Source organism: Cheilinus undulatus, linkage group 15, assembly GCF_018320785.1.
Source record: "Cheilinus undulatus linkage group 15, ASM1832078v1, whole genome shotgun sequence".
In the NCBI taxonomy this organism is placed as follows: Eukaryota; Metazoa; Chordata; class Actinopteri; order Labriformes; family Labridae; genus Cheilinus; species Cheilinus undulatus.
In genome coordinates, this window is record NC_054879.1 from 5,104,080 (window position 1) to 5,176,168 (window position 72,089).

The 72,089-nt window shown below is 38.8% G+C and overlaps 2 protein-coding genes across 2 annotated transcripts; one reads left to right on the forward strand and one right to left on the reverse strand.

The window, feature by feature from the left end:
* The first annotated feature begins 22,185 nt into the window (after nt 1–22,185).
* On the forward strand, nt 22,186–47,525 carry cfap65 (cilia and flagella associated protein 65). Its single transcript, XM_041807770.1, has 35 exons — nt 22,186–22,236; nt 24,465–24,547; nt 26,773–26,990; nt 27,074–27,176; nt 28,282–28,448; nt 28,665–28,873; nt 30,750–30,886; nt 30,964–31,189; nt 31,324–31,592; nt 31,685–31,879; nt 32,752–32,990; nt 33,082–33,238; nt 33,840–33,968; nt 35,283–35,534; nt 35,638–35,777; nt 35,912–35,996; nt 36,081–36,227; nt 39,018–39,183; nt 39,388–39,516; nt 39,622–39,835; nt 40,473–40,601; nt 40,822–40,912; nt 40,999–41,084; nt 41,296–41,362; nt 41,510–41,620; nt 43,095–43,286; nt 43,423–43,581; nt 44,076–44,216; nt 44,383–44,499; nt 44,665–44,799; nt 44,891–44,941; nt 45,015–45,235; nt 46,303–46,434; nt 46,551–46,913; nt 47,007–47,525. The coding sequence occupies exons 2-35, from the start codon at nt 24,467–24,469 to the stop codon at nt 47,125–47,127; spliced, it is 5,379 nt and encodes a 1,792-aa protein (XP_041663704.1). The 5' UTR covers nt 22,186–22,236; nt 24,465–24,466; the 3' UTR covers nt 47,128–47,525.
* A 1,545-nt stretch (nt 47,526–49,070) lies between these two features.
* On the reverse strand, nt 49,071–56,793 carry LOC121523038 (FAST kinase domain-containing protein 3, mitochondrial-like). The gene is made up of 10 exons (XM_041807771.1): nt 56,680–56,793; nt 55,504–56,415; nt 55,183–55,333; nt 54,845–55,032; nt 53,404–53,572; nt 52,851–52,936; nt 52,588–52,759; nt 50,964–51,033; nt 50,660–50,774; nt 49,071–49,853 (listed from the first exon to the last, which is right to left on the reverse strand). Exons 2-10 carry the CDS (start codon nt 56,380–56,382, stop codon nt 49,749–49,751), a joined length of 1,935 nt encoding a protein of 644 aa, XP_041663705.1. The 5' UTR covers nt 56,383–56,415; nt 56,680–56,793; the 3' UTR covers nt 49,071–49,748.
* Nucleotides 56,794–72,089: the final 15,296 nt, after the last annotated feature.

Here is a 72,089-nt window from a genome sequence, read left to right on the forward strand (position 1 = left end):
ACAATTTTTGTTTTTAAAGACCCTTATTCTTTTTTTTAATTATTAAATTAGATTATTGTTATCTTTAATAATCTAACCCCGCCACCAACCCCCCTCATTGGAGGACAAAAATTTAATTCTAGTGAAAAAAACCTTCCCCTTTTTTCTTATTTTTGTTTTTAAAACTACTTTAGAGACAAGGGTTATCTTTTTTCATTTAAACCCGCCACCACCCCCCCTCATCGGAGGACAAATAACTTTATTCTGGTGAAAAAGACTACATTTTATTTTTTGATTTTAAAAAGTACTTTTATTCTATTTTGAAATCAGTTAACTGGAAGTATATTATCTTTTTAATTTAACCTCACCAACCCCCCTCATTGGAGGACAAATAACTTACTTCTAGTGGAAAAACACCTACAGTTTTGAGATTTTTGTTTTTAAAGACTTTTATTCTATTTTGAATTCTTAAATGGGAAGATTATTTTTATTATTTAATTTAAACCTGCCACCACCACTCCTTATTTGACGATAAATAACTTTACTCTAGTGGAAAAACTTCAATATTTTACTTTTTATAAAATTACACCTACTTTTATTCTATTTTAAATTTTTAACCTAGATGAATATCATGTTTTATATTCTATACCCACCACCACCCCCTCAACAGAGGACAAATACCTTTTGTCTACAATAATATATGTTTTTACATTTTTTAAACTACTTAAATTCTATTTTTTAATTACTTTACTTGATGATTATCATCTTTTATAATCTAACCCACCACCAACCCCCTCATCAGAGGACAAAATACTTTATTCTAGTGGGAGTAAAGCAATGTTTTTTTTTTTTTAATTGTGAAACTTTTCTCATTCTTATTTGAAAATACTTAAACTAGACGAAAATTTTCTTTTACGCTTTTAACCCACCACCACCACCCCTCATCGGAGGACAAATAATTTTATTATAGTGCCGAAAAAAGCAATAACATTTTATAACTATTAGAACTAATTTTTTCTATTTCTAAAAATTAAAATAGACAATTATCTTTTATCATCTTATTTTATCATCATATTTTAGTGTGAAATTGTTTTTAATTGTGAAACTTTTCTCATTCTTATTTGAAAATACTTAAACTAGACAAAAATTTTCTTTTACGCTTTTAACCCACCACCACCCCCCCCTCATCGGAGGACAAATAATTTTATTATAGTGCCAAAAAATACAATAACATTTTTTAACTATTAGAACTAATTTTTTTCTATTTCTAAAAATTAAAATAGACAATTATCTTTTATCATCTTATTTTATCATCATATTTTAGTGTGAAATTGTTTTAAAACTACTTGTATTCAATTTTTAAATTGTTAAGAAGACTATTATTATTTTTTTCATAATCTAAAAATAACCGCCACCAGCCCTCATCAGAATGCAAATGACTTTCTACTAGTGAAGCAACATTCTACTTTTGAAAATTGTTAACAATTAATTTTTTTCTACTTTTGAATTATTTTACTTGACGCTTTGCTTTCTGTCGTCGCTCCTTTACTCGTAGAAGCATGTGTGAAAACTCCTTTGTTTCCCTCTCTTCCTGTATCTTACTCTCCCTTTCCCTCTGTTCCTGCCTCTCCTTGTCCTCTCTTTCCCTATCCTTTTCCTGTGTCTCACTTAGCTCCCACCATTTCTTTTCTTGCTTTAGATTTTGTTTTAGCTCTATCTGTTGTCGAAACATCTGCCACCACTCGTTTATCTCCTTCTCCTCTCGCCCCTCTCTCCCCTCTCTTTCTCTCTGCTCCTGTCTCGTCTTCTCCTCCTCTCTTTTGATCTGCTCCTCTATCACACTCAACTCTCTTTCCAACTGCTCCTGCTCCTGTCTTCTCCTCTTCTGTCTTTCCCTCTGCTCCTGTCTCTCCTTGTCCTCCTTTCTTTCGGTCTGCTCCTCTATCACACTCAACTCTCTTTCCAACTGCTCCTGCCTTCTACTCTTCTGTCTTTCCCTCTGCTCCTGTCTCGTCTTCTCCTCCTGTCTTTTGATCTGCTCCTCTATCACACTCAACTCTCTTTCCAACTGCTCCTGCTCCTGCCTTCTCCTCTTCTGTCTTTCCCTCTGCTCCTGTCTTGTCTTCTCCTCCTGTCTTTCGATCTGCTCCTCTATCACACTAAACTCTCTTTCCCACTGCTCATCCTCCTCTCTTGCCCTCTTCTGTCTCTCCCTCTGCTTCTGCTCCCGTCTTCTCCTCTCCTGTCTTTCCCTCTGCTCCTGTCTCATCTTCTCCTCTTTGTCCCTCTGCTCCTGTTTCATCCTCTCCTCTCTTTCCCTCTTTTCCTGCTCCTGCCTCTCTCTCTCCTCTTTTTCATTCTGCTCCTGCGTCCTCCTCTCTTCTCTTTCCCTCTGCTCTTGCGCCTGTCTCTTCCTCTCCTTATTTTCCCTCTGCTCCTGCCTCCTCCTCTCTTTTCTTTCCCTCTGCTCCTGTCTCATCTTCTCCTCTTTTTCCCTCTGCTCCTGTCTCATCCTCTCCTCTCTTTCCCTCTCTTCCTGCTCCTGCCTCTCTCCTCTTTTTCATTCTGCTCCTGTGTCCTCCTCTCCTCTCTTTCCCTCTGCTCTTGCGCCTGTCTCTTCCTCTCCTTATTTTCCCTCTGCTCCTGCCTCCTCCTCTCTTTTCTTTCCCTCTGCTCCTGTCTCATCTTCTCCTCTTTTTCCCTCTGCTCCTGTCTCATCCTCTCCTCTCTTTCCCTCTCTTCCTGCTCCTGCCTCTCTCTCTCCTCTTTTTCATTCTGCTCCTGCGTCCTCCTCTCCTCTCTTTCCCTCTGCTCTTGCGCCTGTCTCTTCCTCTCCTTATTTTCCCTCTGCTCCTGCCTCCTCCTCTCTTTTCTTTCCCTCTGCTCCTGTCTCATCTTCTCCTCTTTTTCCCTCTGCTCCTGTCTCATCCTCTCCTCTCTTTCCCTCTCTTCCTGCTCCTGCCTCTCTCTCTCCTCACTTACCCTCTGCTCCTGTATCACCCTCACCTGTCTTTCCGTCTGCTCATGCTCCCGTCTCATCTTCTCCTCTATTTCCCTCTGCTCCTGTCTCATCCTCCTCTCCATTTCCATGGCCTCACATATCTTCCTCACCTCTCTTTCCCTCTGCCCCTCTTTTTCCTCTTTCTCTTGAACAACATCTCCTCCCTCTTCATCTCTCTTCTGAAGTCCCTTGTCCTTCTCCTGGCTGATCTTTTCTTCTAAAGCCTGCTGTTTCCTCAGAAGCTTCTCCCTCTTCCCCTGTTGCCTCCATCTTCCTAGGAGTTTCCAATCAGGGTGACCACCTCCAGCCTCAATGCATGCCTCTTTCTCCTCAGTCTTTGAGACAGCTTCCATGATTTTGTTTCTGCGGTGTTCCATGTAACGGAGTTTCAGTTTTGAAATTATGTCCATCTTCTCTTGAACTATCTCTGTTCTCTCCATTCGCTCCCTCTCTCTGTGGTCCTGTTTCTCCCTCTCTATCTGGTCCTGTCTTGCACTCTCTATCTGCTCCTGGCCCTCCCTCTCTACTTGGTCTTGCCTCTGCTTCTCCTCCTGATCCTCTATCTCCTTCTCCTCCTGTCTCCCCCTCTCCTCTTGCCTCTCTCTCTCCTCACTTACCCTCTGCTCCTGTATCACCCTCACCTGTCTTTCCGTCTGCTCATGCTCCCGTCTCATCTTCTCCTCTATTTCCCTCTGCTCCTGTCTCATCCTCCTCTCCATTTCCATGGCCTCACATATCTTCCTCACCTCTCTTTCCCTCTGCCCCTCTTTTCCCTCTTTCTCTTGAACAACATCTCCTCCCTCTTCATCTCTCTTCTGAAGTCCCTTGTCCTTCTCCTGGCTGATCTTTTCTTCTAAAGCCTGCTGTTTCCTCAGAAGCTTCTCCCTCTTCCCCTGTTGCCTCCATCTTCCTAGGAGTTTCCAATCAGGGTGACCACCTCCAGCCTCAATGCATGCCTCTTTCTCCTCAGTCTTTGAGACAGCTTCCATGATTTTGTTTCTGCGGTGTTCCATGTAACGGAGTTTCAGTTTTGAAATTATGTCCATCTTCTCTTGAACTATCTCTGTTCTCTCCATTCGCTCCCTCTCTCTGTGGTCCTGTTTCTCCCTCTCTATCTGGTCCTGTCTTGCACTCTCTATCTGCTCCTGGCCCTCCCTCTCTACTTGGTCTTGCCTCTGCTTCTCCTCCTGATCCTCTATCTCCTTCTCCTCCTGTCTCCCCCTCTCCTCTCGCCTCTCTCTCTCCTCACTTACCCTCTGCTCCTGTCTCTCCTCCTGCTCCCAATTCTCTTTGTCGTCCTGTAGCACGCTATCTGTATCCTCCTCTTTATCTCTCTCCAGCTCCTCCCTCTCCTTATCCTGTGTTTCTCTCACCTCCCATTCAAGTTGCTGCCTCTCCTCCCACTTCAGTATCCCAGTGTCCTCCCGCTCCTGCCTCTCCCTCCCCCCTCTTTCCCTCTGTTCCTGTTTCTCCTCCTCCTCCTCTCTTTCCCTCTGCTCCCACTCCTGTTTCTCCCTTTCCTCCCCTTTCCTCTGCACACACTCTTGTTTCTCCCTCTCATCTATTTCGCTCTGCTCCCGCTCCTGTCTCCTCCCGCCCTCTCCTTTCCTTTGCTCCTGCCTCTGCTTTTCCTCTCTTTTCCTCTGCTCTTGCTCCTGTTTCTCCTTCTCCTCTCTTTTCCTCTGTTCATGCTCCTTTTTCTCCTTTGCCTCTCCTTCCCTTTGCTTCTGCCTCTCCTTCTCCATTTTATCCCTCTGCTCCCTCTCCTGTTTCTCTGGCTCCTGTCTTTTCCTTTGTTCCCTCTCCTGCCTATCCTTCTCCTCTCTTCTCCTCTCCTCCTGCTCCCAACTCCCTATGTCTTCCTGAAACACTATATCCTCCTCTTTCACTAGCTCCTCCTGCTCCTCTTTCCCTCTCTCCTCTATTTCCCTCTGTCCCTGTCTCCTCCTCCCCCTTCTTTCCCTTTTCTCTGACCCCTGCCTCTCCTTCACCACTTTTTCCCTCTGCTCCTGTCTCCCCCTCTCTTTACTTTCCTGCCTCCCTCTCTCCTCTCTTTCCCTCCTCTTCAATATCTGCCCCTCCTTTAAATCTCTTTCTCCCTCCTCATGTCTTTCCTCCTCATCCCAACTCTCTATGTTCTTCTCTTCTACTAAGACTATATCCTCCACATTCAGTATCTCCTCCTGTCCCTGTCTTCCTCTCTCCTCTCTTTTATTCTGCTCCCACCATTTTCTCTCCTTTCTTTTCCTCCTCTCCAACATCTGCCTCTTCTTCAACTCTCTGTCTCCCTCCTCATGTCTTTCCTCCTCATCCCAACTCTCTATGTTCTTCTCTTCTACTAAGACTAAATCCTCCACATTCAGTATCTCCTCCTGCCCCTGTCTTCCTCTCTCCTGTTGTTCCCTCTGCTTCTGTCTCCTCCTCCCCCCTCTTTCCCTCTGCTCCTGTCTCCTCCTGGCTTCTCTTTCCCTCTGTTCCTGTCTCTTCCTCTCCTCTCTTTCCCTTTGCTCCTGTATCACCCTCTCCTCTCTTTCTCTCACCTCCGATGTCCTCCTCTTCTCTTTGCTCTCTCTCTTCTCCCACTCCTTTCTCTCCCCCCTCTCTTCACCCTCCTGTTTCTTCCAGCCATCCCACCTCCCTCTTTTCTGTCTCTTTATCTCTTCCTGCATCTGTCTCTCCCTTTCTTGTTCCCTCCCTCTCCTCTCATTCTGCTCCATCCTCTCCTGTCCCTCCTCTCTTTCCATCTCCTTTCGGTCCCATATTTCCAGCATCTGTCTATCCCTCTCTATCTGCTCCTGTCTCTTCCCCTCTATCCACCTCTGCAGCCTCCTTTCCTGTCTCACCTTCATCCACTCAATCAACTTCTGTATCTCTCTCTCTTCCTCCTCCTGTCTCTCCTTTCTTTCCAGCATCTGTCTATCCCTCTCTATCTGCTCCTGTCTCTTCCCCTCTATCCACCTCTGCAGCCTCCTTTCCTGTCTCACCTTCATCCACTCAATCAACTTCTGTATCTCTCTCTCTTCCTCCTCCTGTCTCTCCTTTCTTTCCTTCTCTTTTCTGTCCCATTTTTCCAGCATCTGTCTATCCCTCTCTATCTCCTCCTGCGTCTTCCCCTCTATCAACATCTCCAGCAACCTTGCGATTGTCTCCTTTGACCACTCATACAACTTCTGTCTGTACCTCTCTATGTGCTCCTGTCTCTCCCACTCTATCCATCTCTGCAGCCTAATTTCATCTCTCACCGTCATCCATTCAATCGGCTCCTGTGTCTCTCTCTCTTCCTCCTCCCGCATCTGTCCCATACTATCCTGTTTCCTCCTCCTGCTGTCCATCCTCTCCTGTATCTCCTCTCTTTCCCTCTCCTTTCGGGCCCATTCTTCCGGCTTTTGTCTAAATCCCTCTATCTGCTCCTGTCTCTGCCCCTCTATCATCATCTGCACCAACCTTTCGTGTTTCTCCTTTGACCACTCAGTAAACTCCTGTCCCTCTCGCTTTTCCTCCTCCTGTCTCTTCTCCTGCATCTGTCCCATACTTTCCTGTCCTCCTTGGTCCTCTTTCCTACCCTTCTCCATACTTACCTGTCTCTCCATCTCCTCCTCCTTCATCCTCTCCATCTCTTCCCTCTTGCTCCTTCGCCTCAGTCCTTCCATTAACTCTTTCTGTCTCCCTCTCTCAGTCACTCTTTCTATCAAGCTTCTTCAGCTTCCCTCTCTGCTTCGTTGGTGGTAGATCTCCGTCCTGTATTGCCGACTCTATTCAGTTGTTGATTTCTCTTGCTTTCGTGTTCTGAAAGATAAATTCCCTATGATATGTCAGTAAAACTGGAAAAACAATTTTAACAAAAACATATTTTCATATTTGCAATCATAAGTTGAGCATGGCATACGGTTCAAGAAGGAACATTTCAGAGACAAGAGTTCGGAGGACATTTTCAATGAAGCTATATTGAATAAAGCATGAAGGATATCAAAGAAATTACCAATATAACAATATTACTTATCCTATCAAACAGAAAACGTAAAGACCCATACAATCACAACATACACCAAGGGGTGTCAAACTTCATCATAGCAGGGGCTGGATTTTGAATTTAGGTCTGACCTGAGAGCCTAACAGGATCGAATTTTACCATAAACTGTCAACCTCGTTTACACAAGTATGTAGCTAATTATAAGGGAAATAATGATGAATGCTTTTGAAATTTAAGAAGTCACAATAAATCATAAGGCTAAACTACTGTGATAAAAGTCTAACTTGGTTGTTCAAATGGTCAAAACAAAAAATAACAATCCAAAACAATGTTTTTTAATAGGTGAAAGAAGTCTAAACATGAGATAAAATTAAAATCCGGAGTTTAAAAGGTTACCATATGAGATAAACATCCAAATTGTTAGTTTGAAAAGACAAAATATTAGTTAAGTCAAAATCATGAGGCTTAAAGGTTAAGATATGGGATTTAACTCAAAATCATGACTTAAAAAGGTCAGAATATGCAATAAGATATGAAACCATGAGTTTAAAAAGTAAAAATATGTGAAGAATTTGAAATCATGAGTTAAAAAGGTCAAAATAAGAGATAAAATGCAAAATCCAGAGTTTAAATTTATTTTTTTAAATTTGAGAATAAGGTGAAAATAATGAGTTTAGAAGGTCAAAATATGAGATTTTAGTTAAAATAAGGAGTCAAAATGTGAAAATGTGAGATAAAATTCAAAATCCTAAGTTTGAAAGGTCAGGTTTTGAGATTAAATTCAAAACCCTGAGTTAAAAAGGTCAAAATATGAGATTTAACTCAAAATCATGGGTTTAAAAGGTCAAAATATGAGATTTTAGTTAAAAATAAGGAGTCCAAAAGGTCAACATATCAGATTCAAGTCAAAGTAATGAGTTCAAAATGTGAAAATTTCACAAAAAATTCAAAATCATTAGTTCAAAAGGTCAAAATATGAGATAAAGTCATGAGATTTAGGGGTCAAAATATTAGATCAAAGTTAAAATAAGGAATTCAAAAGGTCAAAATACACTGCCTGGCCAAAAAAAAAAAAAAAAAGAAAAAAAAAAAAAGTCGCCACCTGGATTTCACCAAGCAAATAGGTACAAGCCTCCTATTGGATAACTACTGCATGGGCAATTATCTTTCAGCTGGCAACAAGTTATTTAACCCAGCTGATGCAATAAGTAACTTCTCATTTCTTAAACAACCATGTCAAAAGACAATCCTGTGAGACATCATTTTCACACATGGATTGGCCACCACAGAGTCCAGACCTTAACCCCATTGAGAATTTTTGGGATGTGCTGGAGAAGGCTATGTGCAGTGGTCAGACTCTCCCATCATCAATACAAGATCTTGGTGAAAAATTAATGCAACACTGGATGGAAATAAATCTTGTGACATTGCAGAAGCTTATCGAAACAATGCCACAGCGAATGTGTGCTGTAATCAAAGCTAAAGGCGGTCCAACCTAATATTAGAGTGTGTGACTTTTTTTTTAGTGGCGACTTTTTTTTTGGCCAGGCAGTGTATAAATAAAGTCAAAACCACAATGTTAAGCTAAAGGTCAGAAGATTTGATAAAATTCAAAATCATGAGGTTAAAATGTCAAAATCAATAAAAAAATGTCCAAATTGTAAGGTTAGGTAAAAATATGACAAAAAATATTGGAATCATTAGTTTAAAAGGTCAAAATTTGCGATAAGAGTCAGAATCATGAGTTAAAAAAGTCAAAATATATGCTTAAAGTCAAAATCATGAGTTAAAAAGGTCAAAATATATTAAAAAAATTCAATATCATCAGTTTAAAGGTTTACATGAGATAGCTAAACGTTAAAATTGTAAGTTTAAAAGGTCAACATATATGAGACAAAATTTTAAAGTCAGGAGTTTAAAAGATCAAAATATGAGATTAAAGTAAAAATCGTGAGTTCAAAAGGTCAAATATAAGTTTAATGTTAAATAAGTTGTTCAAAAGGTAAAAATATGAGATTGAAATTCAAAATCATGAGTTTTAAAGGTCAAAATATGAGACAAAATTCAAAATCGTGACTTTGAAAGGTCAAAATATTTGACAAAATTTCAAAGTCATAAATAACAAAAGTGAAAATATGAGATTAAAGTCAAAATCATGAGTTAAAAGGTCATAACTTGGGATTAAGATTAAAAATCCTGAGTTTATAGGTAAAAAATGTAAGAAATCAAAATCAAAATCATGGGTTTAAAAGGTCAGAATATGAGACTTAGTTCAAAATAACTGGCTCAAAAGGTCAAAAAATTTTCAAAATATATGACTAAAATTAAAATAAGGAGTTCAAAAAGTCAGCATATAAAATTTTAATTTAAAAAAATGGGTTAAGAGAGTCAAAATATGAGATAAAAGTCAAAATCCTGAGTTTCAATGGTCAAAATATGAGATTAAGGTCAAAATCCTGAGTTTAAAAGATTAGTATATGAGATTACAGTCAAAATCATGAGTTCAAAATGTTCAAATATGAGATTAAAATTAGAAAAAAAGAGATCAAAAGGTCAAAATTTAAAATTAAAGCTAAAATAATGAGTTCAAAAGGTCAAAATCTGAGATTAAAGTCAAAAAAGTGAGTTGAAATGGTCAAAATATGAGATTACAGTCAAAATCCTGAGTTTAACAGGTCAAAATACTGAGTTCCAATGGTCAAAATATGAGATAACAGTCAAAATCATGAGTTCAAAATTCAAAATATGAGATTAAAATTAGAATAAGGAGTTCAAAAAGTCAACATTTAAGATTTAAGTTAAAATAATGAGTTCAAAAGGTCAAAATGTGAGATTAAAGTCAAAATTAGTGAGTTTAAATGGTCAAAATATGAGATTGCAGTCAAAATCCTGAGTTTAAAAGGTCAAAACATGAGATTAAAGTACAAATAGTGAGTTTAAAAGGTCAAAATATGAGATTAAAGTCAAAATAATGTGTTTAAAAGGTCAAAATATGAGATGACAGCTGAAATCCCGAGTTTAAAAGGTCAAAATATGAGATTAAAGTCAAAATCCTAATTTTAAAAGGTGAAAAAATGAGATTCAAGTCAAAATAGTGAGTTTTAAAGGTCAACATATGAGATTACAGTCAAAATCCTGAGATTAAAAGGCCAAAATATGAGTTAACATTTAAAATACTGAGCAAAAAAGGTCAAAATATGAGATTACAGTCAAAATCATGAGTTCAAAATGTCAAAATAAGAGATTAAATGGTCAAAATATGAGTTTAAAAGGTCAAAATAGTGAGTTACAATGGTCAAAAGATGAGATTACAGTCAAAATTCTGAGTTCAACAGGTCAAAATATGAGATTAAAGTATAAATAGTAGGGGTGGGACCAAAAAAAATCGATACACTGAAATACCGCGATACTTCCTGGCGTGATATTGTATCGATATTTTAAAATGCAGTATCGATATTTAATTAATTAGCTAATTATTCACTTTGGTGGTGCGGTAGTTTGTGGTGTAATTTCACCCCCTGACCGCTAGTTGGCGGCAGGCATCGCTAGCTGGCAGTTGACTCTTGCCTCTTTTCTCTTGAGACAACAAGATCACACGAGACTTCCGGTCTGCGTGAGCCGGTTGCTTGTACCTACCCAGCAGAGCGACTTCTGCCGCATTCATATTGGATGTGTAGACTTATTTTGGCTTCCAAAACATTAAAGACAGCACAAACATAGACAGGAGTTAGACAGTCGTTTGCAAGATATGCCACGCCAGAGTAAAATACTGAGACAACACAACGAATCTACTAGTTAGGCATCATCGCGTTAGCGCTACAGCTAACGGCTAACGTCAACAAACAAGCCCGTTGAAGCTACCGCTGGTCTCTACTCATGCAACCATAATCACAGTCGTATTATTTGTAAGGACCTGTCCCGTGTAGTGTCGTTAAGAATGACGGCTTCGGTAACACAAGAAAAAAATAGTGGCCTGTCACGTCATGCCCTCCGCAAAACACAGTCCATCAGTCTTAAAGCTGGACATGACCATCAGCTCGTCTCCCATAATCTCCCTCCACAAACGCATTATGTGATGACATAAAAAACTGATAAAATATGAAATAGAAAGGATTGGAGTACATTCACTCTATAATAATTTATTCCCCTTTTCTTAGAAAAAAAAAATCACGGTAGAATTTTAAATCAGTGCAACAAATGGGGAAAATCCTCATCTTCAGATTGAACAAAGATAGGTAAAATGCGAGATGATGCAGGACTATATATTTTTTAAATAGATTGATTCTACATTGTTAAATTCGATATTAACTTAAAATTACATAAGTTATACATACATATATATATACTACACACATATGTATAGACTTTATGCACTTCATATTCAGTATTCAGCTCAGTCTGTCAAATTCTGTGAAATTGATACTAAATTGTTGTGAATAAACTGAGAAATCCTGCACTTGACCATTTTATAACTATTTTGTATTCTCTAGTTAGACATATTTTGTGATGTATCATTATACACATGTGATGTGTATTTTTCCTGATATAGTCTGTAGGCATCATTATCATTCATCTTTTTCACTGGTGTTTAAAAAGCTAACTAAAGATTTCAAAAATCGGCAATATCGTAGAATCGCAATTTAAATTGAATCGACACCTAAAAAATCATAAAAAATCGAATCGGGAGAAAAGTGAATCGTCCTAGCCCTAACAAATAGTGAGTTAAAAAGGCCAAAATATGAGATTAAAGTCAAAATAATGTGTTTAAAAGGTCAAAATATGAGATAACAGTTGAAATCCTGAGTTTAAAAGGTCAAAATATGAGATTAAAGTCAAAATCCTAATTTTAAAAGGTCAAAATATGAGATTCAAGTCAAAATAGCGAGTTCAAAAGGTCAAAATATGAGGTTAAAATCAGAATAAGGAGTTCAAAAGGTCAACATTCAAGATCAAAGTTAAAATAATGGGTTCAAAAGGTCAAAATATGAGATCTAAGTCAAAAAAGTGAGTTTAAATGGTCAAAATATGAGATTAGAGTCAAAACCCTGAGTTTAAAAGGCCAAAACATGAGATTAAAGTCAAAATAATGAGTGAAAAAGGTCAAAATATGAGATTAATTTACAAATAGTGAGTTTAAAAGGTCAAGATATGAGATTAAAGTCAAAATCCTAATTTTAAAGGTTCAAAATATGAAATTTTAAGTCAAAAAGTGAGTTTAAAAGATAAAAATATGAGATTACAGTTAAAATCCTGAGTTTTAAAGGTCAAAATATGAGATTAAAGTCAAAATCCAGAGTTTAAATGGTCAAAATATGAGATTAAAATCAGAATACTGAGTTTAAAAGGTCAAAATATGAGATTACATTCAAAATTCTGAGTGAAAAGGGACAGTATATGAAAAAAATCAATATCATGAGTTTAAAGGTTAAAATGTAAGACAAAAAATCAAAATCATGAGTTAAAAAGGTCAGATTATTCAATAAATTTCATAATCACAAGTTTAAAAGGTTAACATATGAGATTAACGTCCAAACTGTAAGTTTGAAAGGTCAAAATATGAGACAAAATTTTAAAGTCATGAGTTATAAAGGTCAAAATATAAGATTAAAGTCAAAATCCTGAGTTTAAAAGGTCAAAATATGACATTAAAGTTAAAATAGTGAGTTTAAAAGGTCAGATTATGCGTTAAATTTCGACATCATGAGTTTAAAGGTTAACATATGAGATTAACATCCAAACTGTAAGTTTGAAAGGTCAAAATATGAGACAAAATTTTGAGGTCAAGAGTTATAAAGGACAACATATAAGATTTAAGTCAAAATCCTGAGTTTTAAAGGTCAAAATATGAGACTACAGTTAAAATCATGTGTTAAAAGGGTCAAAATATGAGATAAAATTAAAAATCCTGACTTTAAAGGTAAAAATATATGACCATAGTCAAAATCATGAGTTAAAAAGGTCAGATTATGCAATAGATTTCGAAATCACGAGTTTAAAAGGTTACCATTTGAGATTAACATCCAAACTGTAAATTTGAAAGGTCAAAATATGAGACAAAATTTTGAGGTCATGAGTTATAAAGGTCAAAATATAGGATTAAAGTGGTAATGGCTCTGTACATTTGACTCTAAAATATTTTGAAATGACTTATTTTTCTACAGCAGAGTGAAACTCATCATTGATGTACTATTTTAATGCTGCTTTAGTGCTGAGGTGAAAATATTTCTTAGGTATTAAAAAAACAGGAGTGAATGAATCACTAATGCTGCTGAAAACTTTACTAGCTTGAGAAGAGAAAGCCATTTTGTGACAATTTTGTGAAAATAAATGTTGAAATCCCACTTTTAGAATGATTGAGATTTTTGTTTACATTCAAACTCCAGATGACACCGACTTTTGGAAAGTCCCTAATGATGATGTCATATATCACTGCCATTTTTGGAACGTCATTTCTTGGACAAATCAATGCATTAACATGAGAAAAATTTAGAAATTTGATTTTATTTTAATAAAACCATAACCTTGTTTATTTCTCTCTTCATTAGACAGATTTCTTTACATTTTGCAGCTTTAAAAAAAATCTCATAACCTCAAATTTGATTTAAAATCTTTAAGGTTTAAAAACCAAACCTCATGTTTCTCAACCAGAAACCGTTTCACTTTTTTCAATAAACCTAACAATATTTCTGACAACAAAGACACTCAATATTTTTTTCCACACCAAACATGATAAATTTATTCACAAAAACGAAGCAAAAATATAAAATGACTGAGCTTAGCTAGCTTAAACTAACTTTTAGCCTAGCTTGCTAGCTCAGAGTTAACACATACCTTTCTCCAGTCTCTTGGTGAAAAAGGACGAACGTTGATCTCAGCTTGTATTTATACCCTTGAGGGTTCTAGAATTCATCTCCACCAATCACAAGTAAGAAACCTTACGTTTTACGTCCATCTCTGTTGCCACTATGTAAACCATGAGCGTCCTACTTTACCAGTGTTGCTTGCATAAATAACGGCGTAATAGTAAAACTTGGAAAAAACAATAAAATATTAAATTATGACATGCTGATAAATATTCAAATGAAATGTTACGAATATGAGTCAATAAATAAGATATTAATAAATGTGGTTTCAAAATCAATAATCATAATTATCAGAAGTATCATTTTCCTGTTTACATTTACTAATGTCACGGTTTCAAACCTGATTTCTTCTTTAAACGTATATTTTCATATTTTTCCTCCGTGTAGTCCCAAATTAGATGACTGAGAAAAATCGGGACAATTTCCACTGTGTAAGTGTTCAGTCAAAGACAGCCCTGATGTTTACTGAAAGTGACGTGATCGTGTGGCCGGAAGGCAGCGAGGGCCCACAAAGAAGAAGAGAGGAGAGAAAATCGCGGGTCCAGCACAAGAACTTCATGGGTTTCTCCCAATGTCCCTTTTTCATTCCCTTCTGTTGGTCATCAGGCGAACACGGTAACTATTTGTAAGTGTTGCGATTATACTGTTTATCCTTTCAAGAAGAAAATGAGAAAATGTTGTAAATGATGCTTACTTTGTTCTTTGAAATTTCATTCGGCACGATATTGTGGCACTGTAAGTGCATTGTAATTCCCGATTTTACTTTGAAAATACGGTACTTTATTTTAAAGTCGTTCAGGAAGTATCATTGAGCTGCTCTCACGTGAAAGCCACTTGTGTCTGCCTGTGCTTGGAAGGAATAATATTTATTTTATTGCTCACGACTTGTTAAATGTTATTTTAGGACGTATGCAGGACTTCATATGATTTATTGTTATTCAAACCTGAAATAGTCTTTGTTTATTTCAGTTTCACGGTGCTCCATGATGTGAAAATTGTTCTGTGAAGATTAGTAGACTTTGTTGTGCACCAGCAGGTACAGTATGTATACTCTTACCCAAACACACACACTGACAAATATAATAGCTGTCTGTGACTTCAGGCCTCAGGCCAGGTCCAAGTAGATTTTCTTGTAGCCCTGTCTTGTGGACTTAAGTGGAACTACAGAAAAGGTGTGGAGGATTGCAACAGCGTATTCTCAGCAAATGTATACTGTATACTGACATGAATTTTGTTTGAATACATTATTATCACCTTCATAATGAGGAAAAATCACGTAAAAGAGTACTTTGAACAGAGATTACAAGTCTTCTTGTTTTTGCACTTTTTCTTATAAATTGAGGATTTAAAATTTCCCTCCACATGTTAAGTACATAATCATGTAAGTACATTAAGTGTCGGCTTAACACTGAACTTTTTGATAGGTTTTATAGTTAGGGCTGGCTTAGACTTGGACCAGCTCTTAGTTCAAGGTCCATTTTAGTGTCATTCTGGACGGGAAAAACAAGAGTAGACTCAGGTCCAGGAGTGTGCTATAAAGGACAAGTGTTCAGTTTAAGTTACTATCACGGATACAAATGAAATAAAACAGCATCAAAGCTGTTAAAACTATGTTAAAGATATGTTTTAGATAGTTATGCTGCTACAGGCTTGGGCTGCAAGGGGAACTGGCACTAAGCTGGTTGGCTTAAAGGTGTTTTTTTTTTTTTAGACAGGTGAAGTGTGAGTTAGGATAGTCCAAACAGGAGGAAATGAATGCATGAATAATCATCTCCATCTGAGCTGTGGAAACAGACTGAAGTGATAACTCTATGAGACTTTTAAAAATGTATGCATATGAAATTAAAGATGTAAATTTAGCCTTTAAAGTTAAAGTTGTAATCTACAAGATTAAACAATAGGCTTAAAGTGGGCAATTCGGTTATTTTTACGGGTGTGAATCCCTCCTTCTTGATTTCAGTCTCAATTCACAAGCTACAATTTGATTCACTGACGATTCATTAAAATACAGAACGCTTTGGTCCGATTCGATCTGGTACAAACTGATTATGGAAATAAAGTACGTTTTTGCTAAAACAAAAATTAGATAAAAGGAGGAAACAAGATAATTTCATAATAATCCAAGTTTATATGAGTTTGTTTATAAAAGAGACTAAATGCCAGGCCTCCTGTTCAAAGGTTCTGAAATTATGTTAAGGAAAGTTTCCATCACACATATGTCCAGGTGTCTCACTTTAACAGTTAATTGGAAGATTAATATTAAAATTAGTGTTTACTAGTTCATACAGTTATGTCCTTCTGTACTTTTAAATTCCTTGGCATTATTAATCCTGATAACAGTAAAAACTATATATCAAAATTTCCCAAGAAGCACAAATTAAAAGCTTTTTAAAATCATAAGTAGATTTGGATCGACAGAGCTCTGTGTGTCTGCAGGTACAGGAGAACAAGGGGTTAAAATAATACTGAAAACAGTCAAATAAAAACAGCTTTCTAAACATTACATTTTTTCTGTCACAATATCGTATCTGTCATAATGATATTAATATCATATCAATGGGATCAGATGTATTGATTATGCCAGCAAATCAGTCACTCTGGTTAACCCGAGTTTTAACATAGAAAAGTGTTTAAGTTCGGGTCTGTTTGTGCTAAGTTTAGCATTAGCATCTTAGCTAAACTTTAGCACCACCATCGCAACAGGTGAGATTTATGAGCTGCTGTAGTTCTTGATCGCTTTTCTCCAAAGCGTACAGACAGGCAGGCATTTTGAAAGTTATCTCTCCATCATATTTAGTCCACATGATTCTGAGGTGCAGAACTGTAACTGAAAGATGCTTCATGATGACTGGTGAAACACATCCAGCTACCTAGCTAGCACCCCCAGTGATTGGAACTCCCATTTAAAGGTCAAAGGTCACAGCTGGTCACGTGAGAGCAAAGACTCTGAGCCAGAGCATGGCGGAGTGGGCTATGATAACAAGCTGCAGAGCCTCAGTGACCCAATCTCTAACGTTAAACCTGTCCAAAGACTGATTCATGCCTCACTTTTACCGATCCAGGGCTCCGCAAACCGATGCACTCAGACTAGGAAGTATGTACTAGATTGACCCAGTTTAAACTGTAAACAGAGTCTTTTGGACGCCGGCCAGGCTAGAGTAGGTCTGACTGATGGCCCAAGGTGCTGGAAGTGTCTTTACAAGGAAGGCACTCTTGTGCATATGCTTTGGAGTTTCCCAAAAGCCAACGACTTTTGGTCAGGGATACGTATCACCATAGGGAAAATTACTGGCCAGGACATCTGCTTCACTCCTAGTTTGTTTATTTTGGGAGACTCCTCCTGGAAAACTTCCTCTGCACCTGCTCCATCCTACCGGCACACATTTGTCGGTCACCTGGCTAGAATGGTTATCCCATAGGCTCGTGGATAGGGTGGAGGAGTAAGATTCAAAATGGGGGCACTACCACTTATTTTTAACGTCCACTGATGTTACCAGCTTATGTAATAAACAATTAAGAACTACATAATATTCTGAATAACTATGGCAAGCATTGTACAGTAGCCTATTTAGAGGAGGAAAGCAGTATTTAAGCTGTCTGTGCATTATCATTAAGATAAGATAAATCTTTATTGTCCCTGAGGGGCCATTTGGTTTGCAACAGAAGTTCACACAATCCATACACAACATCAAAACACATAAATACATACATGTTATACATAACTTCCACGGATTTCATCATGACAGATGGGCAGTGGGATCAACACAATGCAAACAGTCCAACAATGTTAAGTTACACAATTCCATGTTCCATGTTCCGCATGGTTGGTGTGTCCCACACATGGTTGGTGTGTCCCATACATGGTTGGTGTATCCCCCACATGGCTTTTGGCAAACAAGACTCCTCATAGCTTTTTTTAAACGATGGCTTTCTTCTTGCTACTCTTCCATAAAGGCCAGATTTGTGGAGTGCAGGACTAATAGTTGTCCTGTGGACAGGTTTTCCCACCTGAGCTGTGGATCTCTGAAGCTCCTCCAGAGTTCCCATAGGCCTCTTTGTTGCTTCTCTGATCAATGCTCTCCTTGCCCGGCCTGTAAGTTTAGGTGGATGGCCATTTCTCCGTAGGTTTGTAGTTGTGCCATTCTCTTTCCAATTTGGGTTGATGGATTGAACAGTGCTCTGTGAGATGTTCAAAGCTTGGGATATTTTTTATAACCTAACCCTGCTTTAAACTTCTTCATGGTGCTGTTTGTTCCCTGATGTTCTCTAACATACATCTGAGGCCTTCACAGAACAGCTGTATTTAGACTGAGAATAGATTACACACAGGTGGACTCTTATTTACTAATTAGGGGACTTCTGAAGGCAGTTTGTTGCGCTGGATTTTATTCATGGGTATCTGACTCCAGGGAGCTGAAGACTTTGATCACCACACTTTTCAGATTTTCATTTGTTAAAAATGTTGAAGCCATGTATCCTTCCACTTCACAATTATGTGCTACTTTGTTCTTCTATCATGCAAAATCCCAATAAAATACATTTATGTTTATGGTTGTAACATGAAAAATGTGGAAAAGTTCAAGGGGTCTGAATACTTTTGCGAGCTGCTGTATGTGGACATCTTCTCTGAGTTAAATTTGATTTTATCGATGGCTCCTCTGTTGGACAGACTCAACATTCCCAGCAGATTTTGGATCCAAAGAATGAGTGTCCTATAAATCCTGATACTAAGAAGTTCATATAGGGCCCCTGCTTTGGCGCTCTTCAGCACTGATTTCTGATCCCATGAGTCTCGGCTCTCTTTCTCCTAATAGCCTCCTCCATTTAGTCTTTTCCAGGGTCTTCCTCATCCTCCATCATGCATGGTGTGTGGTGATAGTATCTAGTGTTTGATGGTCAACCAGGTTTCCATTCACTTGGCTTAAATTGAGCTTAATCGATTACTGCGCTGCATGCCATGTTGTGCCTGTTTTATCCATTTAAATTTAAGTGAGGAGCAGAGAGAGCCATGGCACAGACCATCACCTTCCTCAAATAATGACCTTTTTTAACGAAGATGTTTTTTTTGCCTCAGTCAGCTCTTTATGATGCTAGCCTCCTTTGGTAAAATCACCAGCATCCTCAGTTGAACAGATCATGTGACCCTATGCCTGTAGTATAAAGAAGAGAGTCAAGAGTGTGACTTAGGTCAGTTTGTAAGCTTTCCAAGATGGCAGCCGCTTCAAAAAGACAGAAGTTCTATCTAGCTAGTGAAGTTATTGCCATGGTGCAGGACTGGTTCCCTATGCGTAAGTGATAAGGTTTACCATCATATAGGCTGGGCTATAATGTTGAATAGTTATTAGTCTTTTTAGTCAGCTAAATAGCTAGCTCCATGAAGCTAGCAGTTACTGATAATGAGCAGAGTGGAGAGGCTCCAGGATCTGGCTGCAGTGAATGTTTCTCATTAGTTTCACACATTTGAGACCATTTTGGGTTTATTTTAATGACTAAAACTATGAGTAGAAAAGCTCTGATTAATTGTGATTGACCCCTGCCGTCAGTGTTCGGTGCAGTCCATCCAAACAGGATCAGCAAAGTTTTCCAGTATATGTTCTCAAATTTAAAGACATTTCTAAAGGAAAACATAAGAGTGCTGCATGGCTGCAGTGATGAAAATACACAGTGGATTTTTATTCCTAAAGCTCACACACGTCCGATGTTAGATATGAACCTCTCCTGTTACTATGAACTGAAGACAACAGCCTATGTGTGTCAAAACTTGGTTACAATCTCTTACACAAACTCTATTATTTTTTTACGGAGCAGGAAAAGGCTGCATGTACTGTAAAAAAACCCAACTACCTTTTTACTCTATCATTTTCCTGTTTGTTTGATTCATTAGGCTGGCCACACTCCACAGGATTTTAAGGCCTGATTTGCTTCCCTCTGAGACCGTGGGGATGATCCTGAATCCAACAGAGCTCCCACAACCAGTGAGAGTGGGCAGACCAGGTAGCGTCACCAGCCAGGTGTTACGTAGGCATGCTTTCATGGCATACAAACATAAACACAACTGCACCTTCCCTCCAGCCAGGATTTCATCCTGATTCTTTCCCTTGTTCTATGTCTTTTCTACGTGCTCCAGCTGTAACACACTTCAGGACAGCTTATTGTGAAGGGACCAAGGTTGTTATAGTTAACTAAAACTAACTAAATAACTAAAACTAAAATTCAAAAATCATTTTAGTTGACTGAAACTGAATAAAAACTAAGTTTTACCAAAAAAAAACCCAAAAAACTAATTAAACTGTATAGTGCAGTTACAAAACTAAGTAAAATAAAATTAAAAAAAATGGAGATAAAATATCCTTAGTTTTAGTCTTTGACACAATCAGACTGACTGGCACTGACACCCAAGGCTGGGGAGTGTAAAACTGCCTGATCTGATTGCCCAATAAAGCCCAATAAAAAAATAGGATTAAAAAATTCAAAACTGTATTTTCAAACATTTGTTTCATCTGTAAACATTTGTATTTTGGTTTGCATGTTTATTTAAACATCCATTTTACCCTGCCAATCAGTTATTTGGTTTTAATAATTAACTTATTGCCAATACCACCTGATTTTTATGCTCTGCACTCTAATTTAGTAGGAATCATGAGTTTGCATAAGAGCAGTTCATCACATTTAGCCCTGCCTGGTACTCACTTTTGATCATAGCCATCTGAGCCTTCTTTGCTATGCTGTCGCTCACAGGTCCACACCCTTCTCTGTCGAGACCATGCCCCCCATGCCCGAACAAGGCCAAAAGTTTGAACCTGAAAAAATATTATCTGAAAGTGAAAAAAAAAAAATCTGAGCCCAAGAAAAGAAAATTTGAATGTGAAACAAAAAGATTTTAATCTGAAAACATTAAACCTGTGACTGACAAACATAACATCTCAAATGTGAAAATATACTGAAGAGTAAAAAATAAAAATGAATTATTTAATTGAAATAATTACAGAGTTGAAGCAAAAATAGATTTGATTAAAAAAAACTTCTCTTATGCTTATTTTACGTTTCAGTTTAGCATTTTTATTTTTTTAAATTCAGGATCAAACCATAAACTTGAAGTTTCAAATTAATTTTTTTCAGTTAGCTACATGTTTTTTTCCAAATAAACAAAACCTTTGGCATGGATTTAGCTCCACACAAAACACCACTCTTATAATTCTATCAAAGTATTTTTTAAAAACTTTTTGAAACACTCATAGTTAGGTAGTGTACCTGTCCTTCTCGAAAGCCCCACGGGCAACTTCACCACTGGTTGAACAACCGCATTAAACTTATTTAATAGAACCCCAACAAGAGAGTCAAACCTACAAAATACATTAAAACCGAGCACAAGACTGAGGCTATGGTTAAAATAAGTGTTCTTCGTCTGTGAACAATGCACGTAAAAATACCTTTTGATATACACAGAAGTAAACAGGAGAAATGATTTACGACTGTCACTACAGCGTAAGAAATCATAACCATGTCTTACAGTAAAAAGTGAAATGTTACTGCCTTTATGTTATTATTAGTACAGTAAACTGCTGCGCTATGATTTTATTGTTGATAAAATATACATCACTTTTTGGTATTATTTCATGACAAGAGAAATCAATTAATTATAAACCTCTCAAGGCATCTTTCTGATATTGTACAGTATATTATGAGCAAATTATAATATTTCATGTCACTGTCTCATTACAGTTTACTGTGGTCTGTTTGTAACCTGACACGTCAGATGGATGTGTTTCACACATCCATCTGGGAAAGCTTCAACAGGAGTGTGATAGGATGAATGTTCTGTCTGTCACATCTTTACGGGCCAATCAGAGCAACAAAACACAGGACATAGCAGCTATCGAGCTGCGCGTGCACAGGAATAACACGAAAGATGGCAACTGTAGACATCTCAGTACTTACATGTCATTCTTTTGTAAAATAAAACAACTCACTACTGTTCTTTGTTCTTCTTTTAACCAAGAAACGTCGTCAAGTTCTGATAAAACTTATGCTTTAGCAGCATCCACGCTAAGCTCTTCCACCATAATTGAACCGGCCTCTTGCTGCTGCTTGTTTACGTCACGACTCTGCTGTGCCTGAAAGTACTGCCCCTTGTTGCTGATTGGTCCTGTCACTTTCTAACTGGGCCCAGATGGTTCAGATGGGAGCTTAACAAGATGGATTTGCCTGTGAAAAACAAGGAAATGGGCATATCCATCTGCTTTGCAAGGTCAGTCTGTTTGTTGGTTTTAGTTTTAATGATGGAAAGTGAATGAGTATGTCTGTTTTCTTTTTCTTGTTTCTAAAGTGAAGGGAGGAGGAGGATCATCAAGACTATACACTTGGAACCTGAACCATTCACCATATCTGCCATTTTCTGTCAGAGAGAACAGAACTAGTAAGAGGTCTGTTAAACCATAAAGATCCAGACTGTCTGTTAAACCATGAGGATCAAAACTGTGCTGAATGTCAGAGGAGAGAACAGTTTGTTAACCAGACCCTTAAACCAACCCTATTACCAAACAATAGTTGACATGCAATCCACTAGTTTAGATTATTTGTCTTTTATGGGATCTTTATTGGTATTTGTACGCTTTCTGTTTCTCACACTGAATTATTTTGTACCGTTTACAGAATTTGATATAAATCTGCTCCATGTGGAGTCAAGCCTAATAGGCTTTGTTAGTTTTCTTTTGACAGAAAAACAAGCAAACACCTGATTTATTTATGTTTTTAAATATAGAGGTAGAGACGTATGGAGAGGGATCATACAGTCAAAAATGAATGCATTCAAAAAGTTTTACAGTCTGGTTTCTGAGTAATATGAAATGGCAAAGATGATGCCAATACTAAAACCTCTGGAACTTTACACTGCTTCACTTTTGTAGATAAATCCTGGCAAGTTTAAGATGTTGGTGTATGAGCCCCAACAGAGTTCTTGAGGCTGCTTCAGCATTTTACTTGAGCTAATTACTCCACAAGAGTGAAGGTTTTTAAGCAGACAGATATGACATGTTCCATCTTTGTTTAGTTTACATCACTGAAGAAAGCCAGCTTTACTTTGATATTAGGTTGATTCCTGTAAACGTTATAGTTAAAGAAATATATATTACTTTATTAGGTAAGGGCGTGTTATTTGTAAGCTTAAGTCTTAGAAAATTGCCTAGCTAATAATTCAGTTATATTTTTAATGAATTATTTGGAGACAGTAATTTTGTGATATTTATTTAATTCATCATTTGTTCATTTAAATCAGTTTGTTGCTTTTGGGAGAACATTTCAACCCTTGTGTTAGTTCAAGACTGCGGTGTAGTGGTGCACGCAGAAGTGGACATGCTCTTGATTTACCATATATTTGTAATGAGTGTAGAAATCCAGCAAAGGATAAACAGTTTGTGCTAACTGCTCATGCAACTTCTGCTGCTTGACTTTGAGGAGTAAGGGTCAATGTGAAATTCTGATGAGGGAATCAAGCTGATAGAATGTAGCACCGCCAGTTCTGTTTCCATTGCTATATTTCCCATAGGACTACAAGGTGTGACCCACTTTATTTGACCTGTGACTGACCTACCTTTAAATTCTCACCAGAACAACCAAGGAGTCCTAGAAACAAAATGCAGCAAAAATCTGCATGATGGCATTAGAAGGGATTAAGAAGTATACTAGAGACTTAAAAGTCATTAATGGGTTTACTCTGTATACCTGTGTGTACCCTGCACTAGAACAAGGGTTTTAGCTAATAAACAAGTCAAAAAGGAAGTTTGTCTCAGACTCCCCTCTTCATTCAACAAAGTAATACATTATGCACAAAACGAGCCACGCTCTGCCCTGTGCCATGCTATCTTTGTGTTAGGTTGTTGTTTTGAAATTTTTTAAAATTAGATAAGCTAAATAAATTAATAAATGAATAAATAAACAGCTGTATGTGCTGGCACACTCCAAAAAGAATTTGGCAAGCTCTGCGCATGCAGTTCTCTGTAAAATCTCACTCCTAACTTTTCTGTAAAGTTGGCAGCCCTGCTACTGTATGAGGGCAGGTCTCTTATCAACCACACATTAAACTTATTTTTAATATTATCAAGAATGGAATTTATAACCAGAGTTCTCATTTCTCTCTCTCTCTCTCTCTCTCTCTCTCTCTCTTTGCACATAACTACACCCAGGTATTCATTAAAAGCTTTTGTTCCCTACGCGGCTGCCGTAATTACTAAGCGGAAACGCATGGAAACAAACGACTGCTTGTTGCCTTGGTAACGCCAAGCTAACAAACTTCTCACTGTCCTGAAGTGGAATTTCCGCGAATGATATGACAGAAATACTGTCTAAGGCTTAAGAGTTTGGCATGTGGAAGGAGGTAAGGATGCGCTTGTTGGAGACGAACAGTTTCCTGTAAATGCTGTTTTTTAAAGGGTCATTGACCCACACCTTTACCTGTTAGCCGATAGCTTAAATATTGTCGTTGTTAGCCTTTTGAACAGTCTGTGTTAGAGCTAACAAAAGGGGGGCTGCAGTTTAAATAAGTGAGTTTTGTGAAATTACAAATCAAAACCACGGTTCACAACAGACTGCTATAAATATAATTTTTCTAATACTCTTTATAGGCTAAATACTTGATTTCCTGTCCTTTTTCCAGTTATGTTAGCTGAGGCTCGGGGTCCGGAACAGCTGGGTTCTCGAGCGAGATGGGAGCCTACCAGTGCTGGGAGGAAGAACGAAGTAACTAAAATAATATAAAAAATACCCTTACATTATTCTGGCTGGTTTTCTCATGTACAGTTGAAACCAGAAGTTTACATACACTATATAAAAAGGCACATAAACTTTTTTTTTCTCACCGTCTAACATTAAATCAGATTAAACTTTTCCTGTTTTTGGTCAATTAGGATTACCAAAATTATTTCTATTTGCTAAATGCCAGAATAATGAGAAAATGATTTTTTTAGACATTTTTTTATTATTTTCTTGAGAGTCAGAAGTTTACATACACTAAGATTACTATGCCTTTAAACAATTTGGGAAAGCCCAGATGATGATGTCATGTCTTTGGAAGCCTCTGATAGGTTTATTGACAACATTTGAGTTAATCAGAGGCACACCTGTGGATGTATTTTAAGGCACACCTGAAACACACTGCTTCTTTGTGTAACATCATGGGAAAATCAAAAGAAATCAGCCAAGATATCAGGAAGAGAATTGTGGACTTGCACAAGTCTGGTTCATCCTTGGGTGCAATTTCCAGATGCCTGAAGGTGCCACGTTCATCTGTTCAAACAATTATACGCAAGTATAAACACCATGGGAATGTCCAGCCATCATACCGCTCAGGAAGGAGACGGGTTCTGTGTCCCAGAGATGAACGTGCTTTGGTCCGAAAAGTGCATCTCAACCCAAGAACAAAAGCAAAAGACCTTGTGAAGATGCTGGCTGAAGCTGGTAAGAGTGTGTCATTATCAACAGTCAAACGAGTCCTGTACCCACATGGGCTGAAAGGCCTCTCTCCCAGGAAGAAGCCATTACTCCAAAGGAAACATAAAAAAGCCAGATTACAGTTTGCAAATGCACACAGGGAAAAAGACCTTAATTTTTGGAGACATGTTCTGTGGTCTGACGAAACTAAAATTGAACTTTTTGGCGATAATGACCATCGTTACATTTGGAGAAAAAAGGGGGAAGCTTGCAAGCCTGAGAACACCATCCCAACTGTGAAACATGGGGGTGGCAGCATCATGTTGTGGGGTTGTTTTGCTGCAGGAGGGACTGGTGCACTTCACAAAATAGATGGCATCATGAGGAAAGAACATTATGTGGAAATACTGAAGCAACATCTCAAGACATCAGCCAGGAAGTTAAAGCTTGGGTGCAAATGGGTTTTCCAAATGGACAATGACCCTAAGCATACTGCCAAACTGCTTACAAAGTGGCTTCAGGATAACAAAGTCAATGTTTTGGAGTGGCCATCACAAAGCCCTGATCTCAATCCCATTGAAAATTTATGGGCAGAGCTGAAAAGGCATGTGCGAGCAAGGCGGCCTACAAACTTGGCTCAGTTACACCAGTTCTGCCAGGAGGAATCGGCCAAAATTCCTGCAAACTATTGTGAGAAGCTTGTGGAAGCATATCCAAAACGTTTGACCCAAGTCATACAGTTTAAAGGCAATGCTACCAAATACCAATGAAATATATGTAAACTTCTGACTCTCAAGAAAATAATAAAAAGTTGTCTAAAAATGATCTCTCTCATTATTCTGGCATTTAGCAAATAGAAATAATTTTGGTAATCCTAATTGACCAAAAACAGGAAAAGTTTAATCTGATTTAATGTTAGACGGTGAGAAAAAAAAGTTTATGTGCCTTTTTATATAGTGTATGTAAACTTCTGGTTTCAACTGTATATGATCATGTTAATAGACCTATGTGTTAAAGTGCTGAGTGGATACTGAGGAGTTGTGTCGTAAAATATATATTTTTAATGTCACTAACAACATTATCTCCAAACAGTTTGTTCAGGTTAAGTCACACCTTCATAATAAAGTTAAATGTAATCACTGTTTATGGATGTGATGTGGACTAATTCGCTCTCATGTTGACAGAACGCTAGAACCTTACTGTTTTGACTTTTATTTTTTATATTTATTACTTAATACTTTTTAAAATGTAATTGAGCACAATACTTTCTCTATAATATTGTTAAGTAAAAGTAAAACGCCTGATTTAGAGTACTCAAAAAGGTACAAGTACACAAAAAAGCTATTCAATTACAGTAATTTGAGGAATTTGAGGCTTTCCCCCTCTGTACACTGGATCATACTATATCTCAGAAAAAGAGAAATTTTTAATCAAAACTTGTTTGGCTTCAAATATTAGTCATTGAGCATAAGCTGTTGTCTAATACTGTGTTTAGCTAAGCCTGTTGAAAAGTCATTAAATCTGTGTTTCTCCAGGCGCAGTTTCTGCAACATCCTACCCAGCAGGATACTGGGATTATCCAACAACAGCTGGCTGGAAATCATCACCGAAAAGTCTCTAGCCAAAAAAGCTGCTTCTTAGGCCTAGAGGTGAAGACAGAGCTTATCTGGGAGGACTGGTGCCTGCAGAAAGAGTTTACCAAGACAGTAGTCTTAAAGAATATACACAGCAAGCTGCAAAAGCTACATGTCAGGTCTTACAAACACACATGCACATTTGAATACACAAATAGATTAAATGAAAACTCACAAGTGTCCTATCTTTATCCCCTCACAGACCTCCTGTGTCCAAGTTTTTCACCACCTTGATACCCCAGACCATTTTCCTCAGCCCAGGGACATCTTTCTCAGTGCCAGTCACCTTTAAACCACTCCAGAGGGTTGTTCTTCTATATATGCTCCGATCCACCCTTTTAGACACATAAGTCAACATCCCTATTTTTTGCACTGCTGGAAGAAACTTTTTTTTTTGCCCAGTAGCTATATTGGATCCCTTAATAAACTTCCTTACATCTATTTTTGGAAGACTTTAAGCATTAACTAATCAATCTTTGATCAATAATTGTCAAACTGCAATGTTAAGGAATTTTTATGACTCTTTACTCTTCTCTGAGCAGAGTATGTTGTGCTAATAATTCACAGCACAGTAACAACTATAAATAGCTGCTGTACAAAGATAAAATGTTGTGGTAATACTTTATTTTAGGGGGGCCTAATTACCTAGTAATTTTATAATAATAAGTGATAAACAGTAATTACTCAAGAATAAGATGATTAACTTGTACCAAGTTGAGTTTAATAAAATATCCCTCTGTCTGTCCGTTCATCCATCCATCCATCCATCCATCCCGTAAATATGGTGATGTAATATTAAGGAAGTATAGCTTTTCGTGTTGGGGGTCACAGGGGGCTGGAGCCTATCCCAGCTGTCACTGGGCGAGAGGCTGGGTACACTCTGGACTAGTCGCCAGTCAAACACAGGGCTGAAAAGTAGAAGCAGACAACCAGGCATGCTCACATTCACACCTATGGTCAATTTAGAGTCACCAATTAACCTGACCAGCATGTTTTTTGGCGGTGGGGAACCCACGCATGCACAGAGAGAACATGCATTATTACAGTATTACAAGGTTTAGGGTAAAAGGCCATCTACTCACCAGAGATTTCCACAATATTATGAGGAATTACTTGATAGTTAATGCATTTTTACTAGGTAAATGCTTTCTTAATATTACCGGGTTAATACTTGATAAAATGCCACCTTTATTACCAGGTAATTACCACTTTATTCTTGAGAAATTACTAGCTAATTGCAACTTAGTGCTGTAAAATAACCAGATAATTAGAGTCCCCTCAAATGAAGTGCTTCCAATATGTATTTATTTATTTATTTTTTATCAAAAGTTTAGATGAATGTTGCATGATCTTTACTTTTCCCATTTAACATATGTTTCCTGTGTTTATCTGTCAAACTGCTGTTGACAGTGTGAGTATGAAGACTGCCTTGAGTTTTATTGTAATGATGGCAGCTTCCGAGTACACCTCCGTGCCACCATTCCCTGTCCTGCCCTGGAGGTGCCCGACTCTGTGCTGCTGCCGCTCTCTGCTGTTCGAAACTCTGCACATACCACCTTCCTGCTCAGGAATGTTAGGTACATGAATCTGTTTTAGAATAATGTATAGAGTTGTTGAATAACCTGAGAGTGAATTAGGATATTCACCAGTGTGCTCGATATTTCACAGTGTGTTCAAGTCGAATGTGTACATGTGCTCCGGAGCAAGGAGCATTTTTTTCTGTTGCTAATTAATCCTGCTCTCTATTTCTCTTTCTTCTGTCTTTATTTGTTGTGTATTTCATTTTAATGTAGCAAACTCCAGACATACTTCCAGTGGGAGTGTGCTGCACCATTCCACCTGAGCCCTGAACAAGGCATGATGAAGCCAGGCCAGGAGTGTCAGATCACTGTAGTTTTCCAACCACAAGAGGCACAAGTGTACCAACAACAGGCTTACTGCAGGTTTGGAGAAGAAGAGGATCAGACAGAAAGCTGTTGCATTGTGATCCTCCAAGGACTAGGTATTACAGGACATGTTCTGATAAGGGTTTGAAAGGTTAATACATAAACTTAACAACTTTAACAACATACCACAGGTGCAGCTCAAAAAATGAGAATGTCATGAAAAAGTTCATTTCCCCCTGTATTTCAAAAAGTAGAACTTCCATTTATTTTAGGTTTATCACTCATACAGTGAAATATTTCAAGACTCATTTTGTTTTAATCTTGATGATTACGGCTCACAAAAATCTGCTTTCTCTAAATGTTTGAATTGAAAAAAAAAAGGATTTACACTTCAGAATTGCCAATCTTCTGGAAACCTATCTGAAAGTATGCACTCAGTGCTTGGTACGGGCTCCTTTTGCATGAATGACTGCATCAATGTGACGTGGCATGGAGCCAGTCGGCCTGTGGCCCTGTTGGGTGTTATGAAGCCCAGGTCGCTCTGATAGCTGCCTTCAGCTTGTCTGTATTGTTGAGTCTGGTGTTTCTCATCCTCTTGTTGATTACCCAGAATTCTCTATGAGGTTCAGGTCAGGCCAGTTGGCTGGCCAATCAAACACAGTAATACCACGGTCAGCAAACCAGTTTCTGGTAGTTTTGGCTGCATTGTGGTAAATCCTGCTGGAAATGGAAATCAGTATCTCCATAAAGCTTCTCAGCAGATGGCAGAATGAAGGTTTTTAAAATCTCTTGGCAGACGGCTGACAGTGCTGACAGAAACCCAAAATATTGGACTTCAAGCAACTGGGATTCTGTGCTGCTCAGATCTTCCTCCAGACTCTGGAGCCTTGATTTACATATGAAATGCTACATTTACTTCCATCTGAAAACAAGACTTTGGACCACTAAGCAATGGTCCAGATCTCCTTTAGCCCAGACAAGTCACTTGATCCACTTCCTCTAGCCTAAGTCCACACTTTGTGAAGCTCCCCTAAGTTCTTGAATCTGCTTTGTTTGACAGTCCTCTGAAGGCCGAGCTCATCCCTGTTGCTTGTGCTCCTTTTCTTACTACACTTTTTCCTTCCAGCCAACTTTCCATGAATATGCTTTGACAGCACTTTTTACAGCACTTTGAAAGCAGCCTGTCATTTCAGCAATGAGCCTCTGTGGCTTACCCTGCTTGCGAAGGGTGTCAAAGATTTTCCTCTAGACCATAATCAAGTCAAAAGTCTTCATCATGATTGTGGTTATGCTTTCTAAACCACAGTGAGAGAAAAACAGCTCACAACTTACAAAGAAATTGGACTTTAACACCATATTCAATTATTCTGAGATAGGGATTTTTAAAATTTTTCTAAACCATAGTCATCAAGGCCATCCAAATGTGAGCAAGCCACAGCCCAGAAAATCGACATAGAATATATGTAAGCGAAACCTTTTCAATTAGGTTACAGGAAAAAATAAACTCTATTATGGTATTCTTTGTTTTTAAGATGTACCTGTATATGCAAATTACCACCCATAGTGCACAGTTACTTTTGTTCACACCAAGGGGATTCCAAAAATAGTTGTTGTAGGTAGATGGGGATGGTCTGCTTCCAAATCTAGAAAAACAACTTTTTTCTCAGCTCAAGAGCTTGTTTTTATGTCATCGGTGTCTATAAAATTAAAAACAAAAACAATATAAGAGAAAGAATTTGGAGAAAATATCTGATGGAACCTCAGTATTATCCAGCTGATCTCAGGCCTGACTACATGTAACTGAAACTTCAAGCAAAGATCCATGTCCCATTTTATTAAAACCATAATTTCTTTTTTTATAAAATGATGACACTCCTTTGTATTATGGATCAAACCATATGGCAGCCTTTTTTTTAGATACTTGGTTAAAATAAGAGGGGTAAATAGGGATGAAAATTCTCTGTCTTACCCTGCCTCCTCTTCATCTTGTAGCAAAGTATCCATATCTTCAGCTGAGAACTCCAGATAACACTGATGACAAAGATCAGGGTGGTCCAAAACTGCCCTTTGGATCCGTGGCAATCGGCCGAAGTTTGCAGAAAATCTTTGAAATTTTCAACCCCTCCCCTGTAAGTAATACATCTAATTCAAACACACTCACAAATATGGCTCTGCCTCTTATCTGTCCTTTGCCCCTCTCACTCAGGTCCATGCATCTTTCCATCTTTCACTGCTGTCCGATGACGTGCCTTTGTTAGGGTCAGAATTCAGCTATGATCAGATGAGTGGGGAGCTTTCACCTGGTGGATCATGTCAGGTCACAGTCACCTATACTCCTACTATGGCTGATGTTGTCTCTGTTGAGTACTTAGCTCTCAAATGTGATGGAGCACTCTGTGAAACTTTACTGAAACTCACTGGAAACTCCAAAGGTAAGGGACAGAAATGAGGGCATATAGGCTTCAAATACTTAATTTTGCTTCCTTATTCCTCAACCTCACTCACCTTTGCAAAACTAAAACTAAAGTCTTCAGACTTGCATATTTGTTTTTTTTTTTTTGAATAGGTCCTGAAGTGTCCTTGTCCTCTTCTGTGTTGGACTTTGGCTGTGTTGAGGAAGGAGAAAAAGTTGTACTGACACTGGAACTTTTTAATTCTTCACCTACTGAGGCAATCTACCAATGGGACCTTGACTGTAGTGGGCACAGTGTGTTCAGCATCCAACCAGCATGCGGCACTGTCCTCCCACACAGCTATCTCACCCTGAAGGCAGCTTATAAGCCCACACAGCCTTTTGCACACCACAGAAGAGTTGCATGTCTCATATTGCACAAGGTAGTTGCCAATTTGATGATGCACACTCAGTCACAGAGCACACATCAACACTTTCTAAGACTATCATCATCACTATCTGATCTTTTCTGCAGGAACCTGTGTTTCTTGACCTGATTGGAACTTGTCACTCAGAGCTTCAGAAACCTGCTGTGCTAAAACCTGAACACTTGGTCCTGTACAAGCTCAACTGGAACCGCAGACAGGACCAAACTGACCCTTTTAGTGCCATTCAGCAAGATGACAACGTGCACTTGGGCCAAGAAGGAGTGCTCAGCCCCCTGAATGATGTAAGACGTCAAACAGAGATCAACGATCACAAGAGTACTAACAGACAAATTTAAGCATGACACAGCCCACTTTAAAACCTAAAAATCTACTAAAAACCTTTTACAACCATAACATTAGACTTTTTCCTAGTATTTTTCCTTATATTTCTGAAGGCACTGATGAATTATTATTAGAAAGAAGCGAGTGGCATTATGTTCGATGGAGAGTCACAAAATTAATTTAACACCAGCTACAGTTGCCGTGAAAAATTATTTGCCTCCTTTCTAACTTGTTATTTTTTCCATATTAGTCACAATAAAATATTTCGGAACATCAACAAAAATTAAATATTAGACAAAGATAATCAGAATAAATACAAAATGCACTTTTTATATGATGATTTCATTTATTAAGAAGAAAAAATACAACCAAACCTACCTAAAAGTAATCCCACCGTATTTTTGTCATGAAACTACATGTGCTGGAGAGCTGACTTCAATTTCACTATCCACATCTAGAAAGAAAAATCAGGAAGGGGGAAAATACTTTTTCACAGTACTGTAAATTGTGACACCACTTCTGTACATCAGACAAAATTAGTGTTAAAAATGGTGATATGTACTTGAATCTTTTGGCTGTGTTTGTTAGTTCTGAGAATAAACAAAAGTAATCAAGTATTTTATGATAATTCGAAATGTGATATCAGTTTAAAAATGTATGCTTATGTTTTTTATTTGCCTTAAATGATCTCTCAGTACCTGGCACCCACTTTTGGAAGTACTGGCCTATAATATTTCTTAGTTAACATTCTGTCACAAATTTTGGAGGTGATTAATACAGCATAGGCTAAATGTTGTCCATTTCACCTTGTTTCTTCTTTGTCATACCCCAGCAGTCACATCAGAGACCAGACAGTGATGGTGTTTTGTCAAGAACTCCCATGGATGAATATTTCCTGTCCTGTTTTGGGGGTGTGGATCCCGTCTCTTCCAGTTCTTCTTTAAAACCTCCCCACGTATCTGTGGTGCCCACTAAGCTGTTGTTTAATCACAAAGTATCATCCTCTTTTAGTACTTCATATACCTCCTCTCAGTCAGTGTCCATCACCAACCACACCAGAGGGAAACTCAGGTACACCTCATTGAATGATCACTACAGCACTTAGCTGGAATCTGGCTTGTTTTTATTCTTGCTCTCATTTTTTAATGCCATTCTGCTCTAGTCTGGTGTGGACGCTGGCCCAAGACTCTCCATTCTCCGTCTCCCCCTCCTTATGTGACCTGGCTCCTCTAAAATCCACTTCATTTAGAGTGAATTTTGACCCTAAGCTTCTCTATACTCTGCATGAAGCACAACTAGAGTGCTTTGCATACAACAAGGTAACGGTTTCTCTAAAAACATTTTAAAATGTCTAAAAACTATTCACCCCCTTGAATGTTTTGCCCTTTTATTGATTTTATGAATTAATAATGGTTGATATAACTTGGCTTTTGTTGTTTAATGCCTTGGAAATGTGTTTTTGTAACCATCCCCTATCTTACACTTTTCAATGACATCTTCTCTGAGTTGCTTGGAGTGTTCTTTTGTCTTAATGGTGTAATGGTAGCCAGAAATACTGATTACCCTGTGAAAGGATCTTCCAGACTAATTATGAGACTACTAGAACTTGGTTGAACTTCTGTTGAATCAGGTCAGTCATTTTAAAGGAGATTAATATTTATGCACTCACTTATTTTACCTTACATATCATTGTTTAATGGTCATTACTTTGTAGAAATACTTTCTGACAATAAAGAGAATTTCAGTTTTTTTTTGTTTGTTTAAAGCCATATTATATTTACCATGTTTGATTTCATGAAATCAATAAAAGGCTAAAACATCCAAGAGGGTGAATGCTTTTTATTGGCACATTTGAAGTTTGGTTTAGGTATGTTGTTGATGTCTCCTGCCTTGTTGATCTTACACTTTGTATTTCTACAGGAAAGTCATTACTTGGAGGGACAACTGCTGTGCCCACCCTGGTCAGTGACTGTCAGAGTCATAGGCCACTCCTTTCAGCCAGGCACCCAGCATTTCATCCCATGTTGCTCACTGAAGCCCCCTAGAGTGGTGAGAAACACGCATGAGAATGTTGTTTTTATGTTAGTCCCTTGAATATTCAAGGGCCTACTAGCGGACTGGCAGATTTTTTTCAACTATTCAGTTATTTACAGAATTACTGTTTATAAGCATACCACATGTTACACACCACCGGAAAGATGTGATTCTCAGGATTCTGACCATGGTAACCATTCTAGGAGAAAACCACTGCAGGGGCCAAAATTAAAGCATTTGTCAGGCTAAAACAAACACATAACCATAAAAATGACACAGCTCACCATTAGATGGCCTCCTGTACTCTCCTGATCGTAATATTCCACCATCTGCATCAGAGAGTCCCTACAATTTAAATCCAGTCAAATATTTAGTAAAAAAAAACTTGATGACATCCATAAAGGTCCATGGACTCCGGTGGAGTCTCCAGTCTGAAAACGCTTGGTCTTTTCCTGATAATAACAGCTGTAAAATCCTCATTTTCTCTTCTATTTTTATCAACTTTGACCCTGAACTAGCTAAGAACTAGCTAAGACCATCCATTCATCCATTTTCTTTTCTTTTTTTTTTTTTTTTTTAAGATTTATTTTCGAGCATCTTTGTGCCTTTATTTGATAGATGAGGACAGTGGATAGAGTTGGAAACAGGGACAAGAGCGGGGGAGAGACATGGTTAAAGGGCCTCAGGCCGGATTCGAACCCGGGCCGTCCACGCACATGGAGCCACCTGCGCCCCATCAGTCCATTATCTGTACAACTTTCCCTGTTAGGTGGTCGCTGGGTTGCTGAAGCCTATCCCAGCTGTCATTGGGCGAGAGGCAGGTTACATCCCCAAGTCAATCACAGGGCTGACACATAGAGACAGACAACCAGGCATGCTCACACTCACACCTATGGCCAATTTAGAGTGATCGATCAGCCTAACGAGCATGTCTTTGTTGGTGGGAGGAAGCCGGAGTACCCGGAGAGAACCCACACATGCATGGGGAGAACATGCAAACTCCATGCAGAAAGGCCCTGACCAGGAAGCAAACCAGCAACCTTCTTGTTGTGAGGCAACAGCGCTAACCCCTGCGCTGCCATGCAGCCCTTAACCAGAACCTTATTTCTATTTTTATGTATCTCCTTTGATTCTCCCTTTATCTATATTTTTAAAAACTTAAGATACTAAACAAATTAAATGGTTTATAAGTCTGTATGTCTTTCCTCCTTAGAAAAGATTCAAGACCTTGTCAGAGTAAAATATCCCCTAAAACCACAATACAGACATTTTGACACCACTGTTTGGTAGGAGGAAATACTCTGGTAACTACTATTTTGTTCTTTCTAGATATTCCCAGCCCTGAATGTTCTCTCCTATCGGACAGTGCTTCTCCAGAACAGTGGAGACCTGCCCCTCACTTTCTCTATGGACCGTAGCTCAGACCCTGGTTGGACAGAATCTGTATCAATAGTTCCCAGTTGCGGATTGATCCAGCCTTGGAATCACCAAATCCTCACCCTCAGGGCAACTCCAACAGAAGACAGCCCCAGACAAGGATTCAGTTTACATCTACAGCTTAATGCATCAAATCACACAAAGGTACTTTATACACTTCACAGGAATGAATTGCTCAGAGCAGTTGGACTCACTACACTGTTTTTCAAGGGTTTTCAGACTGCATGTCTGATGTTGTGTCCTGCAGGAATTGGCAGTTTCTAGTGTGGTAGAAAAGCCGTGTGTGTCTTTGGAAGGAGATGGCTCTTTATATTTTCAGCCGACAGCAGTGGGCTCAAGGACTCAGCGCTCTCACCACATCAGAAATCTCAGCTGCCTTCCTCTACAGTCAGTCAGCAGATTGTTTGTAACTGCTGGATTGTATTACTTCACAGTTTGCTCTTTGCATTATAGACATACATGCATCATGCTAACTTCATTTGTCTGATGTACAATTGACTTCCTTTGATTGGTTTTGATAGATTCAAATGGAGCATTCCAGAGCAGGACCAGGAGCTTCTCTCTGTTGAACCAGATGCTGGTGAACTGCAGCCCAATGAAAGCTTGGTAAGAGACTAACAAAATAATACATTAATATTTGCTACCAAAGATTGGATTACTGAATTACAAAGTGACTGGTTGACATTGCAGGTTCAGATCTGGTCCTTCAGCCCACTGGAAGAGAAAGCATACACTCTCAAACCTGCTCTCACCTTCTGGCCGATCCAGACACCTGGATCAAACAAATCTCATCTGGACCTTAAAGTGGTGGGAGTGGGCGCTAAAGGCTTCATAAAGGTTAGACTCATGTTTATAAGGCTGTTACAATGCTGCATTGTGCTTTGCTAACAATACAATTACGTACATAAGTTTAATTTACTTTTCTATCGATCAGAAACTTTGAAGGCATTAGTTTTGAAACATCCAATGAAACAAAGTTAGAACAACACCTTTGATAACCCATTTGATTGTAATATATGGGGTAATATTTAATCTATGAATTGAGAAAGTTTCTAAGTAACCGTTAAGTCTAATGTAATGTGTGTAATTTAAACTAATGTCTACTATCTAAAAATGTAATTCGCTAGGAATTAATGCTTTTCCTATTACAAGGTCAGATATAATTAAAGAGTATTATTAGCAAGGAATTGGGCAAACGCTAATGTAAGTTGTCTAAGAGTAATTAAATGGGAGGTTTTAACAAGTAATATAGACCTTTTGCTCACTCCAGTGGACGGTGGATGTAGCAATATTACGCCTGTGTTTACATCAGGCTACAAAGCTTTTTGGTTGATTATTATGTTGGAGGTGTATTTTGTAGCAATAGAAGTAACAGAAAGTGACAAAATAGCACTGGCATATTTAGCACAACTGTCAGTGACTTTCAAATAAAGCCATTTACTTAGAGGACGCTCACAAACGGAGAAAGTTATTAAGAGCAACTGTAAGAGCTGTTTCTTCACAAAAAAAGGAGTGATCTTTTGCTTGAAAAGGACGCCTGTGGTTCAGTAGAGTCGGTTGCGGGTTCGATCCCCAGCTCCTGCAGTCACGTATTCTTGGGCAAGACACTTAACCTCTATTTGCTCCCACTATTTTTTTCTCAACTCTGCCATCAGTGCGTGAATGTGGAGTGAATGGAGTGATAGGGTATGAATGAGTAGGTGTGACCTGTGGTGTAAAAGAGCTTTGAGCACTCAGATGACTAGAGAAGCGCTATACAAGCTCAAGTCCATCTTAAAGCATCCCAACGCCTTGACCACTTAGTTTAGTGTCTCATTAAAATGTCGCATGTACCAACAGAGTTTCAGTGCCTTTGAATTTTCAGTTTGTGATCAGGGCAGAAGTGGTGAAACAAAAATAATTTTTCTGGTTTCCTCAGTTTAGATCATTTTCCCATGTAGGAATTGGCAGTACAAAGTTATAACATACTTTAAAGTAGTCAGTCAGGGAGAAAGAAAAGCTACTGTGAAAGTATGGAGAAATATTTTTGTGTGACTCTTGCGTGCATGTGGTGGCACAATAATGGCAAAAACTGACATTAACTTATCTTTTCTTCCTGCATTATATAGTGTGTTGTGAAAAATACAAGAGGAAAAACAAAAGGAATGTTTCTTTCCCCTCTTTTATAATTAGGCCTGCATGATATTTGAAAATTGTAAGATGTGCATTCCCTTTTTTTCTCATTTATTAATGAAATGAATACACAGGTTTTAAAGGGTAGATATATGGGAAAGCACCGTTTTGTTTCACTTTTCTTTTGTTTAATAAAACCATTGTGTTTGCTATCCAAAAAGCAGATTTTTTAAGATAACAAACAGGAATCAAGTTCAGGTTGTGTGAAAATGTGGCCGTAATACCTAAGTCTAAGTCTCCAACACAGAGGGAAAACAGCAAAATCTATGCAGTCAAATTAACACTGTTAATACTGACACTTTTACAGTGTCTACATGGGTCCACACCAAAGAGTGTCGATTTAACTCTTTTTGGAGGTAGTGTTGGTAGTGTAACACTTATTGTCATTATGGACTCTTTTTTGGTGCTAAAATGGACTCTTCTTGCACTAGCAAAAGTTAGTTTACACAGCAAATTTGTCAGTGTTAAATCAATTCCCAGTGTTTATTTTCACACATTCCCCAAGTTTATATAATTATGACAGGTTCTGAGTTACATTACTTTGGGAAGTTTGAAAATATTCTAACTCTCTTATAGCAGTATTTTTTTTTAACACTCACAGAGTTATTTTCATCCCATGTTTAAGTATACTTTTGACTCAATTATGTGTTATTTCCTTTCTTTTTGGTTATTACTTTAAAATGTCTACATCATCAATTCTTGACACATAACACCACAGTTTTTATTCTGTGATGAGATCATCACCTCGTGTTGAATACCCATGGCACAGGGGAGCATCCTTTGAAACAAAATGATGTGGCTACACCCTTGATGAAGGACAGCCCATCACTTATACCTCTGCTTTACCCATTTCCATAGATGGGAACTTACTAACAAGGTGGATACCTTCGCTCATGGTGCACGAGAGTCTAAGATTAAAAAAAAAACAATAGATCAGAAATATGAGCAAAAGAATCCCAGTGGTGATCACTGTACAACAACAAACATGTAAACACATCTAAATGCATGTAAAACAAGTCTAAACACTTCCCTGAAGGGCATGATGGGGAAACTCCACCCAGCACTGTCAGATGACTCCAACACTGAAGGCCATTTCCATCAGAGCAGAGTTAAATTACACTTTGGGAGTTAAACCAACACCAAACTGGTTAACTCTGAAATACCCAAACTTCGGTTTTTGCTGTGAAAATGTAGGTTACACAGAGTATGTTGTATTTTCGGCCTTTAATATTACTTTTACTCACGTATAGCAGTAAATTTAGACTTCTGACGGATTTTTATTGCAAATGCCCATAACAGTGCCCTTGCAATTGACTGTTAACCCTATAAGCACAGATTGTGTCATTTGCAAAAGGACTGTAATAGCATGTCAGTTTTCAAGAAAATTCACTGCAACCTTTATTTTAAGCACTAAGTCTAAGCTAATCTGTGTACACATGTTTGCTGTTTCCCTAGGCAGAGAAAGACGTTCTGGATGTTGGAGAGATTCTGGTTGGAGGATATCGCTCATTTGAGGTTCCTCTAGTGAACAGAAGCCCCTGCCCTGTTTCTTTTTGTCTCTCAGTACAGCAGACTCTTCTGGATGAGGAACCTATCCATGACCCCCAGTCTGTGCCAAAAGGTACTCTTTAAGTTCTTTCTTTTAGTCATGTTATAAACGTGCGTGCTAATTAGTAGTTTACTTTGCAAATCTACATGTAAACTGTAAGTTAGTAAGTTGGACAAGGAGTACTCACTGTGAAGCCTATGGGGGTAACAGAAAGACTGCTGCCTCAGACTCTGAACAATTATAGTAGACTTATTATTTCGTCTTTGGCCCTATTAGCCCTGAAACTGGACTGTGAGAGGGGGACGATTGCCTCAAACTCAACAATGCTTCTTCAGTTTACCGTCAGACCACACAGACGAGCCCAGTACCAGTGGATCATCAGCTACCAGACACTGAATGCCAGTGGTAAACACAAAACCTCTACAAACCCAAAAGTATTCTTTAGTTTTTATGGCATGATTTAGTAACTATTCTCCTTCCTTTTTTATATTTCTCTGTCTCTGTTCCCAGGAAATGTTTTGTGCCCTCCACAAGCAGTATGTGAAGTGCTAGCCAAGGGTGTATACCCCACTCTGCAGGTGACTGATGTGTCCAGCAGTGGCAGTGCAGCGAGACTCAGGAAGGTGCACCTGTGGAAACTTTTCTCACTGGACAGCCTCAATGAGCATCTGATTTCCAACCCCTCAGCTGCAGAAGTCACCTACAAAACCCCCACCAGGCACAGGTTAGGGACAAAACCGAACTGAAATACTGTACTCCAGTGGTTCTGGCACCCCTAGGGGAGGTGCAGGACCCTGTCTGCGCTGAATTAGATGTACAAATATATTTTTTTCAAAACCATGATTAGAAACATAATATATCAGAGTCAGCCTGAAGGTGATAAAATAAGAAGAATCGGTTCATTTTTGTGCAAACAAGACGAAATTTTTGGAAAAGAAATTAAAATTCCAAAGTCATATAGTTACGAGAAATAAAACTCAGAATTTCAGTTTAAAAAGTCAGAAATGAAAAAGAAAAACTGGAAATTTTGAAGTTTAAAAAGTTTCAATTTTGGCACTAGAACCTCAAAATTGTAAGGTTTTTAGAACTGTAAATTTCTAACACTGTAAAATTTTTAAAAATTACAAGAAACCAAAATTCAATTTCTTTTTTTTTTTTTTAATGCTGGGAGCCACTGCTGTACTTAATGTTACATTCTGAAAAGGAAAAATTATTTAGTGGCATATAAAATTGTTGGTTGACTACTGTTAAAGATCTTGAATTTATTTAAATAAAACAGAAGAGAACTTGATAATACTTGCATATAGTATAATGTGAAAATGTGGTACATGTATATCCTTACATTCTCTTTCTCTTTCTAGTTTTCGCCCCTCTCCTTCCACCTTTACCACAACAATGTTGGATTTCAATTTCAGTGCTGCCCCCCTGGATTCAGACCCCTCGACTTTTATGCTAATGTTTTATAACCCGGGATCCCTCCCTGTAGAATGGTAAGAAAACAACTGTAAAAATAAACAATACAAGTCAGCAAATGTTGCATTTAGTATTCTATTCATATTTTAAAAGAAATAGTTAAATTTAAGGTGTATGATTTTTAATATACATTCAAGCTTCATGTCTCTATAAAGCTCCAGAGACTATTTCAAATATTTTTCTACTCGCTTATTTTCTAAAAATCCTTGTTTTATTGATTTTTCCCTTTAAAATTAGGGCATTCTTGTTCCCAGAGGATCAACAGATAGATATAGAGTACTGGGCTGAGACAGGAGAGTTCAGCAGCACTGACCTATACCAGATGAAGGTAAGGTGTATATTCAGATGTTTTAAAATCTTATTCCTTCAAAAATGTACACACACAGAGCATAGATGTTTTCATTGTACCTGCAGGTTAAAGAGAACCGTCTATTCAGTGTTTCTCCCCGCTCTGGATCTCTGCTTCCTGGCCAGCAGAGGGCAGTGTGCTTCAGCTATAGGTGAGACACAAGTGTCAGTCAAAAGAGTGCTAATATTGGTAAGGATTAAAGCTACATGGAATGAGTGTGTGTTCAGCCATATGTATTTATTCAGTTAATAAGAAATGGAAGGGAAATTGGTCAGATTTAGTCTTTATATCAGAAATCATCTCTTAGAGCCATTCACTTTCACTAACATGATACCTGAGTTCTCTCGGTTTTGTCCTCACAGCCATGTCTTCACTGGAATTGATCGGTTTCCTGTCGTGTTCAAAATTTCATACGGCAGAGAAATCTTGGTGAGGATGAACTTTTTATGAAAATCAAAATTCAAGTCACCTTAAAGTTTTTTATGTAGAAGAGAAAAACTGTAAATTTGTAAGACATTATTAACTACTTTGTATGTTATTTTTAAATTAACTTGATCTTTTTGTGTTATGGTTCAGTTGAACTTTCAGGGGGTGACAGTGGAACCAGACATCCCATATCTCCATTTTGTCTCCAAGCGTCATGTCTTTGATTCTGTAACAATCGGGGACTGTAATCCTCCGAGGCAGGTGTGTTTGTTTTTACTGATGTAAATACTATTAGGACTCACAGGTAGCTTGAACATACTTTAATTCAATTAATAATAAATCATTCTTAAAATCAGTCATAAACACTTAAAAAAAACCTCTGCAGATTTCTCCTGGTGTTGGTTCATCTTAGAGAGAAAAGTTTGAACTGTAATAAATAAATGTGACAGTCTTTTGCTTAGAAAACAAGAATGTCCTCCTGTCTAAGCTACACTACATGGACAAAAGTATCTGGCTGCCGGACCTTTACACCAACATGGACTGTGCTGACATTGCTTTCAAATACATGAACTTTAATATGGAGTTGGTCCCCCATTTGTTGTTTTAACAGCCTCCACTCTTCTTAGCAAGCTTTCCACAAGATTCTGAAGTGTTTCTGTGGGAATTTGTACCCATTCAATCTGTAGAGCATTTATGATGTCAGGCAATGATATTGGACGAGAAGGTCCTGGCTCACATTCTCTGTTCCAGTTTGTTCTAAAGGTGCCTGATGGGGATGAGGTCATGGTTCTGCATGGGCCAGTTCCGTTCATACTCACTGAATTCATCAAACCATGTCTTTATAGTCCTTGCTTTGTGTAGTGGGGCAGTCATGTTGGAATAGAGAAGGGCCTTCCCCAAACTGTTGCCACAAAGTTGGAAGCACAATATTGTCCAAAATATCTTGGTATGCTGAAGTGTTAAGCTTGCTCTTCACTGGAGATGAGAGGCCAAGTCAAAACCTTGAAAAACAGCCCCATATCATTACCCCCCTCCACCAAACGTCACAGTCAGCACAGTGCAGTCAGGTAGGGGACATTCTCCTGGAAACTGCCTAACCCAGACTCACTCATCTGACTGCCAGACAGAGGTCCAGTCTTGGTGTGCTTTCCACCACTCCATCTGAAACTTGGCATTAGATTGTGGTGATGTGAGGCCTTGCATGCAGCTGCTCGGCCATGGAAAACCATTCCATAAAGCTCCTGCTGTACAGTTTTTGTAATTACATTAATGCCAGTGGAAGTTCAGAACTCTTCAGCTATGGAATCAGCATACTTGGTGACGCACCATGTGCCTAAGCAGTCATTCTCCCCTCTGTAATTTTACGTGGTCTTCTGCTTCATTGCTGAGTTGCTGTGTTTCCTAAATGCTTTCACTTTTTAATAATATTACTTACAGTTGACTGTGGAATATCCAGCAGAGATGACATTTCACCAACTGTCTTATTGCAAAGGTGGCTTCCACCACAGTACCACCCTTGAAGTCACTGAGATCTTCAGAACAGCACATTTTGTATCACAAATGTTTGCAAATGGAGATTGCATAGCCAGGTGCTTGATTTTATACATCAAAAGGCATGATTGAAACACCTGAATTCAATAATCAACAGGTCTGACCAAATACTTTTGTCTATATGGTTTACTTCTAACTCTACACCCTATGCAACTTTAAATGCGTGTCTTTGTTTTTCCTGCAGGGGTATGAATTACACAATGGCGGTGCAGTATCAGTCTGTTATAAGGTGGACAGCTCTCAGTTATCTCAGCTACAGGTGGACAACTTTAACCATCCAGTGCTGTCCTGCCTAAATCCAGAGGGTGAAATCCCCCCTGGAGAGACAACCATGCTGGACTGGATATTCTCTCCATTAGAGGCTAAGACATACCATGTAAGTTACTGCCTTGAAACAACTCAAGTTCTTTAAGAGGAATATACTGCAATAGCTAGTTTATATGGCTTAAGCAAGGTGCATAAATATCCAATCTGTATGGTTTAAAGTCTTGGCTGTTTTTATATATTGTCAGATGGATATTCAGATTCATGTCCAACATGGAGACTCCACACTGGTGACGTTTGAGGGATGTGGGTTAAATTCACCTTCAATGTGCCCCACAAAACAATTTAACTGCAGTGATTGTAGAATATCTGAATCCTGTGTTCAGAGGCTGCCTTCCCCAGAACAGGTAATTGCAGTTGTCTTGACAGATTATAATTAAATGTGGAAAATTTTTTTATCTGTATGACATTGTTATTGCAGATAATGGCTTAAAAAGTGAATTAACATATCCACAGATATGAAAATTTCTTCAGATGTTTCTAACAAAAATTTTGGCTATGAAAAAAGCGCCTATATCAGCTGTAAACAACGGCTGTACGAACAACTACGTTAGGAGAGTTTTAGGCTGGACCAACAGACCTACACCAGCGGAAGTCTGTTCTTTATTACTGATCATTCCTTAAACTTAAAAATGTGTTTTAAGAGTTGACATTTATTTTTTTCATCCTACAACTTTAAATTGAGTGTTTTAAAGACTGACGTTAGCAGTCTGAACTACATTTGAATATCAGTGTCGATATTGGTACGGCTAAAATTAATTTGTAAATATCGGATATCTGAAAAAATCCATTAACATGCATCCCTACTCTCATCATGTTCTGTGTTTCGGTGGACATGAAGGTGGTGTTCCTACCTGAGGACAGCGTCTCTCTGGGTGACATTCCTGTGTGCTCAAGATCCTCAAAAGTCCTCTACCTGACCAATGTCTCTCACACAGACACCGCCCACTACACATGGGACATCCAGCGAAGCAACCAGCAGGTACTGGTTTTCTGGTACACTGAGAGCAAAGTTTTATGTGCACTAGTTCTTTCAGGGTTTTCCTAGACTTTTCTTTTGTCTGTGCTTCATCTGAATTCAGAACTTAATATTGAAGTGTTATTAAATCCCGCTGATAGTGTTTGTGTCTGTTTTTCTGTTATGTAAGGTCGTAATGATAGATCCAGAGCGAGGCATTCTGCATCCACAGGAGACTGCCCTTTGTTTTCTTACCTTTACTTCTTCTGACTACCCCGCTGATTATCAGCTTGATGTCATGTGTCAGGTACTGGAGCATTTCTACTGTATATTTACAGCTAATTGGCTCCTGATATTTACAACATGTTTGAATTTTCACTGAACATTTTTGCCCCTTATTTGATAGATGTGTGGTTAGAAATGTAACGCTCTGCATATGCAGTATGATATCCATGGCTTTCTCTTTTTCTAGGTTACTAGGGAAGCAGAACTAACTCAGTATGAAGATGCTTTGCAGCACTGGGAGGAAGAAAAAGAGAGACAGCAAGTTGAATTCACCATCACAGACAAAAACTGTGCAGAAAGCCAAAAAGTATTGATAGATGAGGTATTTTCTTACTCCCCATATTACATGAATATTATCTTTCTGTCATGTAAAAATGTCTTTCTCACTGTATTAATGCCTTGTCTTTTTGAAGGAACCTGAACCAGCACCAGTAAGAAAAGCACCACTATTCAGGAAATACAAGGTGGTTTTAAAAACACAAACACGAGTCCTCAAAGCCAGGCTTTCTTTTTAATCTCTCATTCTTTCCCACCCAGACTCTTCCTCCTATTAGTCCCAGGACAAGTTACGAAGCAGTGGGAACTATTTGTACCAAGATAACAAGAGCTGAACGACGGGCACAACGAGAAAAAAACAAAATATGGAGGCGCCCTAAACCCCCCCAACCAGCTCTGCTGCATCTGGGCATCACAGCACACTCACATGGGCTTCAGGACTACATCACACACTTCCCTGATCAATTCAATGAGCATTACAGGTTAAAAAATCTTTTACGTTTCTGATTTAGCATCAAAGAAAAATTGATCTTTTAACTGTCCTTGTGTACATATACATGCATTCAGAAAACATTCAGACTCCCATCTCTTTTTTCAAGTTTGTTATGTTGCTGCTGGATACAACAGACAAAAAATTATTCTAAATTAGAATCTACTCTCATTACCTTATCATGTGAAAGTGTAAACAGAATGTTAGACATTTTTGTATTTTTTTAATAATAATAATAAATTTTTTTTATATAATAAGAAAAATGAAATATCACATTGCCATAGGTATTCAGACTCTTTGCAATAATTCTCCAAATTCAGCTCAGGTAACTCCCATTTCTCTTGATCATTTCCACACCTTGATTGAGTCCACTTGTACTAAATTCAATTGATTGGACCTGATTTTTAGAGGCACACACCTCTCTATAGAAGGCCTCACAGCTGAAAATGCATATTAGAGAGAAAAAAACAAGCCATGAGGTCAAAGGAACTGCCTGAAGAGCTCACTGCTGCACCGAAGGTTTCCAAGAACTCAGTGGCCTCTATTATTTTCAAATGGAAGCATTTTGACACAACCAGGACTCTGCAGGTCACCAAGCAAAACTGAGCAATCTGGGAGAATGGCCTGAGTAAGAGAGGTGACCAAGAACCAGATGATTGCTCTGACTGAGCTCCAGAGATCCTGTGTGGAGATGGAACAAAGTTCCAGATAGATAAACATCCCCACAGCCCTCCACTGATCTAGGCTTAAAGGCAGAGTGGCTAAACGGAAGGCTCTCCTCAGTGAGAAACACCTGAAAGCCTGCTTGGCTTTCACGTGGAGTATCTTTGCAATCCTCAGTATATTAATGACAATAAAAAGCATTTTTTGACTATATCATTGGGCTGCAACATGAAAAAACTGAAAAAGTGAGGGGTGTCCGAATATTTTCTGAATGCACTCAGTAAAGTTTGCAAATATTAAGTGTTCAGGAGATGTGTTATCACCCCTTCTTATTTGGAAGTCTGATCTAAATTCTACACATAGAAGCCAAAAACAAGCATCTGATTTCTCCCTTAGATGCCACCAGTTGATCCTACCTCAGACACCTGGAACATCCTCTGCAAGCACATCTTCCCCTCCTTTGCTGCCTTCAATGACACACAGCCTGGTAATGGACATTTCCATGCAAGTCCTCAACTCTGTACTCAGGTAATACTCAACAGTCACCCACAAACATACAGTAAAATATTTAATGATGTGCCCTAAACTTTGACCAGCAAACCACCAGAATGTATGCTTTTTATTTACCATCTGTCAATTTTTAGGGACATTCTTGATGATTCAGCCTTCACAAAGTCCCTGCTAACCATGGTATCCAGGCCCGTTACATACCTGAAGCTTCAAGAAACTTGCCAACCCCCTTCTTCTCCATCTCAGACTGTATCCCAGCCTCAGACAAAGGTTGTGCAAAAAGAACAGTACAACCTGGTGGACAGTCAGGAGACTGCAAGAGGATTAGAAAAAAAGCCTGAAATAGACAATGCACTGCACATGTCCCATGTGTCTGCTGACGTAAGTGAAGGAGTTCTGCTGGACACCCTCCAGACCCTGATGGTGGAAGCGGTCCGAGGAGAGCTCATCCTTACAGTACATCCACGAAATGCTACCCTGCCACCTGTTTCTCCCAGGTAGAGACTCACACATTGTACACAAATCTATGATATGCTTTGCAAGTATGGAAGCAGTAAATAACATACTCTAACATATTGTGTCTGCATTAGGAACATGACTTCAAAAGCAACGGTTGAAGAGGAGAGAGAAAACAGAAAAGAGCCAACAGAAACTTCCAGCAGGCCGCATTCTCAGTGTCTTTTATTTCCTGTAAATCGATCACCAGTCTGAGTCATGATGTGAAGCAGTTTATTGTACATCTTAACACATCAAATAAAAGCATTAAAACTAAATGTACATTTCATTTTGAGTTAAGACATCTGTTCAAGTGAATGAAGTAACACTTTTTACAAACCCTAAAGAAAATTAGGCAAAAGTCATACAGTGCATTCAGAAAGTGTTCAGACCCCCTTCACTTTTGCAACAAAATCCAAATCAATGCCAAGTGGGTTTTCATACATTTTTCACTGAGGTATCTGCCATAAGCCAAGGTTGCTGGAGCTCTGCAGTGATGGTTGTCCTTCTAGAACTATATCCCATCTCAACACAGGATCTCTGGAGTTCAGTCAGAGTGACCATCTGGTTCTTGGTCACTTTTCTTACTTTTTGCTCCTGATCCCTCAGATTTGCCAGGGGACAAGCTCTCACAAGAGTCCTGGTTGTGCCAAACTTCTTCCATATGAGAATTTTTAAAGGTCACGGTGCTCTTGGAAACCTTCAGCACAGCAGCATTTTTTTTGTAGCCTCATATTTGTGCCTTGCAAGACTCCTGTCTCAATTCTGTGTCAGCTGTGCGGCCTTCTACAGAAATCAAGTCCAACTGATTTTATTTGCCACATGTGGACTCTAGGCAATGTGCAGAAACATCCCAGAAAAATCTATCAAACTGGAAGGAATCTGTGAAATTTCAACAGTGTTCACAAAGGGTCTGAATCTGGAATTAGTTTGCAAAGAAAGTAAAATAAAATCCTGTTTTCACTCTGTCATGATAGGGTACTGAATGTAGATTCATGTAAATAAATTAAACTTTTTTAAAGAGCACTTTTAAATCAGTTAAAAAGTGCTTTACAAAAATAAAAATATATAAAAATGATAATCCACAAAAGGAGGAAATGAAATCACATAATTCACATGATCAAATAAGCCATAAAAAAAATACACTACAATTCGGGAGGAATTCAAGTTACAAGATCACAAGAAAGCGTGTCTGTACAAGGGAGTTTTTAAATGTTTTTTAAACCTTCCAGCGACTCTGCTGATCTGATGGTAGTCTGGGAGTTTATTCCACAGAGTGGGAGCTAGAACAGAAAAAGCTTGATCACCTTTAGTTCTTAAGTTATAGGAAGGGATGTACAGAAGGCAAAGAGAAGATAATCCGAGCAGGTGAGGGGATATATGGAACACGGAGGTCAGAAATGTAACTAGGGGCAAGGCCATGCAGTGCTTTATATGTGAGTAACAGGATTTTGTAGTTGATTCTTAATTTCACTGGAAGCCAATGGAGAGATGCAAGAATGGGTGTGGTGTGGGACCGGTGGCTGGTTCTGGTTAACATTCTGGCTGCAGCATTTGAACTGATTGTAAGCGGTTTAGGGAAGACTGTGTCAGATATGTGTATAGAGAATTACAATAATCAAGACAGGAGAAAATTAAAGTGTGTATGAGAAGTTCCAGGTCTGAAGGTGAGAGCATTTGTCTGATAGTTTTCTTTTTTTTTTGGCAATGTTACGTATAAGTAAAAAAACAGGTCTGTACAAGTTTTGTAACATAATGTTCAAACAATAGGTGTTGGTCAAAGATGATTCCAAGGTTTTTAGCCGTGGGTTTAATGTTTGAATAGTACAGGCCAATAAACTGTTCAAATGATGCAGTGAAGTGATCAGGTCCAGTTACAGAATTTCTGATTTATCACGGTTGAGATGGAGGAAATTTAGGGACATCCAGTTTTTCATAGAGGCCAAGCAGTTATGGAGAGAGAAGAGATGCCTGAGGGAATGTGGTTTCACAGAAAAAAAAATCTGAGTATCATCAGCATAGCAATAATGAGATTAAAATGTTTTTTTTTCTTATGTAGTTTCAGGCTGAAACTTAACAAATATGAAAAAAAATTGAAAGGGGTCTGAATACTTTCTGTAACTGTAAGAGAAAAGGCTGAAGTTGCAATACTCTGGCACTCTGTTTCAAGGTATGCTTTAATTTATATTACTCACATAAATCATCACTCAATAATCATCCATTCAAGTAAAAAATAAATTAAAATATTTTTTTAAATCTTCCTGGAATCAGTGCAGCCAATGCCTAACGATATTCACACTGTTCAGGGCACAGGACTAAATATGAGAGCCAAAGAGGTAGCATTTCTTCCCTCCTGTAGCACATTCAATTTAAAATAAGAAAAAAAAAATCCTCATCCAGACTGTTTAGACATCTCAGACATGATGTTTATCCTTCTGGGAAATTCTCCACTAGCATCGTTCTGACTTTATTCCTTAAAGAGGCATGTTTTATTAAATAAAAAGCAAACAAGGCTGTAATGACTTCAAGCCACAAGGCCATAAGTGTCCTGTTTTTACAGCAGCTTGCATTAATAAATGTTTACCTTTTAGCACTTTTTTGCCTGTTTACTAGTGTATACTTTCTTACTGCAGTACTTTAACATCACAATCCTCTGTTCAGGGCATGTTCAGTTTCTAAGAGAGCAGAATGTCTGACAGTGCCTTCAATATCATGACCTTTAAACTAGTCACACCAAGTGTGCATCACTCAGCCAAACGTCTGTACAGTTTTCATAAGCTTGTAGCTACATTTGCATCACACAGTGTATGTTAACACATCCTGAACCCAATAGGTCACTAAGATGAGTGGCTGTATTTGAAGATGGTTGGGAAGATCTTGTTGTGAAGATATTTCACCTGTTCCTCATTTGTTCTCATCCTCTCAAGTTCAAAGTAAGGGATCTGTGAGAAAAAAGAAGAAGAGATAGATGTTGGCATTTCATCGACCATTATTTTCTTCTACAGACACCCCTCCCCCAAAACAAGTACAGCTTTCAGTATGTGCATTAAAATTAGGGCTTAAAGTAAATAACTACATCTACTCACATCATTGTAACTGAGTAGCTTTGTAGTGTATTTGTTTTTAAAATCAGTATTTTACTTTGATCTAAGTACACTTTTAGAAATTTTACAGCCCAAAAACCTAAATGACAAAAAGAGTTGGTCCAAGCTTTACTGAAGGAACTTGAAGGGTCATTTATAGTGAAAGATTTCAATACTACTCTTTTTTTTTGTTTCAAGAGACAATCAGGCTTTCAAACACAAAGGATAGGGAAAAAAATAGAAATTGGACCAAAGTTTCCACATTATATCCAAAATTTGCTGCTGCACAGCACCTTGTTAAAACTCTGTCTTTAATCAAACACTACATGAAGGAAAATCATGTTTTACTTTTCAACACTATTGGTGTATGTACTCACTACATTAAGTAAACATTAATTATTTTTACTTATACTTTCGTAGATTTGTAGACTCATACTTTTACTTCTACTAAAGTACATTTTAAATCAGAGTAACTGGACTTTTACTTGAGTATAATAGTCCTGTACTCTTTCCACCCCTGACTGAAACACTTCCGTAGTAAAATGGCAAAGGCCATCCGCTGAGAGCTATAATGCTGAAATGACATTACATACTTTAAAGGCATGTTTAGAACCTGCTGTGATAACTACGGAAATTATTTTGTCCAACAACATTTTTGAACCTACCTGCACCACTTCATAGCCCATTCTGCGGAGATGCCTTCTTTTAGTGGCTTCCTTTCCCAGCAGGTGCTGAGTGTTGCTGCAAAACCGGTTTTGATCATCCAAACACAGTGCCAACCTTCAAATAAGCAAAGCATTACAGAATGGTTCAGCTAATCTGTCTGGAAAAAGGTTTTTGCATCATGCTGCAGGGGTTTATTGGACACACAGGTTCAGAATGTATATCCTTAGTAATACTTAGTATTTGTTGTTATTCTGAAGGGAAAGTCGCTCTCAGATAAAGTTCACATGCTGAGGAAAATCTTACCTTCTGTAAGTGTGTTCCCACTGAGACAGAGGCAGAATGTATCCATTCTCATCCAGGCAAATTTCTACATCTAGAGAGAAAAGTAAAAAAAAAGTGGTAATGGTGAGTGCATCAGCTGAGGATTCCTTTTGAAAATCAAAAAAGGGACAGAAATAAAAATGTTGCAACAAAATGCCTCTCAACAGGCTAAACATGTCATAATTTTCAGGTAAGGCTGAAGTCCATGTAGTCTGTCGTAAGGAAAAAAATCAGAATGTCATCCGGTCTATTTTATATTTTATAGACAGGATGACATTGTTATCGTCACAATATTAATTTCACTTTTTTTTTTTTACAGATTTGTATTATCTGGTTTTCTCAGAAGATCCATATCTATTATCGATATGGTTGCCTGTATTAAAGTGCAACATAAAAGATATCATTGTTAAAAGAGAGGAGACAAAAATGTTTAAAAACAGATTTTTGGAAAACATTCACATTTAGAGAAATATTTGATTTATAGATAACATAAAATTATATTTCTATTTCTCTTTTGAGGTACAAGTAATGGGTTTATGTGACAGTAAGTCCAATGTGCAAAAATATATTGGAATCAACTAGCTGTAGCCTTTTACTGCATTGTATTTCTTAGTCTTTGTGTCTTTTCAAAAGAATTTTTAAAACTAAAAAGTGAAAAGTCAGGAATAAATGGTTGTTCTCTCTCCAAATCAAAATCAAGAGGAGAGGAGAATATGTCATGACCTTTCTTCTGTGTTTACAGATTTTCTTCATGCTTTGTGTGACTCAAGAAGCTCTGAGAATCTGAGGGTTAAAGCAGCCTGAGTGATAAAACCCAGGGCCAAAACCTGACCAAACTACTGCCAATTAAAGAATTTAAGTTTGTTGCATGGTTTATAACTGATGGCAACCCAGATGATTGAAAGACTGTTTTGTTAAAAAAAAAGGGTGTAATAGAAAAAAATCTTTTTTGGTTAGCAAAGTAAAAAGAGAGGTGGAAAAACAAAAGGGTGGTTAACCTTCAGATGCCCGAATTGATAAAAGAAATAGAAATAGGACTCCAAACTAGAGTTTAGAGACTGTGTAAAGTGTAATAGAAGAGGAAATAACACATCAACCCTTTAAAAGTCTTCATTAAACAGTCTAAAATTAAGGTCATGAAGTTTTCAAAAGTCTTAAATCAGTTATGAAAGGCCCTTAACATTAATGCCCATATAACTGTCTGGGACCTGTAATGGATCGGCTCAGTCGTAAGACAATTCTTTGCAATAATGGCAGCATTTACAGCAGTTTTATACATACTAATCACAAACCTAAACAGGGAGAAGGAAAGAAGATGGTATACTGAAAGTTCAAGAAAATTTGGTTTCATGGTACAAAATATGGCGAAAAGTACTTGAAAGATGTGCAAAAAAGCTTTTCAACTTGAGACGATGAGGATTAAGACTGGTTAGTCCCCCGTGGCATCAGAAAATCCCCAAGTGCTAAACTGGTATTTAATTCCCTAATTTTGACCTTAAAAAAGTCCTACATCTCAACCAGTGTGCTGCAGCTTGGCCAACCTTTAAATCAGGCATTTTCTTCTTTTGATCACAAATGTATGAATATTTCAATGTGTGCTACATACCTACAGTATATCCACTATGAGTGAAGACTCTGGTGGAGTAAAACTGCCCCCCCAGCAGCTGTGTGAGCGGCTTTTTGATCTGTCTGTAAAAGAGCGTATCCATAGGAGTCTCAAAGGCCTGGTCTACAGAGGAGAACTTCTTCACATGTAGAGAATAAGGCAGTCTGGGACCCTGTGGAGGAAGAAACCACAATTTTTATTCAAATTTATTATGAATAAGACTATTTTAATATTTAAAAGCTGTATAAGTATGTTATTCTCACCCAGTAGTGGTTGCACTCTAATGAGGTGGAGAGATGGAGCTGTGTTAGCTGTCCCAGTGCATTCTTGTCCAGTGGCTCCCCCTGTGCTGTAGGACAGGCAAGGACAGCTTACATCATACATGACATAATGTATACAAATATTACAAATTGACCCCAGTTATATACTGCAGTACTGCTCAGATATATCAGTGTATGACCATGAAATTAAGTTACAAACAATATTTTAGAAAAAAAAAGCATGACCTTTAAAAAGGGCTCAACAAGTAACTCAGCATCAACCTCTTTCTATGCAAGATATTACTTTATATGCATAAATATGACATATTATGTAATTTAATCTGTATCAGGAATCAGTAGCAGATTAATTATGAGTTACTAGTTTTGGTTAAAAACGTAGTAAACTTTTGCATTTAAAAAAGTGTCTGTCTAAATAACCAGAGGGGAATGGCCAATCAGAAAAACTCTCCAAGTTTTTTTTTTTATTACTTCTTTGAAGAGGTATAGATTTAACCCCTGTTGAAGTGTGAAGAGTGTAGTACTGCTGTATACACACCTTGCAGTCTGTGAAGGAAGAAGGGGCTGAAGACCTTGGACATGTAGTTGAGTGGGAAGCGTTCCAGGTGAATGCAGGCGTGCAACACTTCTATCAGCGAGCGAGGCTGGAACTGTGAAAACCGGGTTGACAATATGCTCTCCAACTTCTTAAACATTTGAGTGGAGCACTGAAAGAAAAAATAGGACAGACTACTTTTATTTCCTTCGGTTTTTTTCTGGTCATGGAGTATAGTGTGTTTGCAGCACCACTACCTTAACATAAAAAACATATCTTTTTTTGATAATTACAACGGCAGGAAGAAGAACTGTCAACTTATTCTGAGGGTACACTCGCTTTGAATACCTTAATTCAGATAGGTCAGTGGATAGCAGGGCTGAACAGTTTGCAAAAATGATCTAATTGTAATTTTTTCCCCCCAATATTGTGACAGCAATTTAATATGCAATTCAATGTAATCATACATTTCCCCATTTTATTGCAAAATGGATGTACAGTTTTATTTGTCGGAGAAGGCTCTGCTCAGAAGATGCTCCCTGAGTTAGTCAAGCAGCATGCTTTGACTTTCCAGGGAGTGCATGGCTAGAAACCCCCACATGGATGTACATACATTTATGACAATGTATACTGAAAAATGATTTCGTTTCAGAAGCAATAAATCCATAGTGGCATGAATCTGATATGATGGAGCAACAAGCTTTAGGAGGCGGCTGGGGTGGGGGAGGTGAAGCTCTGAAGCAGCAGCATGATGCATCAGCATTAATTCAAGCAGGGATTTGTGAAAAGCATGTCAGAATTACATGGACTGCTGTGTTGAGAGAGAAAGCTGTGATTGGTATCAGCCGTCTATCAGCTGATCGTTGTTGGGGTATGATTATATTGATGTTGATGAATTATAATCTCGTCCATATTTTTGGTTAGTTTCTTTAAGTGTTTGGTTTCTGCTGATGTTGTTTGCATGTCACGTTCTGTCTTCTTGTCTTTTGTTTGGGTTTGTTGCTTTGTTTTTCTATTTTCTTCTGCACATGTCAAAGCACTTTGTAAACCCATGGTTTTAAAAGTGAGATACAAATAAAGTTATTATTATTATTACTTTTGTGAACGAACGCTAAACTTCATCAATGTTAGATAGAATGAACTAGCGCAGACAGATTAAAAATATACCTGGTGTGTAGATTATTTTTGCTCATATAGCAAACTTTGTATCAATTGCTTTATTGAAGGGGATTGCCATTTTTATGTCACTTGTTTTGATTGAGAAAAATGGTTATAGAAATATTGTAACATCTGATTTTTAAATTGCAGGATGCCAGAATTAATGCAAATTAATGGAATTATCCATTAATTCCCCAACCCTAGTGGACAGGATCAGAATGGAGAGGGGGAGAGTGGGGAATGGCTAGACTTAATCATGAAAAGAGACATTTTAAATGGTCCTCACTTGTGGCAGATAGTTGAGTCTCCCCATTGCAACAATCTGCTTGGCTATCTGTGGGGTGCTGTGCCTCTCAGCATGGCAGACAAAATTCTCAGCCACGGCCTCAAAGATCGGCTCGGAGCGGCACTTCATCTGCAGGCAGTACTCCATGACGGTGCTGACCAGCTCTGGATCACAGGTTCCCAGTCGCTCTGAAACAGAAAATACAAGTTCAGAATAGTAGAAAATATTCCTATCCTCGCACTATTGCCATCAAAAACAAGAACACCCCTTTAATGAAGTGTAGAGAAAGCGGAGGATGAATCTCTTATAAAGCCCAATTTAAGAACTCTAACCCCTACCTGGTAGGTGTTTCTCCATAGCAGCCAGGAGATCAGCATCATGCTGTCCCAGGATCATGAGCGCAGAGAGAACGTTTATCACTTCTTGGTCGCTAAAAGCTTTAAACACCCGAGACGCTCTGTGACTCAGCCTCAGCACCAAGGTAATGGCCTGGGAAACAGATAGCTGCATTAATATCCTTAAACTAAAACAACTTTAGGGAGAAGGACATGCACACAGCAATTAAAAATCATCTTTTTGTGTCAGAACTAGCACTGATTCAAAAGGTGAATGCTCAATTGAAAGTTGTCAAAGTTTAGGAAACATTTTAATCTGCCGACCTGTCTTTGCTGTAACTTCAGTAGGGACTGCAGTATGCTGCTGACTTCTCTTGCTTTGAGCCGGTGGACCATCCTCTGTGTCAGTCTGTGCAGACTAGACAGTATGAACATCTGCTGAGGGCTTGCCGGATCATAACACAGAGCCATCAGGGAGTAGACCCTGGTGGCCTCCCCAGGAGTGACAGCATCCTCTTCTACAGCAACGCTCAAAGAGTCCAGGACCTCTGTGAGTATGGCTGACTTGCTGCCTTCCAGGACGTATGACACCTCACCCAGGTGGCACAGCTGAGCCACCTCAAGGTCCCTGTGTGAGAGGAGCTCCCGGCACTCATTTATCAGTCTGAGGACTAGAGGGCTGTGGGCCTCTAAGCCAAATTCAACACATGCTCCAAGCAGAGTGGCCAGTCCCTCTGCCCGGTCATTGCTGGGAAGATGTGCCAGCCTGGAGCACAGCTGTGGGATCACCTCTCCTTCAAAAAGAGACTGCATATTGACGCGTGCAGCTGCATTGCTCTGTGGTTTAGTGTATGGTCGGTAAGGAGACAGGTGTGGGACTGTTCTAGTCGATGTTATTGGTGGAGTGCGTCTCCCTAACTGGTATAAGGTCAGTTCATCTTCTCTTTTCCCCGGTGTTGGCACCAAGATAGGAGGAGGGGCTGCACTGACCTGCTGGACCACTGCTGTGTTTCCGTGCGTGCTGTGAAATTTACGCACAGAGGTTAGGGAAAGTTGCTGTGCAACTGCAGTTTTGTTTGCAATGTCCAGGTTGGAGCACCTGTCTGAATTAGTGCAATGAAACAAAGCACGGTGTAGAGGAATACAGGCGGAGGTGTGCTGGCACACCGCTCTGACAGACGAGAAACAAGCGATGGACTTCATTGTAGTCAGTGATGTAACTGCTCCTTCCTGTCACTGAAAAGCACAAAGACGAGATCATGAACGGTCTATATTTTTCTACGCGTTTGCACACACTGAATCATGATGAATACTCAATAAACAGTCTAAGGAAAACAAGGAAGAAAAAACTTGCATTTTTAAAGAAACATTAAAGCGAATAAACTGTCGACTTTAAACCAACACAGCTAAGTTGTTGAAAGTGATTTTCCACTGAGTAATGAATGAAACCTCATCGGCTTTGTAAAATTAAAACTGTCTTAACACACGTAGATGACTTACCTTCAGTGAGACCGAAACATTATGAAGGAGGGCTGCGACATGTTACAACCAACAGTGGCATTCAGCGTTTGGTAAGAGGTTGTGTAAGATTACATGTGTTTACATGTGCTGCCCCCCTGCGGCCTCAGCGTGAACTGCACCCCAGCCACATGTTATATACGCACGTGCTTCCTGGTTGGCTGACACAGTGGTAGTGTCAGGGGGGCGGGGAGGTGTGGAGGAAGAAAGACAGGAAGTTGGTGCTGTGCAAGGAAGAAACTGTAAGATAATTATTCCCCCTTAATGACTGCCAATATATAGTAACGCTATCATAACACGCTCCAAAAGAGAGAGAAATAGATTGTTTTTAAATTGTAAGGCGATCACTGTCGACCAGAAATATTCAAAATCAACAATGCTTACACTTAGTGGGCCTGTTGTCCCTTTGTTTTATTTTTTATTACAGTTTTATTTCTTATTACAGTTCATTATTAGCAATAGAAATGATCCTATTAGTGTAGGCTTACAATGCCTTTTAAATTATTCAGCCTCTTGGATGTTTTACCCTTTGATTTCATAAATCAATCATGGTTGAATTTTATTGTGTAATAGAGTCTACTTTAATATCAAAGTAAAAACAGATTTACACATAGGAATCTCAAGTAAATAAAAACATGTAAAGTAAAACATGTAATTGCATAAATAAGCTGACCTAATTCAACAGAGGGCCAGCCAACTGGTGCTATAGTCTCACAATTAGTGAAATAGGGATCACCTGAGTGCAGTCAGTATGTCTCAAGACACCTTTGTCTGGAAGGTCCAGTCACTGGTAATCAATATTCCTGGCTACTATTACACCATGAAGACAAAAGAACACTCCAGCCAACTCAGAGAAAAGGTTACTAAAAAGTATAAGTCAGGGGATGGATACAAAATCATTGCCAAGGCACTGAACATCAGAGTTCAGTTAAATCCATCATCAAGAAATGGAAGGAATATGGCACATGTGTAAAGATGTAATCAGGCCATCCTTACAAACTGAGTGACCTTGCAGGAGGGAGACTAGTGAGAGAGGCCACCAAGACACCTATGACTACTACTACTAGGAGTTTAAAGCTCCAGCAGCTGAGATGGGAGAGAAAGCTTCATGGGCGAGTGACAAAGAGAAAGCCGCTGTTTAAAAAACTATGATTAAATTTAGACTAGACTGCAGCAAAAGGCACGTAAGAGGCCACAAACAAACCATCTTCACTGAGAAGCATGGTGGTGGCAGCATCATGTCATGGGGATGCTTCTTGGCAGGCAGCCTTGGAAGGCTTGTAAGATAGAGGGTAAGATGATTGTGAAAAATATAGGAACATCCTTGAGGTTAATCTTATTTATTATGTTGTTATTATGTTGTGCCAGGGTGTTCAATTTGAGGCCCTGGGGCCAGGCCAGTCCCTAAAGGTAATTTTAGTGGTCCTTCAAGTAACTATGTATGCTTAAAGATGTTCAAGTGTTCATGAATAAAATAATGTATATTATATGAATTATCATCAGTCACATTTATTTCCCTTTTTGTCCGGCTTCAGAGTATTGAAGTTTAAATTTGTTATCAATCAATCAATCTTGTATAGTGTAATTAATCCATAGTAGCACGAATCTGAAGATGAGGGTGCAACAAGCTTTGCGCTATAAAGGAGGAGGCTTTAGTTTAAATGCTTTAATAGCATTAACTTGATGGTTGTCACTGTACCAGAGTATTTGCGTTTTATATGTTGAAAATGACTAAAATTAAAAAAACGAAATCTAACATAATATCTATCCTTCCTGGTAAGTAAACTAGTAAGTAAACTTTATTTATATAGCACGTTTAAAACAGCTTTCAGCTGACCAAAGTGCTTCACACTTGAGCATAAAAGCATAATAAGAATGAATTAAACTGCTAATTTAACAGTACTTAAAAAAATAAAGCCAATACAAACCACACAGAGTCAAACTGGTGTTACTGATTATTTTAATTTGATAAATAAATAAATAAACCTCAAAGCAGCATTTTTTTTGCATTTGAAGTACAGCTGCATCTCAAAAAATGTAATTTGTTATTTTTGATGTGATTTACCTCAAATCATCTCAAATATTTCAAGGCCTTTTTGTTTTAGTCTGATTACAGCTTACAGCTCTAAAAAATAAAAAATCCACTACCTCAGAATACTACAATATTAAGGAAAAGTCCAATTTCTTGTTCTTATATCTCTCTCTGGTTCATTACACACAACCACAATCATGTGGGAGACTGTTTTGACATTCCTTTAGAAGACAATAACTGACACCCAAGAAGGGTAAGCCACAGAGGGTCAGTGCTGAAAGGTCAGGCTGTACCAAAGCAGATTCAAGAACTTAGGGGACCTTCACAAGGAGCAGACTGAGGCTGGAGTCAATGGATCAAGGACCACCACACACGGGTGTGTTCAGGAAATGGACAACAATCGTCATGTTCCTAGTGTCAAGACACTCCTTAACCACAGACATCATCATCAGCGTCTCACCTGGGCTAGGGAGACAAAGGAATGGATTGTTGCTCAGTGGTCCAAAGTCCTTTTTTAGAGGAAACTAAATTTAGCTTTTCATTTGGAAATCAAGGCCTCAGAGTATTAAGGAAGAGAGAGGTGCAAAATCCTCTGTGCTGGAAGTCCAGTGTTTTCAGTTTTCACAGTCAGAAATGGTTTGAGGTGCCATGTCATCTGCTGCTGTTAGTCCACTGTGCTTTATCTGTGTCGATGTTATTGGTTTATCTGTGTTTTCATTGTGTTTCTTTTTCCCTTTGTCAATGTATTTTAATGACCTGTGTGAAGCACTTTGAATTGCCTTGTTGCTGAAATGTGCTATACAAATAAACTTGCCTTGCCTTGCCTTATCAAGTCCAGACTCAACGCTGTCAGCTGTCTACCAGAAGATTTTAGAGTCCTTCATGCCTCCATCTGCTGAGAAGCTTTATGGAAATACCTCTTTCCTTTTCCAGCATGACTTGGCACCAGCAATGAAGCCAGAACTACCAGAAACCGGTCTGCTGTCCATGGTGTTACTGTGCTTGATTGGCCAGCCAGCTGGTCTGACAAGAACCCCGAAGAGGATCTCTGTGGAAGTGTTAAGATGAAGATAAGAGACGCCAGACTTAACAATCCAGACCAGCTGATGGCTGCTATCAGAGCAACCTGGGCTTCATAACACACCAGCAGTGCCACGGACTGATTGGCTCCATAATGCAAAACAAAAAAAAAAAAAACAAAAAAAAAAAAAGAAAAAGAAAAATTACAATGGTCCTTCAAAAAGCAATCCAAGACACACTATTGGGTTATATGCAATTAAAATGCCTTTATTTGTCGTGGCAATACACATTTTTAAAAAGCTGACTCATTGTGACCTTCTAGGGTCTTCTTCAGGGCCTTTGTCCGCAGTGGCTTGCACACCTGTGAGGATTTCCACTAATCAGGTGAATCTGAGCCCACTGGTTAAAAAAATGGGGAGTGTCATTTATCAAAATGAGGAAAAAGGTAAATTAGTGATGGGTCGTTCGTGAATGAGTCGGTTCAAAGAGCAGGATCCTGTTAGAGACCCGTTTAATATTTTTATAGCTATAACTATTATTTTTATATAGATTGTGTGTGTCAGTGTGTTGTTTGATTGATCAGGGATGATCTTTTATCCTCTACCACAGGCACACCATGCTTTAAGGACTTGTGTTTGATGGTGTAACAGTAATGTTTGGTGTCAGGTGTGCCATACATCCCAACCGGTGAGCAGATTTCATCTGACCCATAAGGTGTTCTGGGGAGACAGTGCATTTTTGAAATAATTGCATGATATTTTCAGCAGTTTTAAAAACTGAGCACAGTTGGAGTAAAATACCTGCCCAGATATCAATCATATGTAATCATATTGCTAAAACCGGCAGGTCAAATGAAGCCAGACTGGTACCTGAATGAAGAGCTGTTTGGGAGCCAAAAGATCTGACTCTTTTTGCTGAGCCGAGCCAAATGAGCCGGATCACTGAAAAGAGGTGAAATTCCCATCACTAGTGTAAATATATAAATGTATTCCAAATGCACAATTTTTCCTCACATTCATGTCCTGAAAGTGAGAATCAGGATAGTTTGGCAGCTTTTACTTTGTCATCTTCCTTGAATATTCCCCTGGATGTTGTAGGAAGTGTTTTGGCATCATTTCCTCACAAGATGGCGCTGTTTGCAAGGGAACTGACCTGGCACACAGTTCAACATTTCTTCATCTCACAGCTGAAGCCAGCTCCATCTGCATTTAGAGTAAACAGGCTGTAAGTGGGACTGTGTCAGTAAAGTGAACACACCAGTCAGACAGATCTAATAGAGTTTCTCTCCTTCCAATCATCACAGAAGACTAAAGTTTTCTGGGCACAAAGCTTTGATGCATCACATTCATTCTGCTTGCAAAACACATATTTAGTTTGAAAACCTGTTCTTTCTGCACAATTTAGTTTACTAAAACGCAGCAGTCTTGATGAAATGAAGCTCTTTGTTGTTCTTTAGAAAGACTCCTGATTGAAAAAAGGCACTTTTCTAATGCTGAGCGTCTAATTTTGGAGTTTAGAGTCAGAACCAGAATGTACATCTGTTAGAAAAGAAGTGTGTCTGTGTGGGCATTCGGTCAGCCGGTGAGATATAGAGCAGCTTATGAAAGCTGATCCACAAGTCATCTGCACCCCATATCTTCAAGACAATCTGTGTGTGTGTGTCTGTGTGTGTGTGGGTGGGTGTGTATTACCCATCTGGCTGGTTACTTCTCTATCTCTGTGCAGCCCCACAAGCCCTCTGGATACGAGCTGGACAAAGAAGAAAGAGTCAAAGACCTGGAGCTTTAAACTAGTGAGCCGGGCAGACTAGATAAGATCTGTTATAATAAAGTTACTGCTCTGCCAGTAAACTGATGAATCACTCTGAACAGTCATTCTGGCTGTGTGTTCCCCTGAGAGTACTGGGAGACTGAATCGAAATTGAAAGAGTGACTAAAAATGAGTCAATTTTCTCAGAATTAAACATTGATACAATATATTCATCAAGGCTGTGTCACAACTTCGACCAAAAAATATTTGATAGAACAGCAAACTCAAAGAATACATGTCTGCAGTTAAAAAACTCCACTGAGTCATTGTAAAAATCCAAATAAGAGTCTCTAAACCTTTGTTATTCCAGCTCCCTTCACAGCAGAATAAAAGCACTAAGTATAAGGATAAATTAAGGTCTTCTTCTGCTGTAGAGTTAAAATGGCTGATTGTTGAAGCTAGTACACTCTTCTGTCAAAGTACACACAAACACTCCCATCACACCCTGCTTTGTCCAAATCTAATCTAATAATCAAAAGTTCAGTGGTGATGTTATCGTTTCTAACAAATGGATGTGACGCATTAGTACAACATGTCTTCTTCGTCCCCATCCTGCTTAAATTATTTCTGCTATTGGATTAAAAATAACAAAGTCCAAATGATTAACTTTACAGGGAAATTAAGAAAGTGGGGCTGTTTATCACATCCAGGCTCATGTGTTCAGAGAGATTTGAGAGTGGTTAAATTGAGTCATGACGCTGCTGGACAAAACAAGAATAAAACATCCCATAAATACAGAGGTAACCCCATTTCACACTGAATTTCTCATGATTCTAACAAATCCCAGTCTGCAGAAGGATTATATTAACATGCAATGTAGAGTGTGTCAGAGCCTTTTTCTGGATGCTGTTGTTGTTAGACAAGCCTGTTAAATAAAACAAGATAGCCGTTAGCATGTCATTGTTTTAATTAATATAAGTACAAAAAAACAATGGTATAAATTCTGTAAAAACCCTTAAAGTCCCTGTAAAGTGAGAGGGCAGAGTCAACAATAGAGCTTTTCACCCCTGGTGATACACCTGCAGACTGCTGGACATTTTCAGGCCCTGGGGACGTCGAGAGCACTACCAGGGGCTCATGGAAACCCTACTACTAACCCAGACAGTACCCTAGGCCAGGCCAAGCCAGGGGTCCAGGCACACCTGTGGGGCACGCCAAAGATCTAAGGGGGGGTGTGCCGGCCCTGTCTGCTTGGATGTTGTCAAAATTAGATGTGCATATATTTGACTAAAATCCTGGTAAGGATTGGGGCTACCCTAAATGATAACTAGAAATGACAAGGATCTGTTTTGAGAAAAAAAGATTAACTTTTAAGATAATAAAGTCTGAAATTTAGAAAAAAACGAGCTCAGAATTTTTAAGTTAAAAACAACGTAGATTTATAAGAAACAAAAACCTTGAAATTCTCAAGATGAATAAGTTGTGCATTTTAACTATAGAAACTCAAAATTTAAAAAAGTGACACGATTTTTGGCCTTATAAACTCAAAGACACTAAGTTTTGGTTAATGTACAATTATGACTCACAAGGTCAAAAAATATTGTTTTGTAAATTTAAGACTTTTTACACTTGAGATTTCAGAGTTTATTGGTGTTAGTAGTAGATCTGTTCATTATTTTCATTTTCTAAAGGGGCTCTAATAGTAATCACAATATTTCAAACTTTATACATAGATCTTTACATAGGCCTATTATGTTGGGATTTTACAATAAAAACTACCAAATTTGATGTAGTAATTTTTGGGATATAAGTCCAGGGGCCCCCTAAGGACAAAAGGTTGGAGACCACTGCCTTGGCCATGCATACTCTCAGGCCTGCCCACAGATTTATCTTAGCTCCTGAAAAACAGCAAGAATGGACCCTACTCAGTTGTGATTTATTGATATTAATGAATGTGTGTTGGATTGGTAGCATTGGTGCTAGCATCCTGGCAAACAGTCCCTTCATTTTAGAGCTGAAAAGGATGACATGGTATTATTGGTGTCTGATGTTGAAATGATTTATATGTGCCAATTTTTAACCTCTATTACCCACTTTTTCTGTCCATTAGGTCAGTATTACTCGCTCCATGATTACTTTACCCCCATTTGGCTGGGTCCCAGAAAACTCTCCCCTTTATTCCCCCTCAAAGGGGGATAGACAGCAGAGCTTACTCGTCACAGCCACACCTTACTCCGGCCGGTGTGTTCTTCAGATTTTCTTTCCACGCCCCTGGGAATATGCAAGGACATCCAGAGCATGACCAGGGTCGTGTCAATCCTCCTTCCCACCTGATGGACCCCATCAGGTGGCTTACTTACCACATCTTCACCTTACTTCAGCCTCAATTTTCAGCCCAGACATGCCTAAACATTCTGCATAGCACTGTTTGATAAATTTCTTTTGTCTCTTCACCCAAATCCTGTGCTCGGTTTGGGCCATGAGGTCCTGTGCACAGTGACAGTCATTAGATCAAACAGGCTCCAGTCACGAGGTTCAGGGACGAGCATTCATTGTTTAAGTAGCATTTCCATACACAACTCCTTTTCTCTTCACGCATCTCCCTCTCTCTCTTCACCTCCCAACAGTAATGTTCTGTGTCCATCGGCCAATCGGTGGATCGTGGCATGATGCGTTTCTTTTTGAGATCTTGTAGCCTACTTCACTTTGTCTGACATACGTTGCCACATATGCAACACAAAACACAACACATAACGTGCAAACCACCATCCAAATTAAGGAATGAATTCAGTGAATTGCATGGTTTTATAAAGGCTAATATGAAGGCTACAATATGCATAAATTCTATGCTAATAGCAGCTTTATTACAGCTAGAACAGAATGTGAAATATCATCATGAAACCCCCAGCAGCAGCTGCAGCCACTCAACCAGTTTGCTGCTGACAGTGAGAGTGAGGAGCAGCCACCACAACAATCCCATGGTTAGTCATGAGTACGATTGTTTTAAGCGTGATTTTTGTGTCAGTAGCAGTACCAGGACTCAGTAGCATGCACGGTGCAACTGTTCCTGTCAATAACACACAAGGCACCAGTTGGCTGTTGTCCCAGAGTATGGGATTATCGATACTAAGGTATTGATATATTCATAATTGCAAAGTCCTCTTTTAGTATTAATTACTCAAGCAAAGTACCAAAACCAAATGAATACTTTAAAATAAGTCTTGCCACCACTTCTCCCCTGAGTGCTTCCCTGTCTCTCTCCTCCACACTGTGTTGCCTTCTCTGCTTTCCTGGGCCGCATGACTTTGGAGGCCAATCAGACAAGTCTACCCTACAGTACCATGTGACTTTGGGGACCAATCATACAAACATAAAAAATCTTAGCAGCTCCACTTGTGCGTATATGAACTCTGCCATTCCTCGCACTCATTGTGGCCTCAAAGTCGATTTAGAAATTGTAAAATAACTATAAAACAAAAAGTACCCTAAGACTGCATGTAAATACCACAAAATGTATGAAGACCATAAAAATAAGGAGATAATAAATATTTCCATGAAAATCTTTGGTGACTTGTATTTTCTTAAATTCTCAAATTTACTCTATCTGAATATTAAAAAAGAAAAGAAATAGGGCAATTTTTTAATGTTGTACAGTCATGGATGAAAGTATTGGTACCCCTGGAATTTTTCCAGAAAATACACCATTTCTCCCAGAAATTGTTGCATGTACAAATGTTTTTGGTATACATGTTTATTTCATTTATGGGCATTGGAACAACACAAAAAAGCAGAAGAAAAAAGCCAAAATTGACATAATTTGACACAAAACTCAAAAAATCGGCCAGACAAAATTGTTGGCACCCTCAACTTAATATTTGGTTTGGACCACTCTTCTTTTGCAAACTGCTCCACGTCTCTCAGATTTGAAGGGTTCCTTCTTGCAACAACAGATTTGAGATCTCTCCATAGGTGTTCAATGGGATTTAGATCCAGACTCATTGCTGGCCACTTCAGAACTCTTCAGCTTTGTCTCCAACCATTTCTTGGTGTTTTTTGAGGTATGTTTGGGGTCGTTGTCCTGCTGGAACACCCATGACCTCTGACACAGACCCAGCTTTCTGACACTAGGCCCTACATTGCTGCCCAAAATCTTTTGATAGACTCCAGATTTCATGATTCCTTGCACACAGTCAAGGCACCCAGTGCCAGAGGCAGCAAAACAACCCCAAAACATCCTTGAACCTCCACCATAGGTACTGTGTTCTTTTCTTTGTAGGCCTCATTCTGTTTTCTGTAAACAGTAGAATGACGTGCTTTTCCATAAAGCTCTACCTTAGTCTCATCTGTCCACAAAATGTTCTCCCAGAAGGACTGAGACCTACTCAGGTACATTTTTGCAAACTCCAGTCTGGCTTTTCTATGTCTCTTTGTCAGCAGTGGGGTTCTCCTCGGTCTCCTGCCATAGCGCTTCATCTCATTCAGATGACCACGTATGGTCCGAGCTGACACTTTTGCACCCTGAGTCTGCAGGACAGGCTGAATTTGTGTGGAAGTTGACTGAGGATGTTTATCCACCATTCATACTGTCCTGCGTTGCATTCTGTTGTCAATTTTTCTCTTCCATCCATGTCCAGAGAGATTAGCCACAGTGCCATGGATTATAAACTTCTTGATTATATTACACACAGTGGACAAAGGAATTTCAAGATCTCTGGAGATGGTCTTTAACCTTGAGATTGTTCATATTTTTCCACAATTTCGCTACTTAAGTCCTCAGACAGTTCTGTCTGACACTCCTTGCCACCACCGCGAAACGCATACACCAGATGTTCTTAAATCCAATGCGGAGAACAACCAGAAGGGCAACTAGAAGAACGTTTGTGTCAGTTTTCTGTGATCTTCTCTCTTTTGGTGCATTTCCGTGGCAGCAATACAGTGCCACATACAGGCTTAGCATATGCACTACAGCGTTTTCAGTTGTTTTCAGTGGCTCCGTGTTTATGCAGATATTTCCTGAAATAATCCTGTCTTTATGGAAAACTTTTTCAAAACGAAATGGCAATGTATCGTTTTCATCTCTGTGTGGACATGGCCTTAATCCAAATATCCATTCCTTATCAAATGTACCAGAGTTTTGAAAGGGGGAGAAAGCCAGGGGTGCAGCACAGGGGGGATAAAAGGGTACTGATTACCAGGGCCTACAGTAGGTAGGGGCCACTGGAGGAGCCTACATTTAAAAGAGTGTTTTTATCTTTTTTTCTGAGTAATTAGTGTCATTATTTATCAAAAGCAACAAAATTGACGGGTTAACAGACTGAAATTTGTATCAAGTAGGGTAAAATAAATACTGAGGGGCCTCAACTCCTCCCTTAAAAATGTCCAAATGGTATAGTCCAGTGCTGCAAAATAATGCAAGTAAATTCAGTTTAAACAGTAAAAATATTGCTCATAAATGGAGAAATTATGCTTCATAAATACATAGAAAAGCATATATATTTGTAAAAAACGATGCAACATTTGTTGCTTAGCTAGCCGGTTAAGGGGGCCCCGGTGTAATATTTTTTCTGGGGGCCTAAAATTCCCAGCTACGCCCCTGGAGAAAGCAGCCCTCTTCACATGTCTAACTGTTACTTATCTGGTTACTTTAAGTGTTGATGATGCATTTATCTTGTATTTAAGCCTCTTTTAAGCAATGAAATCAGAGATTAAAATTCTTCATAGCAGGCAGAACCTCGCCCATGCTGAGGGCTAGGCATCTACATCTTTGACTTTAGGGTTTTGCCTCTTCTACTTTCTCCCTGTGTGCAGACTTGGCACTGCAGCAGGATAAGCCATCAGAAAACATTAAATTCCTCTGGCACTCTTAGTGATACAAGTTTGACATTACTAAGAAAAGGTCTGTACCTGAATCATCCAACCCTTAAATTTAAACTACTATCAGTGCTTCTCCTTCCAGATAAAACTCATTCCTTCGGTTAGCGGGTCAGATGGTCAACTCAAAGTGCCTGCAGGTTGTTATGATCCCCATAATGTGTGTCCAATTATAACTGGCCAACAATGGATCAACCCTAGGAGAGAGAAAAAGCAGGATACATCTGAATCACATCAAATTATGTTGCTTCGGTTGACAGATCGCAGTGGTTTTCAGTTAAAGACATATCTCAAGAACCAGGTTTACTTTTGTTACTTGCTGCAACAAGACAATTGTTTTGCATAACCTCAATTCCTTCCTCTCCAAAAACACACTTTCTGCTTCTGGACATGTAAAATCATGTGGCGACGGGACGTATCAATATTTTTGATACAACCTCTGTCACACTTTCAGTACTTCTGTGTGTGTGCCAGTTCTGAAGGAATTTCATGAACATGCCTTTCTCCTGGGGATTCCAGGGATGACTGTGGTTTGTTTTAAAAACGCCAAGGCTGTCATGTGTTTCTGATTTGGATCTAATTCAAGTTGTCATATAAAATATTAGCTCCGGTGGGATTTCAAATCAATTTGAATCAGAACCACCCAGGGAATGTGTTTTGTGGACTTAACTGTGCGGGCGAGGCATTTTTCTGTGGAAACAAAAGGGCACACGTGTGGCAGAGGGAAAGAAAGGGGAAAGAGAAGGAGGGTGAGAGGGAATCACATCCAGAGATAGGTGGTGCATTCTGGCAGACAGTAGGAATCCATTTCACGCCCAGATGAAAGCAGTGTGAGAGGGGGAATGTATGTGCAGCCTGTGTATGATAGGTGTGGCAGGACAGGGGTTAGGCCTGTTAGCTTTTCCTGGGTGGAGGAGGGAGGGAACACTTCGTAACCCGGACCAATGCTCACTCAGTTCACCCAGTGACAGACCACAAGTTATTGCAGCTAATTGTTTATTTTCCTGTACAGTTATGGCTTCACATATAAGATAATTCATTACAGTCTGCAGTATTTCATAAAGATTTATGGTCACATGATGACTTATGTGATATGAGAGTGGACTGGAAATGTGTGCAGCATCAGTGTGCAGACGGAGAAAGTCCTAGAATCAGCGCTCTTTATTGCCGTTTGTTTGTTTGCTTGTTTAAGGTCAGAGGAAGGCCTTGTTAAGATTTTCAGTCTGAATCCATTTTGCATGTCCAGATTGTTATCAGATGGGTTTAAGAAGGTCTAGACAGCTAAAACCATATAATATGCTGCCTTCTAAATCAGTCAGTGGAGGTTCTTTGAAATGCAGTTGCAGTCTAATTTCTACAGATGGGTCCGAGCCTCACTGCTTAAAATGGGATTCAAATTTATTTTGCCTTGTTTGCAGTTGCAATGTGACTTTGCAAGATGAATACTCACTTGCATCCAATAAGCTTTTTTTTTTTACACTTTCATCCCTTACAGATGAAAGAAAACTTCAGGACTGCCTTTGAGATCTAACTTTGAGATCGACTAACCTATTAATAAACCTAACCCAACAGAGGGAGAATTTCTCCATTAAACAGGAGCAGAAAAGTGTCTAAGGAGGCTAACCTGACATGCCAGATAGATTTGTTTCACACATCCATCTGGTAAACCTCCCATAGACAGTGTTTGGGGAAGGGCAGAGCCTTTGAAAAAAAATACTCAGAGGGGGATTTGATGAACGTTTGGTGTGTCACATCTTCATGGGCCAATCAGAGCAACAAAACATGTGACGTCATAGCCCGACTGTTGACATGTCAGTACTCGACTTTTGTCGTTTTAAAAAAGAAAACAACTCACTGCTGTTCTCTGTTCTTCTTTTAACAAAGAAATGTCGTCAAGTTCTAATAAAATTGGGGTTTTAGCAGCATCCACACTAATGTCTTCTGCCATAATTATACCGGCCTCTTGTTGCTGCTTGCATACGCCTGAGAGTACCCCTCGTCACTGATTGGCCCTGTCACTTTCTAACAGGGCCCGAATGGTTCAGATGGGAGCTTTGCAAGATGGATTCGCCAGTGAGAGACACAGAACGGGCGAACCCATCTGCTATGCAAGGTTTTAAGGAGGCTGTACATGGTGTCAAAAGAAAGGAACAGAACTGATGAACACAGCAACAGCATCCAACTCTACAGTGACTCTACAGTTTTTGTATTCATACCAGAGCTATGTGTATTTAGATGTATTTACAGTATCAATAATAGGTGGCAAAGAAAATACTGCGAGCAGTAACAAGTAAAGGCAGAGTAACCACATGAATGGTGATTACATTGGCCACTCACAGGTTGTGTGATTTATACTCACCAGCCACTTTATTAGGTACAACTGTTAAATTGCTTGTTAACACAAATAGCTACTCAGCCAATCACATGGCAGCAACTCAATGCATTTAGGCATGTAGATTTGGTCAAGACAACTTCCTGAAGTTCAAACAGAGCATCAGAGAGGGAAGAAAGTGACTTTGACTGTGGCATGGTTGTTGATGCCTGACGGGCCCATCTGAATATTTCAGAAACTGCTGATCTTCTGGGATTTTCACACACAACCATCTCCAGGGTTTACAGAGAATGGTCTGAAAAAGTGAAAATATACATTGAGTGGTGTTTGTGTAGATGATTATGCCTTGTTGATGTCAGAGGTCAGAGGAGAATGGGCAGACTGGTTTGTTACAACCAAAGTCTGCAGAATACTATCTCTGAATGCACAACACATTAAACCTTAAAGTAGATGGGCTACAGCAGCAGAAGACAACACCAGGTACCACTCCTGTCGGCCAAGAACAGGAAACTGAGACTATCATATTTTGCACTTCATAATGTGCCATAATTTGTCAACGGGAGCACAGTCTGGACTGTGGGCCAGAAGTACCCATAGTCTTTTATTGTCTTGCTGAAATAAACAGGGACATCCCTGAAAAAGGCATCGTCTGGACTGAAACATCTGCTGCTCCAAAACTTGTATGCTCCTCCTCTCAATATTAATGGTGCCCTCACAGATGTGCAAGTTACCCATGCCATGGGTGCAACTACAACCCCACAGCATCAAGGATGCTGGTTTTTGAACTGTGTATTGATAGTCTGCATCATCCTACTGAGCCCACGTTGTAATATCCAGCACAGAATGATGCGTTTTTTTAAGCAGTGCTGCCTGAGGTCACAGGCATTCAGTGTTGGTTTTTTCGTCCCTTACGTGCAGAGATTTCTCCAGATTCTCTGAATCTTTAGATGATGTTATGGACTATAGATGGCCAAATCTATACGTTTTTTGCTTTGCATGTGGAGGATTTTTTTCCTCCATTGGAAACTGCTATTTGCCCACATAGTCTTGTGGAGAGCCTCACACCATCACTGACTGTGAATGACTGAGTCTTTCAGGGTGGTTGCACGGCGGCTTCCTCCCATCACCAAAAACATGCCCATTAGGTTTATTGAGCACTCTAAAATTGGCTGTAGGTGTGAGTGTGAGTGTGCCTAGTGTCTGTCTCTGTATGCCAGCCTTGTAATTGACTGGTGACCAGTCCAGGCTGGACCCCACCTCTCATCCAATGACAGCTGGGATAGGCTCCAGCATCCCTGCAATCACAACGGGAAAGCAGTATAGAAAATAAATGGAGTCTTCCAGGAGTGCTCCTTTTATCATTGCGCTGTCACCTGTTTCAGTTTACCTACATACCCGTAGAATATTCTGTGTCTTTTTAAAGATTATTTGTCAGGCTTTTTTGCCTTTATTTTAAAAAGACAGCTGAAGATTGACAGGAAAATACATGTAGAGAGAGTGCAGGAAGACATGCACCAAACAGTGTCGGTACCAGGAATGAATCCTGTGACTAGTGACTAGCGTCTGTTTTTGTCTGCTCTACCAACGGAGTTACACTGACACCTGTTTCAGGTGTTTTTGAGCATGTGGCAACATTTACAATTTTTCCGGTGCTGCCCAACTTTTTTGGAACATATTGTAGGCATCAAATTCAGAGTGTGAATGTGAAGTCGAAAAATGAAATTGATCAGTTTGTACATTAAATATAGTCTTTGTGTTGCATTGAAACACTTGGAAATTCAAAATTTAAGCCCTAGAGTATATCTGGTGAACATCCCACGATTTTATTTTACTTCCGTCACTTTTTCCACTATTATGGTGAAAATTAATTTTAACAAATTGAACATATTTGGCTCCTTTCCTGTTAATAGTTAAAAAAATCAATAAATTGTATGCATATAAAATCGTTAGTAATGGAAAAACAGACAAATATAGTCTGATGAGTATTTACTGGGCATGAAAAAGTTATTTAAATACAAAATATTCATTTCACAAGACAAAGTGAGGTTGCCTGTAGATTCTGACTCCATTTAGAGGCAGTTATAATAATCACAGATATTGAGTAACTGCATGCCGTGATTAAGGCTCATAATAAAAATAAGAACTGATTTAAGCCATTAAGTATAATGACAGTGATTCTTTTATAAAACTGACTGAAATCACATATGTTTTATTGTTTATAACACTTTTTTCTTTTTTAATTCCACCACAAAAAGGTAAAAAAAAAAAAAAATCACAAATATGATATGTTTGAATTAATTTGAGCGGAAAAAACTCACAGTAAAAAAAAAACAAAACAAAAAACTGACTTAAACCACATAGCATAATAAAACTGTTAAAGATTATAAG

Bases quoted from the DNA above. Each gene is read 5' to 3' on its own strand.
- cfap65 (XM_041807770.1), top strand. From the start codon at position 24,467: ATGTTAGCTGAGGCTCGGGGTCCGGAACAGCTGGGTTCTCGAGCGAGA. The intron at 27,177-28,281 runs GTTGTTCTTCTA...TGCTGTTGACAG, and splicing joins CCTTTAAACCACTCCAGAGG to TGTGAGTATGAAGACTGCCT. The intron at 35,997-36,080 runs GTAAGAGACTAA...TTGACATTGCAG, and splicing joins TGCAGCCCAATGAAAGCTTG to GTTCAGATCTGGTCCTTCAG.
- LOC121523038 (XM_041807771.1), bottom strand. From the start codon at position 56,382: ATGAAGTCCATCGCTTGTTTCTCGTCTGTCAGAGCGGTGTGCCAGCAC. The intron at 52,760-52,850 runs GTGAGAATAACA...CTTCCTCCACAG, and splicing joins TAGAGTGCAACCACTACTGG to GGTCCCAGACTGCCTTATTC. The intron at 51,034-52,587 runs GTATGTAGCACA...TTTTCTCTCTAG, and splicing joins TCATAGTGGATATACTGTAG to ATGTAGAAATTTGCCTGGAT.